Raw genomic sequence first — 72,089 nt, 5'->3', positions numbered from 1 at the left:
TCCAATCTGTAGGTACAGATCTGTCGGTGAGCGAGCGGTTGTATATGAGTGCTAAGTAGGGAGCTATAGTATCAGCGTAATCTGAAAGGAACCTAATCTGGACCTGAAGACTTTCCCGTATCAAGCGATTTGAGTTGCTTCGCAACCCCTAAGGTATCTGCTTCTAAGAGACTCATGCTAGCAGATGTTCGTGTTTCATATTCTGGAATATTCCATTCGTCTTCCCTGGTGAAGGAATTTCGGAAAACTGCGTTCAATAACTCCGCTTTAGCGGCACAGTCGTCGATAACAGTGCCATCGGCACTGCGCAGCGAAGGTATTGACTGCGTCTTGCCGCTTGTGTACTTTACATACGACCAGAATTTCTTCGGATTTTCTACCAAATTTGTCACGGCAAGTAAGAGGTGATTCCTACATTCATTAAATATTAGGAATTTTGTGGATTATTTCCGAAGGGGAAACCAAGTACAACATTTTGAATCATATGACAACCCAGGATCATATATAGTCTCAGATCAGAATGCAGTAGTGGTGAAAAGTAGGCTGACGTTTAAGAGATTAGTCAGGAAGAATCACTACGCAAAGAAGTAGGATGCAGAAGAGCTAAGGAATGGCGTGACACGCTTGAGGTTCCCTAAGGCTGTAGATACAGCAATAACGAATATATAAGTAGGCAGTAGAGTTGATGAGCAGCGGACGTCTCTATAAGAGCAATCATAGAAGTTGAAAAGAAAACGGTAAGTACAAAGAAAGTAACTGCAAAGAAACCTTGGGTAACAGAACAAATACTTCAATTTATAGATGAAAGAAGGAAGAACAAATATGTGCAGCGAAATTTAGAAATACCGAATTGCAAGTCACTCAGGAATGAAATTAATAAAAAGTGCAGGGAATCTACGATGAAATAGTTGCAGGATGAATGTGAAGACATCGAAATAGGAAGAACTGCATATAGGAAAGTCAATACAACCTTTGGTAAAATTAAAAGCAAAAGTAGTAACATTAAGAGTCCAACGGGAATTCCGTTGTTAAATGCAGAGGAGAGAATGGATAGGTGGAAAGAGTACACTGAAGGCCTATATGAACGTTTAGATTTCTCTAATTTGGTAGAAGAAGAAACAGGAGTCGATTTAAAAGAGATAGCGGGGCCAGAATTACAATCAGAATGTAAGAGAACTTTGGACTACTTAAAATAAAATAAAGCAGAATGGACAGATAAATTCCTCGAGAATTTCTAAAATAATCGGGGGAAGTGGCAACAAAACAACTAATCACTGTACGTGTCTGGCAACATACCATCAGACTGTCGGAAAAATATCATCCATACAATTCCAAAGTCAGTAATAGGTGACAAGTGCGAGAATTATCGCACAGTCAGAATAACAGCGCATGCATTCAAGGTTCTGACACGTATAATCTACAGAATATTGCAAAAGAAAATTGAGGATGTCTTATTTGACGATCTATTTGGTCTTAGGAATGGTAAGGACTCGAGAGAGATGATTCTGACGTTGTAGTTGATAATGGAGGCATCACTAAAGAAAACTCAAGACACGTAGGGTTTTACGACCTGGAAAAAGCGTTCGACAATATCAAATCGGCTAAGTCTTCAGTAATTCTGATAAGATTAAAGGTAAGCTATAGGGGGAGACTGATAATATACGACGTGTAAAAGAGTCAAAAGAGAATAATAACTGTGGACGAAGAAGAACGATGTTCTCGGATTAACACAGAGGTGTAGTCCTTCGCCCTTACTGTTCAATCTGTACATCGAATAAGCAATGACGGAAATAGAAGAAAGGTTCAGAAGTGAAATGGAAATTCACTGCGAAGAGATATCAATGATACGATTCGCTGATGACACTGGTAAGCTGAGTGAAAGTGAAGAACTATTACATGACCTGCGGAGTGGAACGAAAAGTCTAATGAGTAGAGAATGTTGACTGAGAGTAAATCGATGACAGGCGAAAGAAATGACAAGTAGCAGAAATGAGAACAGCAACAAACTTAACATCAAAACAGAGAGTCACGAAGCAGATAATGTTAAGGGATTCTGCTACCAAAACAGCGATATAACTAGTGACGGACGGAGCAAGGAAATGTTTGCTAGTATCGAGCAAAGGCCTTAATTTGTGGAAAAAAACTTCTTTGAATGTACGTTTGGAGCACAGCATAGTATGGTAGTGAAATCGTATTTGCCGGAAAACCAGAACAGAAGAGAATCAAAGCATTATGATGTGGTGCTACAGAAGAATGCTGAAAATCAGGTGGACAGATAACGTAAAGAGTAAGGATGTTCTGCACAGAATCTAAGAGGAAAGGAATACGTGGAAGACGGTGACAAGGGGGACAAAATGATAGGACATCTGTTGAAACATCAGGGAATGACTTCTGTGACATTAGGGGAAGATACAGAGGGCAAACATAAGGTGTTTGTGTCCAAATCTGGCACGATTAAAAACTTTTCATCCAAATTTCAGTTCAAATCTCGGAAGAAATTCCTTGTAGCTGCTTATGTCATACCTCACATATTCCGGGGCTGGGTTACGAACCAAATATCGCGAAGTAAACGAAGACAGAGATTGGAATGCATCCAGGTAATATTTTTAAGCGCTTCTCTGAGACGAAGAGGTTGGCACAGGAGCGGAATTCGTGGCGGGCCCCATCAAACTAGTCAGAAGAAGCGTGACTAAAAAAAAATACTGACAGGTATTACAATTTCATCATATTACATGACACGTTGGACACGACTTTCCTAAATGGTGATGCACCGTGAATGTGATACTACCGAAAAGTACATGTCTTTGTCAGCCGTGTGTGTTTAGTCCTATCGACAGGTAAAGAATTTCATCACATGACCTCAAAATCATGCGACAACTCAGCAAAGCAGTGAATTACAAGACAGTTAGGATGCGTTGATCCATAACCAATTATCCACACCTATGTTTCCAGATACGATACGGCTGTTACGCATCCAAATTGCTGTCTTGTAAATCTTATTTTAGCAAAGTGAATAACAAATGTTTTCCACGAAGGATATACCCGCAAACATGTCAGTGCAGCGATACTTTTTGCCTGTTTCTATTTTAAGTCTCACCACACGGAATGCGAGAACCGTTACGAATATACGATCAATTAGAATTACGTAATAATGTAATTTAGGTCTATATTTTCTATGTGTCGCGATGAAAGTAACCACAATACACTAGAACACAGGTTGGCGCTCATAAAAGTTGCCCATCTAAGTATAAAGGAAACGCAGTGAAATTACAGAAACGAAGATCTTAAATGGACTTACCATTAATTTACAATGAAAAATGCAGCGAAAATTGCATTAATAGAATATGTTGAAAGTACCTCTGCAACACAGCTGTGAACGTATAATGATATTCAGATACATCTGGCGTAAAGTTCGGATATCGATGGCAGCATCTTGATAGCTGATGTTGTATTTTAGTTCTGTATTGTGTGCGGATTCGTTTCATAGATCTGGACTGTCAAGTGTCCCATAGGGAAAAATTGCAATTTGTTTAATCAGTCATGGTGGCCATAATGTTCGCTGACAGTTCGTTCCTCAGTAAAAACGCCATGGGCTGGCTCCAGATATTTTAGACGTGTGACACGCGGCCAAATCGTGCTGGAAGAAGCAGTATTGAGCACAAAATGTATCAAAACTTCCAAATATATACAACCGTGTTGTGTGTAGTGGCAAAAATTAAAGGCTCAATCATGCGCGTTTCTGTTAGACCGTGCCAAACGCAGATTTTTTTCGTTATGGAATGGTCGCTGACATAGTGTCAGGATTCTCCGTTGCCCAGTACCTCGTCTTCTGTGAATTAACATAACCGGAATAATGAAACGATGTTTCATCACTCATAATGTGTTGGAAAGTGTCTATCAATCCATGGCTAAAGTAATTCAAATGCCTCGCGCAGTGATATACACGTTTGTGACTGTCATCCTCACCATAACAGCTGCACAACCGTTGCACGACATTGCTTCACATTAAAACTTGTCAATAACTGCTGGAAAGTCCTTCTACTTCCAGGTGCCTGTTGGACAAACTTACCTATAGACTTCTTTAGGCTCTGAATAATTCTTCGGTGAATGTCAGCAATAATTTCTAGCAGTGCGAACTGAAGGTATTTTGCACAAATCCATAAGCGCGCCGATTTTTATACAGACTCCGTGTTTCTCTCTTTGCTGGCAGTCCTCTATTCGGGTACTTGACCCCGAAAACTTTTCGAGTTTCTGCAGTTGAACCTATTTTATCATCAGGTTCCACAATTTCATTTCCTTCTTCTATCGAGAAAGTCACTTTGAAGACTTCAAAGAGAAAGGTTTAAGTTCACTGATTGAAATAAAGATAAATGTGAGTGAACAATGCTAACAATCGATTATTACGTAAAACTATGCACTGTTGTAGTCGTTTATTGTTACAGCATTGGAAATATTTTATCCGCGATCAAAGTGGAGGGGCTATTCGATTAACAGCATCACCCTGTATGTATTCATTAAATTAATAAAACATCGCTGAGTTTCATTTCAAATAAGTCAAAGTATTCCGATTATCGGAATATTGTCACGTACACCGAAAATAATATCGAACGCAAAAAATACCATGATCAAATAAACAGCTAGGTTTAGTAATCTAATGCCTTGACCGATCGACCGGCTGCCCATTTATGCTAGACGCAACGAATGACGTGAACGCGGGCTCCCGAATGAAAACACAAAAACGAAAGTAGCTCGAACAATATTAACTTTGTACCCCGTATAATATTAATAATAGATGTTTTACATGATTTTTCGATGTGTAACACTAACAATACCATTCTAATTCATCAGTTTCAATATTGAGTTCTGTAAAAACTACTGGTGTCTAGCAAAAAGCCGAACCACTTATCTCTTGAGTACGAAGTCTTTCAGGACGGAGTCCTTGCATAAAAAGTTCTCGGTTTACTCGCCGCGTCAAATTTGAATAAAGTCCCGAGCTTTTGATTACGGTGAGGCTTCCGGTCCATGACAGTAAGTTTTACCCCTGACGAAGATGACGATGGTAGTAATCGAAAGCTCGAGATTTTACCCAGAGTTGACGCGGCAAATAAAGAGAGAACTTTTTATGCACTTATGTATTTATTTTCACTACAGAACGTAATATTTTCCCTTGCTGCCAGTTATTTAATGAGCCACCCTCTGATTGCTTATAGTGGGTCTGTAAGAGCCTCTTGGCCGTTGTGACTGGGTTCGGGACCCGAGGTGGCTATGTTTCCGCCTCCATCCCCACCGTTGCCCTGTTCCGTCACCTGGAGGCGAGCTCTTGTTTATTTATTTCCTTTTTCTGTAGCTCTTTTAAAACTTCACAAATTAACAGAAACCATGAAGCAATTAGAATTTCTAATTAACTACCAGAATCAAAGATTGATAGAGAGCAGTGGAAAGAAAGAAGAAGAGAAAGTGTGTCCCATCACCGGTTGTGAGTGGCGGTGAGGGTCTTGGAAAGGCTTCAAGTCCGTGACAGCCGCTCCTAGTTTTCATTTTCTCCTACCCTTTACTACTTCCACTACTTCCCTCATTAGCTGTAGTTATCTACTAACAGAACGTCATTGACAAATTTGACCAAAATCGGTGACGCAACTGTCGGACACTCCCCTTTTCAGCCACCGACCAGCTCGATTCTACTAAGGGCACTGCCTCCGGATGTGAACACGAATGTTTCAGACCGAAGTGCGCTGCTGTGCGGTATATGCGTTAGGCGACTGGCGCCGCTCCCGGAGACTCGCAAGACCTGGCCGGTGGGTAATTACGTCATAAGGTGTGCGCAGCCTCCTGGCGGTCAGCGCCGACGGGCGGTGTCCGGCCGCGCTACGGCGGCAGTGGTCGGAGTTGGGCGGCGGCGAGCGTCCGGCTGGAAACACAGATAAGCGGGATTAGTGCTGGCCGGGCCGGGGCCCCTCTCGCGGCCACACAGGCCGGACTCGTCCCGGTCGCCTCTGTTTACGACCGTGGCCACCGGGAAACGCGAGCTATCACCGGGACGGACGCGTACTCGCCGGGTTGGTGCATCGCAGCACCATTCAAGGACCGGGATTCAGTGCACAGAAGTTTCCAGACGTTTGCAGTTGGCGGCGTGCAGATGACGGTTACTGTATAATCCACACCACCCAATTATCAGAGGAGATATCCCGACTTTTAACCAGAATTTCTACAGCCGTACACTGTTTTTGTAGCGTTACATCCTGTAAAAATTCACAGACGAGGACCAGAAAGCTAAGCACAACAACATTCAAAATCCTTACAAGTTGTAAAATGTATGTATGAACGTATATCTGGATGTATGTACGGAACACATTACGTGCTGAACCCCTCCACTGATTTCAGCCAAACTTGGTACACATATCATTTACCGTCTGGAATGAATCGCTGTTGACATAAGAGCCACTGACAATAACCACCTACCTTTCAAAGGTGTGAGGTTGAGGTTTAAAAAGAGGTTCAGCCCACCACGCATGAATAACCAGACATGAGTCATTGCAGACTTAATTCGAGAATTGGGGCATTAGTGAGTTGCGAGAAGGTTTGCGCATAGTTTCAAACCACTAGAAAACTGTTTCTTGCCGACAACCACCACAAAATGATGAAACGAGAGAACTTGATTGCTTAATAACTTTTTGCGGCTCAAGCAGTCAGACCGCCGCATCAGCCATTACGTTTTAATTTACTGCCGCTTTATTACCAACTGTATACGAGACACATTTTTGCCTGATAGCCCGAAAAGCAGATTTCGCTCAATTCCCCTTCTGAGTCACACTATAAGTTATCTCACAATCGCTCAACATGCGACTCCCAAAACCAACTATGCTCTGCCTGGTATCTCTCACCCCGTTAACGGATAGTACGAATTATTCTTGGTGGGGAATACTTTCTTACTAAAGTCCATGTAGTGTAGCGAAACGATTTTTGCTAGGGAACCCTTGAGAGGCTAAAACATGTGCTTCTGCCCGTCAGACTAACTGACAGAGACGTTTTCCTTTAGTAACCTCACAAAATGACCATTATTCCTGGTGTAATCGTTCGCATACTTGCAGCAAAATTCCATGAAACACGAGAATGCTCTCAACTGCAGCTGATTTTTAGGAGAGGAAAATTGGCAAATGGCTTGTAACTTTCTTCTCCCCAAAACGCATACTTTCGCTACTTCATTTAAAATCTAAGACTGTCAATCTTACATTTACCTCTCCGAATAGTGATACCAGCGCGAGCCAAAGATATTAATACATCTAACAGAGTGCCACAGTGTTCTGCAAAAATCTTAGAAGAGATGACTATGTCAGTCACGTGCAACGTGACTCACCTGGGTAGATCTGGAATCAAGACGACATATAACTTCGTTGCACTCCGCGGCTGGATTCAATTAACATAGAAATTTTCTGAGTATCGTACTGCATCATTATGAGAAAAAAAAATCTATGCTCGAGAAACCAACGTGTCGACCACGCTAAGGATCTACTGATTGGTAGAAACATTATAATCATGGCCGATACGTTGGTTGCTCCACCACAGATTTTTTACATTATGACGCGGCACGACACCATGAAAACTGCACAACTGAACGTCACGATACTGATATTTAACCGGAGCGACCAATCTATGTACACAGAGCTCTTGCTGTTGACAAACAGGGCCGTAGAACGAATTAGAGCCCATGGACAGTCTCAAAAGAGAGACATGCGTATACGATGCCGGCATAACAAGCATTGTAAGGTACTTCGCTCCCTCAAAAAGCGCCAGAAGACCTACAGTCTTTGGTGGTCCTGTCGTGTGATTAGAATCTGATTGCCATTGTGCATGCCTACTACAATTCGGATACCAACCCTGGTTTATTTGCAAACTATTGCTGCATTGTTCAGCGCGCTATTTGACCTGACTACTCGACACTGATCGGCCTACCTTTCGTCTTCCGTTGTATTAGTGGGATGGGATAAGAGTAGAAAAAAATTATTTTTCTTCCTTCACCCGAATTTGAAAGGCAAACATCGATATTAATCCTGGTATATCTATAAAAAAATGCTGCATAATGCCAAAAATCTATGTACAAAATTCTCTGTTGTTCTACAGGCAAGAAGTTTACATCACGGACCTTACTCTCCAGATGGTTTGGGGGTGAGCAGCGTCCGTTCCTGGTAACCAACGCCCTACGTGGCTGTGTCAATGCTAAAACCAGAGTCGGCCATGGAGTGCCGTGAAAACTTTGCCGGAAAGGTGTGCTCTGCCCTCAGGTGTACTGCAAGAGGCTCACAGAAAGGTAGAACAACTCTCATTACGTTCTCACAGGCGATGTACCTTTCTCTTTCACTGTCAACATGTAATCTGTGTGACTCAGCAAGACAACAACTGAAATTACTGTCACCGACAGACGATTCACTATGAGCGCAGGCTGGAACAAAGTAATTCCTTTGTTAATAATCCTAATAAGTCTTGCTTGTTGACTGCTTTTGATTTAGCGCCAATTTTCCCTTTTATTCTCACAGGGGACAGGGGGAAAATTTTCAACTTAATCTATTTCTTCACGACATCAAAGACTGCCTTTGATATCACAGATAACTGCCCAGATATCAATAATAATATTCTGGTTGGTCTGCGATTTGTCGGCTCTAATACCCCTGTTCAGATAAGTAACACTCCTTAACCATCAGTTCTACTGCATTCTGAGAGCAATTCATCTTATTTCACAGATCACTACCAGCAGCCTGTGGGAGTGACTCAGTTGTGGATGTTAGTTTTCGAAGGAACTTTGGTAACAAGTATTCGCAACTGGTAGCGTGCTGTCGTGCACGTTTTGCAGTGGTACATAAAACCTATAATTCAACGTACACCTTCTTTCTCGAACAATTATGAGTTGTACTGACACAACATACATTTCATTCTGGCTATTGGGTCAAAAACTGATAGTCTTGTTGCATCCAGTCAGACATTAGGAGATTTCAGACCGTCTATAGCGCAAATCTAATTATTGGTACTGCGGTTATGACGATTCCTGTCCTGTTCGAAAACGTCCAAGGTGGCGAAGATTTCCAGAGATTATTCTGTATTTATAATGGCGACTCTCAGCAGCTACCTCCACTCCTATACAGGCATCATCTGACAATCAAATGCAATCATCTCCTCTGGGTCTATTAGTGTGTGGTCTATTAGGGAGTTTGACCCGCTAATCCCATCTGACGCTAGGAACGCCCAGCAAGGATCGGAAGCGTCTAGAGAATTAAGAAATTGATATTTAGGGACTAATGCAACACGACCGCGCATCGTCCCTACGAGAACGTATATCGGTAGACCTTATGGAAAGTCTAGTTCAAATGGGTCTAAGCACTATGGGACTTAAAATCTGATTTCATCAATCCCCTACAGGCTCTGAGCACTAAGGGACTTAGAATCTATGGCCATCAGTCCCCTAGAACTTAGAACTACTTAAACATAACTAACCTAATGACATCACACAACACCCACCCATTACGAGGCAGAGAAAATCCCTGACACCGCCGGGAATCGAACCCGGGAACACGGGCGTGGGAAGCGAGAACTGTACCGCACGACCACGAGATGCGGTCATCAAGCCCCTACACTTACAACTACTTAAACCTAACCAACCTGAGGACATCACACACATCGATGCGTGAGGCACGATTCGAACCTTCGACCAAAGCAGCAGCGCGGTTCCGGACTTTAGTGCCTAGAACCGCTCGGCCACACCGGCCGGCTTATGGAAAAGTCTTCCTGCAGGTAGAGGAGGAGCCGGCTTTTGTTTGCAGTTCATGATGTGTTCACAAAGAAAATTAAATTTTGTCCAGTAAGTGAAACTTCACCAACCAATGTATTAGTCCGCGATAATGTGTGTTTACATTTGACAGATATACTCTCGCTAATGTTGTGTTGACTGTTCGTTTAAGTTGTCTGAGGACGGCCTAAAAAGTCGAAAGCCGATTCCCAACGGATATAAAATATATCACACTACGGACGATCAATACTGTATAACTTAGTCTGAAAAATGTCTTTCTCTAAATACGACAGAATATTCGATATACAAAACAGGGTTAAGGCCTATGACCTTGTGCCTAGTAGGAATCGCCGGCCGCTGTGGTCTCGCGGTTCTAGGCGCGTAGTCCGGAACCGTGCGACTGCTACGGTTGCAGGTTCGAATCCTGCCTCGGACATGGATGTGTGTGATGTCCTTAGGTTAGTTAGGTTTAAGTAGTTCTAAGTTGTAGGGGACTGATAACCAGAGCAGTTGAGTCCCATAGTGCTCAGAGCCATTTGAACCATTTGAACCAATAGGAATCCAAAGTCGGTCTTTCAGTCTTTCACTATAGTTTCAAGAATGGTCCACATTTATAAATAATATGATGAGTCGGGTATTTCTTTAATAATTAAGAAAGAATATCGTTGATTGCAGTTTCACTTTATTAAAGAAAAAGTTAATCCCTTATAAGCTTCACATCTGCTATGGTCGCTGCTTTCAATTACTATCTTCAATCTGGTTACAGCAATTCTGGATGTGTTTTCGTATCTCGTTTAGGACAATTTCTGTTTCTTACCACGCGCACGAGACTGTTAAAAATTCAACATCTCAGCAACTAAATTCGAATCCACCTTCTTATTCACAGCTGTATTCTCTAATTAATATCTTGTTTCTCATTCAATTTCTCATTCTTGTCTGTCACTGAAATTTATTCCACCTTTAATAATCACTGTATATCTGTTCCGGTAAAGCGATTAACTGATTCATTCGTCTCATTGTTGACTACTCGCGAAATCAAATCTAAGATTGCCAGTATTACAGTATCCGTCAAATGTTCATGTCGAAATGAACTTTACTTCCAGTATTTATGGTACGCTTACAGTCTTATTCCTCCGGTCCTCTTCATAGGGTAATAATATGGTGTCAAACGAAGTTCAAAGGTGCTGGAGGTCGTATAAACGAAAATGTGAAAAGAGCTATATAATACAGTATGAAATGGAGGATGGAATGAAGCGAGTCCAAAGGATGGTGGTTAGAAAAGGGTAAAGGCCTTATGAATAGAATAGATTTTAATTGAAATGGTTAACGCTAACCTTCAAAGATTTTTCGAGACGCTATTCCGTCGTGTAGAACAAGGAGCAAGCGACGCTATTCCTCTGCTTTTGCTCGAGTTATTAAAGCCACAATGGAGGAATGGAGCCTCGGCGTTGTTCTCCCTACAGACAAAGCGAGATCCATATTAATAGCTCCTCAGGAAAAACGCTCCTGCGTAATGTGACGTGGCTCCAAGCACTTACGCCGTAATTTTTTTACGAGTAAAGCCAGTTTTTAATTAATACTGACACCATTAACGACTGCTCTTTTCAGCGGGAGAAGGACGACGACAGAAAACGTGTCTTGCGTTCGTCGAGAGTGAAAAACCCAAAAAAGAAAAGAAAAAGAGGAAGAAAATGGGTCGGCCGTGCCGTCGGTGGAAAGCATGAATGCTGCATCTCGCGCCTTGGCACACAAAGGCGTCGCCACGGTGGCGGCGCCGATGTGAGGAGAAAGCGAGGAAGGCGGGGGAGAGGTGGAGGTGCAGGTGGAGGAGGCGGTGGGGGGCGAAGACGGGAACGAGGTCAGCTGAAATCGGATGTGGCGAGACCTGGCCTCGCGGTACGACCGCTGGGGGTCTTTCCAGAACGTCTTGTTAGTGTCTATTGTGTTCTGCTCGTTAAAACGGCACGCCCTATTCCGAAATATTGCGTCTTGGAGATGCCCCGGTCGCTGCGCAAAGCATCCTAGTACCTGCCAACAACAGACATGAAATAGAACAGAGCCGCGAGTTCGATTTGAGACACGTCTCCTTTATGGGTCAGCAGGTATCTCAGACGGTGAAATGTTGCTCATGGCTTTACCCACCCCTGTAACAGAGACACGATATTCTTTGGGGCGGAAAAGTAGATGATGCCCATATACTCGCTCTGCGCGATCTGTGATGAATCTAAAGATATCACGCGGGTCCATGTTCTTTTATTCCAGACTCTATCCATTTCTTTTTATTGTATACACCCACCATGTGGAATTCCACTAAATATGCTGAACTGACATTAAGACTCTATTACAAAACTACAAAACTGAACTACAGCAATAATGTTCTCTTCAAATTATAAACAAAACAAATGACTAAGTCCGTGAATCTAAGAGTAGTTACGTACCATCGTATAAGGGGCGATCGGAAAGTTCCCGTTTCTGGGCGTTGCTGCACCGACATGTAGGCAAAGGATTAATGTGGCATTTGTGTCTTTCCACGTGCTTCAACGATGGGGACGTCATTATCAAATGCTTCCAAATGAGACTAACGTGATGTTATTCCTTTCTTGGTTGCGGAAGCACATACCGCGTGATCAAAAAGTCAGTATAAATTTCAAAACTAAATAAATCACGGAATAATGTAGATAGAAAGGTACAAATTGACACACATGTTTGGAATGACATGGGGTTTTATTAGAACCTAAAAAAATTCAAAAACTGTCCAACAGATGGCGCTACATCTAATCAGAATAGCAATAATTAGCATAACAAAGTAAGGCAGAGCAAAGATGTTCTTTACAGGAAATGCTGAATATGTCCACCATCATTCCACAACAATAGCTGTAGTCGAGGAATAATGTTGTGAACAGCACTGTAAAGCATGTCCGGAGTTATGGTGAGGCATTGGCGTCGGATGTCGTCTTGCAGCATCCCTGGAGATGACGATCGCTCACGATACACTTGCGACTTCAGGTAACCCCAAAGCCAATAATCGCACGGACTGAGGTCTGGGGAACTGGGAGGCCAAGCATGACGAAAGTGGCGGCTGAGCACACGATCATCACCAAATGACGCGCAAGAGATCTTTCACGTGTCTAGCAATATGGGGTGGAGCGCCATCCTGCATAAACATCGTACGTTCTAGCAGGTGTTTATCAGCCAGGCTGGGGATGATGCGATTCTGTAACATATCGGCGTGCCTCTACCCGTCAAGGTAGCAGTTACAAAACCAGAATCACGCATTTCCTCGAATCAAAAAAGGCCCGATGACAGTAGACGTGGTAAATCCAACCCATACCGTGACTTTCTCGTCATGCGATGGAGTTTCCACGTCAGTTCTAGGATTTTCGGTATCCCAAATTCTGCATTTGTGAGCGTTGACAGATCCTTGGAGCGTGAAATGAGCTTCGTCGGTCCATAACACGTTACTCAACCAATCGTCATCTTCCGCCATCTTTTGAAACGCCCACACTGCAGATGCCCTCCGCTTCCCTAAATAGACAGGTAACAGTTCATGATGCCGATGGGTTTTGTACGGATAGCATCGGAGGGTACTCCTCAGTGCCAACCAAACAATAGTGTATGGAATGCCGGTGCGACGTGCGACTGCACGAGCGCTGACTTCCCCGTCCATACACGAACCCGCTACAGTCTCTATTTCTTCCTGAACTGTCTCAGCAGAGATACACCTTGTGCTCGGTCGGCCACTACGGGATCTATCGTCTAAACAACCCGTGGCTTGAAACTTCGTAATCATTCTCGCCACAGCTGCATTTGTCAACGGGCCTTTACCCGTTTGAATCCCCTTCCTATGGCAATAGGATCGTAACGCTGAACTTGCACATTCCTCATCCTGATAATACAGCTTCACTAAAAGCGCCTTTTCAGGTAACGTCAACGTGCTGCGACTGCTGGCGCATCTGATTCACTCTCTCATTACAACTCCTTTTATACACGATTGTCATGCGCAGGCACTGACGTTTTGCTGTCCAGCGCCATCTGTCGGACATTTTGCGAACTTTGTTATTTATTTGGTTCTAATAAAATGCCATCTCATTCCAAGCATGTGTGTCAAGTTTTACCCTTCGGTCAACATTATTCCGTGGTTTATTAAGTTTCCAAATTTATACTGACTTTTTGATCACCCAGTATATTTCTCAAGCTGATCTTCGGGACAGCATTGTTGTATTCCTTTCTTTTTGATGTTAAGCAATACAACGTGAGTCTCCAATCAATGCGCGTGTATCTCATTATGAAGATGTTGTCCATTATAGACATTCCTGCTCGGAATCGTGCTTGCTCTTCTTGCTGCTTGCGACTTTCTCCATTAGATCTTTACCTTCGAGTACATTATTTGAACTTAAGGGATCGCTGCCACCAATCCACTAAAATTATTTAGGTTATTACGTCACTTTATGATATCGTAGTGTTATGTAACATGTTATTCATTCTTCTACAATTAGTGCCATTTCACACAGCTTCCTTATCATCTCAGACAATGATTAATGTTAATGTGATGTGACTGATAACTACTTGATACCGCTCCTGTCTAGTCGACATGCCTCAGCAATCCCAATCCCAACAATCATCCTCTCAACATATTCATACCTTTCTGCCTTGTTTTTTACTTTTCAACATCTTTTTTTTCTGTTTAGTGTCCTATACCTATCCGTACTTAAATGTTCATTAAAAGACGTTAGTGTCAAATAACCGTTAGTGTCAAATAACCTACTTGTTTACTTTCAATCATTTCTCCTACATTTACTTCCAACTAAACTGATTTCCTTTCCTTTACATATTCTTTCCGCGCTTCTCCTGCTATTTCATTTAAGACCTTCTTTATGTGGTCGTATTCCACTTCACTGTTCTCGCTCCACTCTCCAATTCTTTTCCCGGTCTCTGTTGGTATAAATGTTTAGTACTATCGCCCCTTAGACTGCCCAGTTTATATCTTATGATCTCTATCTGATCAGAACGTTGCGTCCTCTTCCGTTCGCCAATACTCCTGAAAGTATAGGCGTCGGTGAATCCTCGTTCACTCACTCGCAGTATTCACATCAACATTATCACTCAAAACTGAATTTTATACTTTAAGTATACGGATGAAGGCATTAGTGACAAGGTCGTTCTGGTGGAATTGAATACTGTAACGTCCAAAACTATCAAAGTAAAAGCAAAATATATTTATTTGAAAAAGATATATTTGCTTGACGTCTTTGCAACAGACAGTTCCAATCTTTCCGAACTGACTATGTGCACCTGAACCAGATGTGGTTTGATTTCGAAGAAATGTAATAGTATGACAGAAAGAAAATATTTAAATTAATAAGAGATGAAACTGTCATCCAATGGTACATAAAACAAATCTACACGCTGTCTCAGAAGCAACAAAAATCCATGCCAAACTTAAAAGAACCCAAATCTCCAAGGCTCCAGAAGCTTTACAAAAGCTCGAAATTCTGTCTTGAAAGTTGGCACAAGCTCAAAAGAGATTCTAGTTGTGTACAAAGGTACACTAATAGCAAGACACACCCAATACATTCACTTCGGGATAGTGATGTTAACGTTACTAATGAGAGCGCCACAGAAGCAGAATAATTAAATACGGATTTCTGAAATTTCTTCAACGAAGAAGAGAAAGTAAAATTCCATAATTCGAATCAAGAACAGCTGCCAAAATATGAATTTTAGACGTAGATATCGAGAATGTAACGAAGAAACGTAAATCACTCTTCCGATCCAGAGTGTATACCAATGAGATTCCTTTCAGAGTATGCTGAAGGATGAAAGTAGGAGCAATTCACTGAATTACAAACAGGTATCACTAACGTCGATTTGCACTAGGACTTTGTAACATGCTGTGAGTTACCTGGAACAGGCGACGTTTCGGACAATCAGTTTGCTCCCCATAGAAACAAGCGAATGTAACTGCATGTGCTGCGCAACAGATAAACTCCAAAAGTTATGAAAGAAAACATGGTCTGTAGAAAGATGTAACGCAAACGGTCTTTATTTAAATCCCTCTATAAGGTAATATCGAACGTAAGTCATTTCCAGAATATGTTTGATATTAAACGTTATACTGTATATCGAAGTGATCAGATTCTTTTACTTTACACCTGTGTTAGTTAACTGGTCTATACTTTTGCATCATTACCTACTGGCGCGATCAGACTCTGATTCCACGTCGGTTGGCGCTTCGGTCGCCTGTTAGTTGACTCTTTGTATAACATGTAATGATTAACTGTTTCTGAGCACTGATTCGTCTAAGTAATTTCAATAATAATACAGGATCCCACCCTACAGTTTTTGGCAGTAAAATCTAATGACGATCCGTGCCTTTGCATATCTTTGCAGTGAATCCAAAATCAAATAAAAAATAAAAATGAAATATTAATTAAGTAATATAATGAAACCCCACATTCAGCTTCCAATCAACAACACACATATTAAAAGGTTATATACATACACTACAGGTACAAAATCATATTTGTTACAATTTGCTGTGGACTTCAGATTAAGCTGAAGTTAACAAGGACATGATAGCATTGGGTTCATTAAGTATTAATACAAGTTTTCAACACAACGAAAATAACGGCACCTTGGCAAAGCTCAGGTAATGATTTTGAAGTAAGTATCTTAAAATCAACACAATATTTGGGGGATTGAGTAATGTTGTGGGCTAGTATACTAACAGCAAATGTTAATCAGAGATGAAAAAACTACAGGAAGAATCTAGCGTGCACCCCACTGTCTCGCTCTAGCACATTTTGAGTTCTAGATTGTTAATAAACGTACTTGAATTAAAAATCTAAATGCCCTAACGTCAGTCCGAAAACTCCGCTTGTATCCAATTACGAGTACTTAGTGTCTGAACACTACTGTGACCCATTCTTATCGTTACCGGTGCCTCTGAGTACCGGCTGTGTAGGCTCACAATTCTAAGACGTCTAGTCAGTGACGAAGACGGCTGCTCCTCAGAGCCCAGAATCGAGTCCCTCTCTTGGATGGAAATGACTTCCACATAGCTCTCGTAGTGAGAAGCAGAATTTTTTTTCACAGTTTTACGTCTGAGCCTTGTGCACCAGTAACACCGATTCTTTCGAGTGACGACCAATGTGTTCCATTCTGACAATGCAACACTTTTCATTCCATACTCAGTTTTAGCAGAATTAACGGGTCGTGCGGATTTTTATTGTTGGAGTTCAGAAGCTCGTGACTCCCAGTACCTGTGCTGTCTCGTATCAGAGCCAACCATGTCATCTCCATGAACATATAGTGATTTTCCTTCTCCTGCTCTAGACTTCATTCATGTTGTCCATTGGTAAATGCTCTTAATATTTCTTATCAGAGTCAGCAACAAGGCTGTTAATCTGGCGCCAGCGTGACTCCTACGGTCCTGTGTTCATGAACACAGAAGTACCGGATGGCCTCCTGTCACAACAGACTTAAGAGGTTTCTGTCTTTGTGCAAATTCTGTAGTAGCATTTCTCGGTATACTGACTATCTGTGGAGGACAGGACGCAACGAATCTCCTCTCCCTCGTTGTCTGCTTTTGGAGCGTCTGTCGCCAGTGGACTGCCAATATTAAAAAAACGATGCAGTGGCTTTCCGTCGTTTATGTCCCAAAACAGGCATTGCCTCTCTTTCGGAGTTCGGTTCGCAAGTAATATAGTGTTCCAAACTTTATGTCAGTTATGTTCCTTGCCCTGGCAGTGGTTGTTCTTTGGATAGGCTTATGGTCCCTCTTAATGGCTGGACACTAGCTGTCCATCCTGATTGGCTGGCTTCTGCTCAGCAAGCACCCAATAAGATTCATAGCTGCATTTAAATAGACCTCCAGAAGAATAATTTAATATGGAAATATAGTAACTGGATATGGCAATCACTGACTTTGATCAAATCGGTACCCTCGCTTCTAGCTTGTGCTTAATTTAGATTGAACGCATAAATGAATGCAATTAGCCTGTGTTGTCCCACTGAGGGCAAAGACAGCCAAAAAGTAGGGGTAGCTGCTTTTGAAGACTTACGAGGTGAGCTAGCCCGCGTAAGAGGGTACTTCACTTAATGCACGCTACACATTGAATTGCACTTAATCAGTTAATTTTAGTTACAGTTCTTTCCACTCCTTTCTGTTTCTGGCTACACTCATCCACTGTCTGCCTGCTTCTTTTCTGACCGAGCGAGGTGGCGCAGTGGTTAGACACTGGACTCGCATTCGGGAGGACGACGGTTCAATCCCGCGTCCGGCCATCCTGATTTAGGTTTTCCGTGATTTCCCTAAATCACTCCAGGCAAATGCCGGGATGGTTCCTCTGAAAGGGCACGGCCGACTTCCTTCCCTAATCCGATGAGACCGATGACCTCGCTGTCTGGTCTCCTTCCCCAAACAACCCAACCCTCTTTTCTGAATAAGTCTGACCATTTGCGTCTTGGTCTTCCTTGGAGTCTCTTGCAGATGTAGGGGTCCATGTGTCGTCCTGCAGCCTCGCCAGGTCGCCGCCCCATTTCCATTTGGTCTTCGTAGACTCTTGTTCTGCATCTTGTGTATCGAGGTGTTCAATACTCTTTCAGAGAGACCCCAAGCACCTTCCTCTGCATTTTACATTGGCACACATGTAGAGTGATTCTCTCTTTGGCTTTGAGAGCCCATGTCTGACATCAATATAATAACACTGGAAAAACGAAGCTTTCGATTGCCTCCATTTTGAGCCACCTATTCAGGGTTATGTCTAGCAATATGAACTTCTAGTCCCAGAAAGCTTTCCAAGCTAAGAAAACTCTTCGTATTCTTCCTTTTACATTTTGTTGTTAAAGGAAATTATTTGGCCGGGTATAAGTATTGTGATGCACACATTAGTTGCGTTCCTTCAACATATATTTGGGTTTTTAATCAATTTGTCATTACTTGCGGTTTATATTTGTTCATTGTGAGTCCCGCCATCTTGCTTTGTGTATTAAGCTCCTGGAGCATTGATTGCAGTTCCCTTGCAGTTTTGGCGAAGAGGACTATGTTGTCACCGAACATCAAATATTTTAGTCTCTTGCCGTTGAGGTATTATTCGTCTTACTTATTCCATTTTAGCTCCTGAATATGTCCTCGAGTATGCAGGTAAATCGTACTGGGGAAATGGGATCCCCTTGCCTAACTCCTCTTTCCACACGGAAAGGTTGGCCTGTCTTTTCGGTTTTAACTAAACCGAAGCTGTGGTTTTGAATGTTTCTTAATAATTACGTGATTTTGGTTTCTTTTCCTTGATTTATTACTACTTGAAGTACGTTTGTGTGTTCGATAGTATCGAATGATTTGCCGTAATAAACAAAGGCAAGGTACATTTTGAGGTGATGATCTTCCGGTTTTTCTATAATCTGATTACTGGTTTGAATATGGTCCAATGTGCTAAAACCTTTGCTGAATCCTGTTTGTTCTGAGGGTTGGTTCTCGTCTAGTGTTTTTGTTAATCGCCTTGTTAGCATTTTCGACAACAGTTTATATAGGTTAGGCATCAGGCTTATGGGTCTATAATTATTCGTCATTTTTCGTACCTTTTTTGTGCCAAAGTACAATCGTACTCGATTCCCACTTATCGGTCTTTGGTTTGTATGATTTTATTGAACACTTCTGTGGTGATTGGTGTTAGGAGATCTTGAGCTTCGTTTAAAAGCTCTTTGTATTTGTTGTCATTGTTCACTTCAGTGATGATTGTCCTGATATCGCTGTGTACTGTAGCGTTTATGGTTTCAGTGGTGTTTGGGTCTCCACTAACAGGGTTGCGGTCTGTGGCGTTGTTTGGTAGAGAATTTATATATACTGCTTTTTAGAATTCCGTTGCTGATTTCATTATATCCATCTCTTGTGTTTATATGTTCTCCAACCTGACTTTTCGTTCCTAGTATCCATTGCTTCTCGCCCTGGGTGCTTATCCTCGCTTTTCTAATTGATTTGTTTGTTTCTAGTATTTGTCTCGTTGCTGCATTCGGTGCTCGCGGATATCTTTCCGTATTTCCCCTTTGGTTATTTTGTCTTGTTTTTCGTATTCTTAGTTACTCCTGTCTGAAATATCTCTGGTATTTAACATTATCAATCTGTGGTCGTTTAGCTGTATGGTACTGTGACTTGATTTGCTATCAATTCCTTTCATTTCTTCGTCTTTGCTTATGCCCTTGTGAGCTTGGTGTATGCATTTTTCTAGCATGTTATACATTTCTTTGGTGCTTTGTTTTGTATTGATATTTGCTTGATATAGTTGCTTCTGTTGTACTTGTTTAAATTTCTTCTGTTTCTGGTTTGCTTGCTTTTTCTGCTTTTCTTCGTTTCTTTGGAATTTTTGTATTTGCCCTCACCATTCTATGGTCTGTGCTAAATTTTAATTGAGAGATTACTTGGAAGTTCTTTATTATGTTTTGTGTGTACGTTAGAATGTAATCTATTTCGTTTTTCGTCTTGCCATCTGGCGATTGCCAAGTCCACCATTAATTGTTGTGCGTGGGAAATTTGACAAAAATTATCGTACATTATCGTGAATTCATGAATTCCTCGAATATCACGGCCTACTGACACATAACACTGTTTCAGAAGATTTCGTTTCTGTGCAACAGAACGTGATCTTTATTCTAATGATGTAATGAGAGCTACCGAAAGGGGATCTGAAATTGATTCCATATTTCTGAATTTACAACATGCTTTTGATTCCCTTCCTCTCAAGCAGCTTCTTATCAAACTGCATGTCTGTGGAGTACCTATCATCACAGTCATGTTTCTGGTTTCGTGATTTCCCTTCAGAAAGGTGACAGTTTTTAGTAACTGAAGAATGTGTTATAGGCCCATAATTTTTATAAAAGATTGAGAAAATCTGAGTAATTCACTTAGATAGTTTGCAGATCATGCTGTCATGTTCCGTCTTAGAGGGTAATCAGATGATCAAAACTAATTGAAAAATGATTTATACAAGACGTCAATGTGTTGCGTGAAATGGTAATTGATTTCAAACAATGAAAAGTGTGAGGTCATCCACACGAGCACTAAAAGGAATCCGTTAAATTACGTTACATTATAAAACACACATATCTAAAGACAGTCAGTTGAACTAAATACCTAGGGATTACAGTTACGAACAACGAAATGGAACGATAATGTATATGCTGTTGTCGTCAAGGTGAATCGAAGACTGAGTTTTATTGTAAGAATTCCATGAAATGCTGGTGCATCCCCGACAGGAATTTTGCTCCGTGGTATGGGATACTTGTCAGATAGGATCGACGGGGACATAGATAAAGTTCAAACGAGCTCAGCTCATTTTCTATTACCGAGAAATTGGGGAGAAAGCGCCATGCACATGATACGCAAGTTGGGGTGGCAATCAGTAAAACAAGGACGTTATTCGTTACGGCAAAAAATTTTCATAAAATGTCAGTCACCAGCTCTCTCCTCCGAATGTGTAATAACTTTGCTGACATCCCCAAAATAGAGAAAAATGAGAATAGTAATTGAAAAAGGGGAATCAGGGCTCTCAAGGAAAGAGTTGTGCCGTTTTCTTGCGCGCTGTTGGAGAGTGGAACCCTACAGAAGTAATCTGAAAGTCACTAGATGAACATCCTTCCAGGCAGTTACGTGTGAACTGCAAAGTTGTCTCGAAGATATTTTTAAGGTCTCTCCACCAACCCCCATCCCATCACCTTCCCAGATATCTTATTTGCTACCTCGTCCACCTGGTGCCACTTGTCAGTATCTAACAGCGTCATTTGGTGTAGGGTGTCAGTTGATTGAGTCCACAAATCTTCTAGCCTTACTTCTGTACCACAGTACGTTTTGGTGTAACAATGTACATACTACACACATTTGTTTGACGTTTCTTTACCTGAAACCAAATTCCGGTATGGTCCATGGCCTATCAGTTAATGAATTATGCCTGCAGAAGGATTTCTATGTCTCATAATCGTCCTCTCCTTAATGTAAGGAAATGTGACTTATGGCCTACGACCCGTTTGATATTGTCCAGCCTCTTTGCCAGTCACACAGTTCTTGTAGTCTTAGCTCTTCTTCTGTCATTATTTCCTGACTATTTATTTCTCTCAGTTTTGGAAGATTCCCGATGCGAAGCCATACAGTACATGTTGCGTCGACAGTGAAGTTTGAGTAAAGATAGTGTGTAGTTACAAACGTCAGGTACATTATGATACCGCAATGTGACCACATACGGGAAGGGTTAAGAAAAAAGAAAGGACACTACTGACCACTACACGATATGGCGAAATGTGTAGTATTCCAGCACAGTCGTGAACAGAATTCACTAGACCACTCGTCTTTTCGCAGTGCTCACATGGGCTATTTTACTGTACTTTATACTGCGTAACACACGAGGAGACACAGTGCTACCAACTTCACTTCACATGTTTCTCTGGTGTGCCTTACAGGAAACAAAATATGAAAGACCACTGTTAGGACTAAAAAAAATTGTAGGACAGATGTTTTGGGAATTCAGTATTCACAATAGCAAGAGCTATTGTTTAGCTTGGATCACAAACCACGAGTTGTTTCTGGTGGCTCCTCGCGTCATTGAGAGATAAAGGTTAGGTTAAAATCAAGACTGAAAAATTCGTGGCCCGACCGAGATTCAATCCTCAAACCTCTAGGTTTCCAAACATGCGCATGACGGCTTGATCATTACGCGCGACGTGAAGATACATAGTTCATCAATAGATGGTGATTAGTGAGATTGCAAGTATCATAATATACTAACGGTCATTAAAAGATACACCAAGAAGAAATACAGATGATACACGGGATTTCTCTGGACAAATATACTAGAACTGATATGTGAATACCTTTCCACCCAATTTGGGTGCATAGATCCTGAGAAATCAGTACCGAGAAAACCACCTCTGGCCGTAATAACGGCCTTGGTACGCCTGAACAGTGATTCAAACAGAGCTTGGATGGCGTGGACAGTTGTAGCTGCCCATGCAGCTTCAACACGATACCACAGTTCATCAAGAGTAGTGACTGGCGTATTGTGACGAGCCAGTTGCTCGACCACCATTGACCAGACGTTTTCAGTTGGTGAGAGATGTGGAGAATGTGCTGGCCAGGGCAGCAGTTGAACATTTTCTTTATCCAGAAAGGCCCGTATAGGATCTGCAACATGTGGTCGTGCATTATCCTGCTGAAATGTAGGGTTTCGCAGAGATCGAATGAAGGGTAGAGCCACGGGTCGTAACACATCTGAATTGTAACGTCCACTGTTCAAGGTGCCGTCAATGATAACAAGAGGTGACAGAGACGTGTAGCCAAAGGCACGCTCTACCATCACGCCCGGAGATACGCCAACATGGCGATGACGAATACACGCTTCCTATGTGCGTTCACCGCGATGTCGCCAAACACGAATGCGACCATCATGATGCTGTAAACAGAAATTGGATTCACCCGAAAAGATGACGTTTTGCCATTCGTGCACCCAGGTTCGTCGGTGAGTAAACCATCGCCGGCGCTCCTGTCTGTGATGCAGCGTCAAGGGTCACCGCAGCCATGGTCTTCGAGCTGGTAGTGCATGCTGCTGCAAATGTCGTCGAACTGTTCTTGCAGATGGTTGTTGTCTTCCCAACGTCCCCAACCTTTGACTCAGGAATCGAGACGCGGCTGCACGATCCGTTACAACCATGCGGATAAGATGCCCCTCATGTTGACTGCTAGTGATACGAGGCAGTTGGAATCCAGCACGGCGTTCCGTATTACCCTCCTGAACCCACCGATTCCATGTTCTGCTAAGTCATTGGATCTCGACCAACGCGACCAGCAATGTCTCGATGCGTTAAACTGCATTCGCGATAGGCTACATTCCGACCTTTATGAAAGTCGGAAACGTGATGGTACGCATTATCCTCCTTACACGAGGCACCACAACAACGTTTCACCAGGCAACGCCGGTCAACTACTGTTTGTGTATGCGAAATCGGTTGGAAACTTTCCTCACGTTGTACCGAGTGAGGTGGCGCAGTGGTTAGCACATTGGACTAGCTTTCGGGAGGACGACGGTTCAATCCCGTGTCCGGCCATTCTGATTTAGGTTTTCCGTGATTTCCATAAATCGCTCCAGGCAAATGCCGGATTGGTTCTTTCGAAAGGGCACGGCCGACGTCCTTCCCCGTCCTTCCGTAATCCGATGAGACCGATGACCTCGCTGTTTGGTCTCTTCCCCCATATAACCCGACCCAACCCAATCAGAACGTTGTAGGTGTCGCCACCGGCGCCAACCTTGTATATGCTCTGAAAAGTTAATCATTTGCATATCACAGCATCTTCTTCCTATCGGTTAAATTTCGCGTTTGTAGCACGTCATCTTCGTGGTGTAGCAATTTTAATGTCCAGTAGTGTATGTGACACATTTGGTCCTGTCTGTTGACTACATTGTTTTAGAGCCAAGACCTTAGTATCTGACATTAGTTTCTACATAAGAGCTCTACCTATTCCTGAGAAAAAGGGTCTCAACATTCGTACAAACAGACAGACGGACAACAAACTGGTTGTACAAAGGTTACGCGTTCACTGACTGAGGTACGGTGCCCTAAAAACTAATTTAAAGTGAAAACCTTTTAAAATGATCCATTTTCTGCAGTCATAAGACCTGGAATTTACCTGTGTTAATCACACAAGTAAAATCAACGTTCTTCGTGACTCGTGCTTGTTACGAGATGTGCAGCAGTATGGAGTGAAGGTGTCTGTGCGGAGTTTACCTATTGAATTATAATGTGCACTGACTCGTTTAGATGAAAGTCTGTTATGTTGGTGAGCCTGTTGCTGCATTATACTGGTGCAGTACTATCTTTAGTCAAGTAAATTAAAAGTTGTGGTACTGTGAAAAGGACATATGGTAGAGTACATCAAGCTTTTACTGCTATTATGTTATTTCTGGCTTTTTGTTTCCGTCCAGTTAGCTGCAAGCGACTTTTATTTGTCGGCGAACAATCACCACTGATACGTTGGATAATTAGGGTGATTTACTTGTTTATTTCAAAATGAAACACTCAGTCATCTGTCTACTAAGAGTCTACGCCGCCATTTGTAAAGGTAGTGGTTCGTTTCCACATTCTTTCGGCTCATTTTAGTTCGTAACAACGATCGAAGACATATAGGTTAGTAGCTGTAGTAGCTAAACATTACTAGCACAATTAAAAGTGAATGTTACCACAGTTACATAAATTAAGTACCAAAATGAGAAACTTAAATAGCCGCCGTAGGGTGAGGCAGAGGAAGTAGTGTCGGGCCTGGAGCACGGCATTGTGCAGCCAACCTGCCTACTCCGACGGCAAACGGGCAGGCGGCCACGGCCCTGCTGGGAGCTCTCCAGCAAGATTATGGCCGGGCGGGCCAGAGGTGGGGGTGGGGGAACACTGCCCAATTTTAAGAGCAGGTCTCCTCCTTTGTGCCGGCCGCTCTATTAAAAATTCAATTCTCCTGCTGAAGACAAAAGGAGCCGGGGCACATAACTGATTAAAGGCGCCTAATTAATCCGCTACATCAGTCGCGAATTTCAGTCCCCCTTCCTGTTGCGGGTTTCCTTCTCGTGAATAGTTAATTTAAAACCCTTGCAGAGGTTTTAAAGATAATTCCAACCAGGTCTGGAATGTTGAGCGGGCTCGTGCGCCATTACCATGACATCTGACGTATTTCACTTCTCGCTTTATGTAGTCATTTGGGAAGATGGTCTCAAATGCTTTCAGAATACGCTCAAGCCTTATACAAAAAATAAAAAAATAATAAAAATAAAAATAAAATTAAATTAAATAAACAAGGAATAGTGTTCCAGCTTTTATCGTAGATTTGTAAGTGCTCTAATAGCTACCTAGAACATTACTTTAAAATTAAATATTCGTTATCCAGCAGTTTTAGTTGCCATAAATGAATTCACAGTACACGAAACATCTGTTACACTCGGAACCGTGAAGAATGTTATACTTTGCAAATTAGGAAGACATGGAATTACACAGGGCGATGGCTCTTAAGTCTGACCAACATCACAAACCTAAGCGTCATGGTCATCTACATCTGCTTCAAACACTAATTACTCTGGTCAAAATCTTTCTTAATCCTACAGATATACTTATGCTATCAGCCAGAACAGACACGGTGCATGGCGGAGGTTACTTTACACTGCTAGTCGTCATTTCCTTCCCTGTTCCACTTGCCTGTTTCTACGAGCCCTAATTTATCTTCCCTTGAGAAATATAAGTCTGCTGCTGTGGAACATCCTGCAGTCAGTCGCAAATACTGGTTCTCTAAGTTTTCTCAACGCTTCATATGTTTATATAACGTCCCTGGAGCGAAGCAATCTGGTGCTACACTTTCCTTAAAGCAACAGTCGAGATCACAGTAATATTTGTTTCTTATGAACAGTTTCGGCTAATGTTACAGCCATCCTCAGATTTTTGGGCCCTGCAAGGACAGAAACAGCAAAGTTATCAATACATAGAGAAATGTTATAGCGTTTACCCCTATGGCTGGTGCTAACGGCTCCTTGGTGTTTTACGTGATACCACGACCAAACACCTTGAACGATGACTGATAAGCCACAGGTTATGTACTATCCAACTCCTGCATGGACTATGTATTACGTCAGCAACAGCCAATGAATGGCAGACGCATCTCAAGAATTGACAAGTCGTTGCTGTATGAAATTTTGAAAATATGTTTTCGTAAAGCAAATACGAAAACACGAGAAGGTAAAACGTTACAACCGTCTTGTATAAGTTACTTACGTTAAAATAGTATAAACAAACTCTTAGAACGAGGAAGGTTAGTGTCTTCCAGTTACAATGGTGTGAATGACAAACACATCGTTCTTACTGTTTTGTCCATAAACGAATAAAATAGATAGTAGTAATTGTAAACTCATACATATATCACATAAAGACATAATATGAGGTAACGTTACATTGAAAGATACAACCATTAAAACATAGGTCGTTTTCTATTTACTAGGCGGTTCACTCTGGAAATAGTTCAAAATGAGGCCGTTGGCCAGGCAACGTAAAGGCCAAGTTGGCCGCTATGAAATCAAAGAAGGGTGTACTGAAATGGACGTCATTGTGATGGTAATTTAACGGTCCAAGTGGCAGATAAGAAATCAAAGAATTACACATGGAGATGCCGATTGCGATTAAGATATTGCCCAGGTCAGTATGTTCAAAGCCGTCTGTGCAAACGACTCGCAAATAGCTGGGAAAACTGAAGAAACATCGCTTAGGTATGACGGCGCGTGACTCATAATAGGCGCAATAGCACGTGAAAATATTCATGACCGACTAGGTACTGAAATGGGAGCGATCACATTACATACACTGCAGAAAAGTTATTTAATATCCTCAGCACCATTAATGAGACCAAGCAGGGTGACACATGAAGCCCTAGAGCATCTGTTGTTGTCCAGGTGCTCTGGTGCAAAGTGGCAGCTATGAAGAGAGAAAGACAGAAAGTACATTTACTGATAGCGATTTTGGCCATAAAAACCCAGGTCAAACTCTTCAGTTACCTCTGCGTGAGCGTTTCCATGTCATGCGCTTCTAGAAACATAAATACATATACGACACCGTGTCGTTAGTACTCTGATGACAAAAGGCTACACGGGTCAAAAATGTATTGCTATTCTATCAGTTTACAGGAATGGAAAAATAAAATGTTGAAGTGATAGATATGCACCAGTACATATTAACCTAGCTAGTCCAAAAGTATACTATAAAATGAAAGCTATGCGAGGTAAAACCATTGTTCAGAATGAAGTGGGGCTAATAAACATATGAGACGAAAATAAATAGTGGTATTGTCATTAATTCCCCTAAAGCTAAGACAGAGGACAAATCATAAGTCGTAGAAGGAAACCAGTATTCTTGGGTTCAAATGATATTCTGAAAAAGCTCTGCTATCCGAAATGTCTTTCTGTGACATATCTTGGAAGAACTTGAGATTTTCGTCCACCAAAAAAATTACCCCTACATTCTTCTTGACGAACACAAAGAAAACATGTATATTACCGCCACTTTGTTATGACCAAGCATGTTATCTCGGATAGCTTTCATTGTGTGGAGTACTTTGGGAACAGCTAGATCAATATGTACTGCGGCATATTTATCGTTTAAACGTTTCATCTTTCCATTTCTGTAAATTAATAGAATAACAATGTATGTTAGACCTGCATAGTCTTTTATCATCAGATTACTAACCATATGACTTCGTTTATATATGAGTGTATCCAGAAGCCCATGCCTTGAAAAGTCCACACAAAGGTACCTGACGAATTCGACCTTTAGCGTTACTATGCCCAAAATCACCATCGGTAAATGTATTTCCTGTCTTTCTCTTTATATAGCTACCACTTTGTCACCATGGCACCTTGATAACAACTATTGTAGTAAGTCATTCGTCGCCATACTTCATCTCACTAATGTCGCTGGAGGATACTAAGAACTTTTATACAGCGTTTATAGTATGGTTGCTCCCATTTCAGTTCCTAGTCTGTCATTAAAATTTCCTCTTGATATAGCGTCAATTACGAGGCACGTGCCGTCATGAGGTAGCGAGGTTTCTTAATTTTTACATGGCGGCCATCTTGACCCTTACGTTGCTTAGACAACGGGTAAGCTTTCAACTATCACCAGGGATACCGCATAGCAAACGTACAACGACGTGTATATATTGTAACGGCTGTATCTTTAATTGTAATTTTACCTCATACTGTGTCTTCTTGTAATAGCTGTATGAGCATATAATTACTACGAGTTTCTTCTTTTATGGACAAAACATTAATATGAATTACATGTTTGTCATTCCCACAAGCGTCACTGGATGACACTGCCTCTTCTCTTGTTCCATGAGTTTATTTCTTTTATTTTAATAAAAATGTCTACTTACCTGACGGTTATAACGTTTCACTTGTGTAGTCGCATTTGGCCTACGAGAACTTATTTTCCAAATGTCATACAGGAACGACTTGTTAGTTCTTGTGCAGTGTTTGCCATTGCCTCTTGCTGACGTAAACCATAGTCGGCGCGGGAACTGCACACTGTATAATCCTTAGGTCCATAGCCAGCAGTCACAGTGGACGATATCATCAGTTTTTTCTCTGGTTTGACACAGGCTGCCACGAATTTCTCTCCTGAGCGAACCTCTTCATCTCGGAGTATCACGTGCAACCTATGTCCACTTGCAACCAACTATTCATGTGTCGATAGTCCATTTGTCAGAATACTGTAGTTTTCCAAAATCTGTAGTATGGGTAGGGACTGTGATAGTTGTGTGGGAATGGGAGCTGAGTTGGTGACACTTCACTCTGAGCTCCAGGCAGTGATGGCTTCGGTTACACAGCATGAAGATGGAGCTGATAGGCAGCACTGGCTGTGGGCGTACAAAGGACGTTCAGCACGTCAGTCCTCCAATCGGTATTCACTGGTGGCCAGCCCAGCCACTGCTCGTACTGAGGTTGACCCCTCACCTGTGGTCGAGGTACAGATCGCCTTGGGGCGTGGCAACCGGCGAAAAACTTCCCAGGGGACCACACATGGCGCTTTCCCAGGTAGCCTGACAAACAGGTTCGAAGTGCTGTCTATATATGACATTGTTGGTTAGCAAGATGAAGTCGCCTGCCCTGTCTCAGAGGAATCTTCTCAGCCTCTAAGATCCAGGCAATCACCGATGGTGGGATTATTGATAGTTGGGAGCTCCAACGTTAGGCGCGCTGTGAGGCTCCTAGGGACATGGCTGCTGAACCGTGATTTATTTACTAGCGATTCATCAAGAACATCAAGACATTTTATCACACTATTTAAGCATGGAAGTAGTTTCCAGGGAGTAACTGATGAAGTCATAACCAAATTCCTTTTAACAGATGGGAATTTTATTCACGTTAATAGTGCCTAAAAGCATTTTCTTAAAAGAAACATATTTAAAATTATAATCAGAAAGCACCATCTAAATATCAAAGTTACAATTTATTCAGAGGCAGAATGAAACAAGTTTTGACTGTATGAGCTTCTGGGCAGAGAACCTTGGCGCTGTCTTTCGACACGGCCATAGTTACGACCGCTCACAACAGCCTCTGAAAGACTACACTGGTGTAAATCTGCAACACACCAGATAACTTTAAACTAAGAGTTTTATCAATTTACACAAGCACACAAACTATGCACCCCCTGTAGGAGGGATGTAAATGGTACAAAACACTAACAATTCAAATACTAACCTTGCCACCGAAGGTGCAACTTGATTTTGACTTGATCGTTTCAACAAAAACTCATGAAGTGCTCTCTTATATAATATTGTACAAGATTGGCCAAACAATAGTTAAGATGCTCTACAGTACACAGATACCGCTTCTCAACATCATAGGCCATAATGTTAAGTTTCCAAATACCAATACTTATTTCAGGTATTAGGCCGTTACAGTCCAAGTAATAAATTCGTTAACACACCAAATCCGATAAACATGACAGAGGCAGCTACTAACATACACCGAACCGCCGGTTGCTCTAACCCTTCCCTACTCCACAAGGGAAAAACGGACCACCCAATTTATAAACAACCTCCTTCCTGCGGGTGGGCAAACGGAAAAGAATGGTGGGACGACCCCAAAGCAAAATGGCTGGTGACCTCACCAAGAAATCAAGTAGAATTTAACAAGAGTAAATCAACAACATGTCACCAATCACTTAACTTCTAATAAACTGCGATTTCTCAAGAAGACCTGGCGCAGCATCCCAAAATCTCTCTCCCGAACCGTCCGCTGCCAGCCGCTGCAACGGACGCAGGAAGGCGCGCCGATCTCCCGTCTCCTGGCGTCGCAGCTCGCCCCGGCCAGACTGATGTCGTGGGTTGACTCCTGTTGCTCTCATGTCGACCGCGAACTCACTGCCCCTCGTTATACGCCGCGGCCCACTGGGCTCACGTGGCTACCTGACATGTGCCGACGCTCAAGACGGACAAGTCATCTTGTGTCTCAGTGCATGACCGATCAAACTATCGATCCAACTGCCAATGACTATTGCCTGAGGAAACTCTGGCAGACTGGCAGATTAACGCGCAGACTCAGATGCAGGAACTAAGCCCCGACTGGGCGACCACTCAGTGAGTTCTCTTACTGGCGCAGTGGAAAGAATCTCACATACTAGCACTCCGAACGACAGACAGACACTAACTACCTAACAAATGTGGACGAGAGACAGACTAGCAAGATGGGGACGAGAGACTGACCCAGACTGACCGACTGGCGAGCTCATAGCGCCCCTTTAATGCACTTGAACAGGCAACCTTTCCACTTTCCCATACTAAAGTTGCGATCGCCACAGCGGCCCCACCGCCAGAAACGGAGCGCGACTGCTTTACACTAAGCGCTGTGGCGCGCTCTTAGCAACTTTAACCACGGCCCAGCTGCCAGGAAAAGGAAGAAAGCCAATTTGCACTCCATGTAGAAACATTCCAGACATGAAATGCGGCTTTTCAAATGCAATCAACAGCACAGGGTGCAGGCATCTGCAGGTGGTGTGTCACGTCGCCACCAATGATGAGTGTCACTTTGGATCAGAAGAGATTCTCTCTGGTTTCAAGCGGCTAGCAGAAGTGGTAAAGGCTGCCAGTCTTGTTTGCGAGATGAAAGCAGAGCTGACGATTCACAGCATAGTCGACAGTATCGACTGCGGACCTCTGGTGTAGAGAGAAATGGAAGGTTTGAATCAGAGGCTCAGGCGGTTCTGTGACGGTGTTGGCTGCAGATTCCCCGACTTGCGCCATAGGATGGTAGATGGAGCAAGCGGCTACACGTGTAGCAGAGGCTGTGTGGCGTGGTCAGGACGGCTTTTAAGTTACAGTGTGTCGGGTAAACACAAAAAGGGCTTCTGCCTCCAAGGGAGAAGGCCGAACACAAAGAACGTCGTTACAATAACCGCCGTTAAAACAGTTGTAAATTGTCGTACCTACGTTGGGAAAGTGCGAGTGCTACAAGCTATAATAAAAAAGCACTGATGCTCAAATCGGTAAAGGCACTGAAAGCTGGCTAAAGCGGGAGGTAATTTCAGCCGTAATGTTTGCCAAGAACCTTACGGTGCTCCCAAAGAATAGGCTAAACACAGTTGGTGGTGGCGTATTTGATGCTGTTACAAGTAGTTTATCTAGTCGCGATATTGAAGCACATAGTTCCTGTGGGTGAGTACGGGCAGAGATCATTCTTGGCAACCGGAATAAAATAATAATTGGATCCTTTTACCGATTTCTCAACTCAGATCTTGCAATTGCTGAAAGGTTCACAGAAAACTTAATTTCAGTGACGCACCATACTCATACAGTTATGGTTGGTGGTTGCTTTAATTAACACTCGATATGTTGGCGAAAATACATGTTTAAATCCGGAGGCATACATAAAACAGCATCCGAATTTTGCTAAATGGCTTCTCTGAAAATTATTTTGAGTAGTTACTTCGTGAGCTCAAGCGAATGGTAAACATTTGTTAAAACACACTTCACCTCTTAGTAATAATCTTGAGCTAATAACAAGCATCAAAATAGATACTGGGATTAGTGAACATAGTGAGACTGAATATTATAACCCCTGAATCCTCCAAAATCAAACGAAATATTTTTTTGTCATCACTCCTCTAACTGCTTTGATGCGGCCCGCCACGAATCCCTCTCCGGTGCCGAACTTATCATTTCAGATTAGCACTTGCAACCTAGGTCCTCAATTATTCTGTGGATCTCTGTCATTCTCAAAAATTTTTTCTCTCTGCAGGTCCCTGTAGTGCCTTGGAAGACTTTCCGTCATGTCTTAACAGTTGTCCTATCATCCTGGCCCTTCTCTTCATCAGTGTTTTCCACATTTTGCTTTCCTCTCCGATTCGACGCAGAACCTCGTCATTACTTACCTTATCAATCCACCAAATTTTCAACATTCGTCTGTAACACCACATCTGAAATTCTTCTTGCCTTATCAGCCAAACTGATCTTCAATATTCGTCTGTAGCACCACATCTCAAGTTCATCGATTCTCTTCTGTTCCGGTTTTCCCATAGTCAATGTTCAAAAAAATGGTTCAAATGGCTCTGAGCACTATGGGACTTAACTTCTGAGGTCATCAGTCCCCTATAATTTAGAACTACTTAAACCTAATTAACCTAAGGACATCCCACACATCCATGCCCGAGGCAGGATTCGAACCTGCGACCGCAGCGGTCACGCGGTTCCAGACTGTAGCGCCTAGAACGGCACGGCCACCCCGGCCGGCGCAGTCCATGTTTCACTGTCATACAATGCTTTACTCCAGACGTACATTCCCAGAAATTTCTTCCTCTAATTAAGGCCTGTGTTCGATACTAGCGGACTTCTTCGCCGAAAATACCATTATTGCCAGTGCGTGTCTGGTTTTGATGTCCTTATAGCTCTGCCTCTCATTGGCTATGTTGCTATGTAGGTAATACAATCGCTTATCTTCATCTACTTCGTGACCGTCAATCCTGATGTTAATTTTCTCGCTCTTCTCATTTCTACTACTTCCCATTACTTTCGTCTTTCTTCGATTTACTATCAATCCACATCCTGTACTCATTCGATTGTTCATTGGACGCAGCAGATCATGTAATTCTTCTTCACTTTCACTCAGGATAGTCATGTCGTCAGCGAATCGTCTCTTTGTAACCTTTCACATGGAATTTTAGTTCCACTCCTGAACCATTCTTTTATTTCCATGATTGCTTTTTCGATGTACAGGCTAAACATTAGGACCGAAAGACTGTACCCCTGTCTTCCACCTTTTTTAACCCGAGCACAACGTTCTTGGTCGTCTACTCTTACTATTCCCTCTTGGCTCTTGTACATATTGTGTAGTACCCGTCTCTTCCTGTAGCTTACCTCAATTTTTCTTGGAATTTGGAACTTCTTGCACCAGTTTACATTGTCTAACGGTTTTTCCAGATCATAAAAGCCTATGAACGCGTCTTGATTTTTCTTTAGTCTTGCTTGTAATATAAACTGCGACGCCAGAATTGCTGTCTCGTGCCATTGCCCTTCTTAAATCCTAACTGTTCGTCATCTAGCACATCCTAATTTTTTTCCATTCTTCTGTATATTATTTGTCTCGGCAACTTGGATGCATGAGCTGATGAGCTGATGGTGTGATAATTATCGCACTTATCAGCTCTTGCAGCCTTCGGAATTGTGTGGATGATATTTTTCCGAGAGTCAGACGCTACGTCGCCAGACGCACACATTCAACACACCAACGTGGAAGTTCGTATTGTTGCTATTTCACCCAATGGTTCTAGAAATTTTGATTGAATGTTATAAATCCCTTCTGCCCTATTTGAACTTAAGTTTTCCTAAGTTGTTTTAAATTCTGAATCTAATACTGGATACTCTATCTCTTCTAAACTGACTCCCGTTTCTTCTTCTATCGCATCACATAAAATCTTCCCCCTCATAGAAGCTTCCAATTTATTGCTTCCCACTATTCGCTCACTCCTCTGCATTTCACAGAGGAATTCACGTTACTCTTGTAATGTTGCTATATTGTTACCACCTTGTTTTTGATGCCACGGAAGGTTGTTTGGACTTTCCTATATGCTGAGTCTGCCTTTCCGACAATTTCTTCACATTTTTCGTGTAGCCATTTTGTCTTAGCTTCCCTGCACTTCTTTTTTTTTGTCTTTCCTCAACGGCTTGCATTTCTGTATTCCTGAGTTTCCCGGAACATTTGCGTACTCCCATCTTTCTTTGATGAAGTGAAGTATTTCTTCTTCTTCCGTATCCCACCTCTTTGCATATTGATTGTTTTTGACAAATGTCTTGAACTTCAACCTACTCTTCATCACTACTACATTGTGTTCTTATCTGTATCTCCTCCTGGAGCGCTTTCCAATCCAGTAACTGATTTCGGAATCTCTGTCTGGCCATGATGTAATCTAACTGAAAACTTCGTGTACCATCCGGTCTTTTCCTAGTACACCTCCTTCTCTTGTGATTCTAGATCACAGTATTGGCTATTACTAGCTAAAATTTATTACAGAACTGAATTACACTTACTCCTCTCTCATTCTTTGTTATAAGCCCATATTCTCCTGTAACTTTTTCTTCTCTCTACGAAAGACACAGGTATTCGAGGAACCAGATAAAAAATCACTTGACGCCGTCCTGAGAAGTAATCTCCACTCCTTCCAAATTAACAATGTAAGTGTATAGCAGATGTGGTTTGAATTCAACGAAATAGTATCGGCTACAGCTGAGATACATATCCCAAATAAATTAAAAAATGACGGAGCTAATTCTCCTTGGCACACAAAACGTGTCAAAACACTGTTGCAGAAACAGCGAAAAGAACTTACAAAATTTAAACGAACTCAAAATCTTCAAAATTTGCGGTCTCTTACAGGAGATCGCATTTTGGCGCGGACTTAAAGGCGAGATGATTATAGCAGTTTCCGCAAACGGAACTTTGTCTTGAAACCTGGCAGAAAATCGAAAGATATTTTGGTCGTATCTGAGGTACGCTAGCGGCAAGATGCAATCAATTCCTGCTCTGCGCGATAGCAATGGAAATACAATCGACGACAGTGCTTCCAAAATAGAGTTAAGGAGCACACACATCCAAAAATCCACCACCAAAGAAGACGAAGCAAATATTGCTGAATTCGAGTCAAGAGCAGCTGCGACCATCAGTAGCCTCGAGGTAAATATCCTCAGAGTAGTAAAGCACCTTAAACCGCTTAATAAAAGCAATTATTCCGGTCCAGACTGTTTAACGTGTAGATTCCATTCAGGGTAAGCAGATGAAATAGCTGCATACATAAAAATCACAAACAAGCGGTCTCTCGACGAAAAATCCGCACCCAAAGACTGGAAAGTAGCACAGGTCACACAACTATTCAGAAAAGGTAGTAGCAGTAACCCACCAAGTTACATACCAATATCATTAACGTTGATATGCTGCAGGAGTTTGGAACATATACTCCGTTCGAACATTATGAATTCCCTCGGAGGGAACGTTCTTTTATCACACAGCCAACACTATTTCAGAAAACATCGTTCTTGTGAAATGTAACTAGCTCTTTACTCATACGAACTGTTAAATGCTATTGACAAACGATTTCAAATTGATTCTATATTTCTAAATCTCTAGAAGGCTTTTAACACTGTACCACACAAGCGGCTTGTTGTGAAATTCCTTACGGAATATCGTCTCTGAACGTGCCTGGATTCATATTTTCCCATTAGAGAGGTCATAGTTCGTATTAACTGACGGGTAGTGATCGAGTAAAACAGAAGTGGTTTCTGGCGTTTCCCAAAGAAGTGTTATAGGTCCTTTGCTGTCCCTTACCTATATAAACAATTTAGGAGACAATCTGAGAAGCCGTCTCAGATTGTTGGCAGATGCTACTGTCGTTTATCGACGAGTAAAGTTAGCAGAAAACCAAAACAAATTGCAAAACAGATTTACAAAATATATCTGTATGGTGTAGAAATTTGCAGTTGACCCTAAATAACGAAAAGTGTGAGGTCTTCCACATGAGTGCTAAAATGAATGTATTGAACTTCAGTTACACGATAAATCAGTCTAATATAAAGGCCATAAATTTAATAACGGACATCGTAACTTGGAAGGAACACATTGAAAATATTGCGGGGAAGGCTAACACTAGATTGCTTTATATTGGCATGACGCTTAGAGATTGTAACACACCTTCTACAGAGACTGCATACATTACGCTTGTCCGTCCTCTTTTAGAATAATGTTGCACGGTGTAACCGAGAAACCGCAAAGAGAGCCAGCACGTTGGTTATTATAGCGAAATAGGGAAGAGAGTGTCCCTGAAATGATACAAGATTTGGGGTGGACACCATTAAAACAAAGGCTTTTTTCATTGCAGCTGAATCTTCTCACAAAATTTCAATCACCATCATTCTCTTCCGAATACGAAAAGGTTTTTTGGCGCCGCTCTACAATGGGGCGAAACGATCATCATAATAAAATAAAGGACATTAGAGAACGCACGGAAAGACACAGGTGTTCGGTTTCTCCCCGTGGTGTACTAGTCTGGAATAATATAGATCATTGTGAAGGTGGTTCGATGAAATCTCTCCCAGACACTTAAGTGTGGTTTCCACAGTGTCCATGTAGATGTAGATGTATTTGATGGATGTACCCCAGTCTGTCTTCTAAAGTTTTTTCCCTCTACAGTAACGTGGGAGTCACTACCTCATGTCTTAACACAAGTCCTATAGGTCCTGTGCCTTGGCAACGTTTCCTACACATTCCTTTCCTCACCGATTCTGCGCGGTATATCATCATTCCTTACTTTATCAGTCCACCAAATGTTCTACGATCGTCTGTAGCACAACTTCTCAAATGCTTCGCATCTCTGACATTCAGGTTTTCCCAAAGTCCATGTTTCACTACCATACAATGCTGTGCTCCAGACGCACATTCTCAGAAATTAGATCCTCAAATTAAGTCCTATGTTTGATACTATCAGAATTCTCTTGGCCAGGAGTGCCATTTATGTCAATGCTAGTCTGCATTTGATGTCATCCTTGCTCCGACTGTCATTGGTTATGTTGCTGTTTAAGTCGTGGAACACGTTTAACTTCATCTAGACTGCTGGCCATTACAATTGCTACACCAAGAAGAAATGCAGATGATAAACGGGTATTCATACGACAAATATATTATACTAGAACTGACATGTGATTTCATATTCACGCAATTTGGGCCCATAGACCCTGGGAAATCAGGCCTTGAAACGCCTGGGCAATTGAGTGAAACAGAGCTTGGATGGGGCGTACAGGTACAGCTGCCCATGCAGCTTCAACACGATACCAGAGTTCATCAAGAGTAGTGACTGGCTTATTGAGACGGGCCAGTTGCTGGGCACCAATGACCAGACGTTTCCAATTGGTAAGAGATATGGAGAATGTGCTGGCCAGGGCAGCAGTCGAACACTTTATCTATCCAGAAAGGCCCGCACAGGACCGGCAACATGCGGTCGTGCATTATCCTGCTGAAATGTAGGGTTCCGCAGAGATCGAAAGAAGGGTAGAGCCTTGGGTCGTAACACATCTGAAATCTAACGTCCACTGTTCAAAGTGCCGTCAATGCGAACAAGAGGTGACTGACACGTGTAACCAATAGAACCCCATACCATCACGCCGAGTGATATGCTAGTATACTGATGACGAATACACGCTTCCAATGCACGTTCACCGCGATGTAGCCAAACATGAATGCGACCATCATGATGCTGTAAACAGAACTTTGGTTCAACCGAAGAAATGACGTTTTGCCATTCGTGCTCCCAGGTTCGTCGTTGAGTACACCATCGCAGGCGCTACTGTCTGAGATGCAGCGTCGAAAGTAACCGCAGCCATGGTCTCCGTGCTGATAGGCCATGCTGCTGCAAACGTCGTGGAACTGTTCTTGCTGATGGTTGTTGTCTTGCAAACGTCCCCACCTGTTGACTCAGGGATCGATACGTCGCTGCACCATCCGTTACAGCCATACGCATAAGAATCCTGTCATCTCGACTGCTAGTGATACGAGGCCGTTGGGACCCATTCCGGCGTTCCGTATTACCCACCTGAACCAACCGATTCCATATTCTGCTAACAGTCATTGGATCTTGACCAACGCGAGCAGCAATAATATGGTGACACGATAAACCGCAATCGCGTAGGCTACAATCCGACCTTTATCAAAGTCGGAAACGTGATAGTACGCATTTCTCCCTCTTACACGAGGCATCGCAACAACATTTCACCAGGCAACGCCGGTCAACTGCTGTTTGTGTATGAGAAATCGGTTGGAAACTTTCCTCGTGTCAGCACGTTATAGGGGTCGTTTCCGTCGCCAAACTAGTGTGAATTCTGTGAAAAGATAATCATTTCCGTATCACAGCATCTTCTTCCTATCGATTAAAATTCACGTCCGTAGCACGTCATCTTCGTGGTGTAGCAATTTTAATTGCTAGTAGTGTACTTCGTAACCACCACCGAGATGTTAAGTTTCTCCAGTTCTCTTTACAGCTGCTTCTTATTACGTTCGCCGTTCTTCGATTTGGTTTTAATCCACATTCTGTACTCAGGAGACGGTTCATTTCATCCACCAGACAATGTAATTCTTGTTCACTTTCACCAAGGATAGCAACGTCATCAGCGAATCGTTTCATTGATATCCTTTCACCCTGAATTTTAATCCCATTTCTGAACATTTCTTTTATTACCATCATTACTTCTTCTGTGTACAGACTAAACAGCAGATGCGAAAGACTACATCCCTATCTTCTGCCCTTTTTAATCCGAGCACTTCGTCGTTGATCGTCCACTCTTTTTACTCTCTCTTTGTTCTCGAGCATATTGGATACAATCCGTCTCTCTGTACCTTACCCTATTTTTCCTAGAATTTCGAACTTCTTGCACAATTTGGCATTGTCGGACGCTTTTTCCAGGTCGATATATCCAATAAACGTGTCTTGATTTTTCTTTGGTCTTGCTTCCATAGTCAACCGCAACGTCATAATTGCCTCTCTGGTGCCTTTACATTTCCTAAAGCAAAACCTGATATACACTTAACAATCCCTTAACACCCTTTTCGTGGTTCCTGTATACTGTTCCTGTCAGCAACTAGGGTGTTTGCGCTGTTAAGTCGATTGTGCGAAGATTTTCGCACTTGTCACCTCTTGCTGTTTTCAGAATTGCGTAGATGATATTTTCCGAAAGTGAGATTGTATGTCGCTAGTTCCACACACGAGCGTGTACAGTCGGTTTGTTACCCTATTCTCCAAAGATTTTAGAAATTCCACTAGAATGTTACTCGCCCCCTCTGCCCTAGTTGATCTTATGTTGTCAAAAGCTGTTTTAAATTCTGATGTTATTACTACTGTACATGCTATCTTTTATAAATCGACTCCTGTTTCTTCTTCCAGCAGGTCAGACTCATCTTCCCACGAATAGAGTACTTCAGTGTACGTTTTTCACCTAGCCACTCTGGTCTCTGCGTTTAACAATGCAATTCCCGTTTCTGTTTCGATGCTAACATCCTTGCTTTTAATTTCAGTAACGGTAATTTTGACTTTCGTATTCGCTGAGTCAGTCCTTCCGAAAGTCATGTCTTTCTCGATTTCTTCATATATCTCATGTAGCAATTTCGTCTTAGCTTCCCTGCACTTCCCATTTATTTCATTCCTCAACGACTTTTATGTCTGTATTCCTGAATTTCCTTAAACATTTTTGTACTTCCTTCTTTTATCGACCAACTGAACTATTTCTACTGTTACCCATTATTTCTTCCCAGTTACCTTCTTTCTTCCTATGATTTTCTTTCCAACTTCTGTGATTGCCCTGTTTAGCGACTCCATTCCTTCTCAACCGTACTGCCGACTGAGCTACTCCTTATTGCTGTATCTATAACTTTAGAGAAGGTCAAGCATATCTTGTCATTCCTCAGTAATTCTATGTCCTACTTCTTTTCTTATTGATTTTTCCTGGCTAATGTCTTATACTCCAGCCTACTCTTCGTCAATGCTATATTGTGATCGGCGACTGTATCTGCCCTGGGTACGCCTTACGATCCAGTGCCTGATTTTGGAATTTCGGTCTGAGCATGATGTTATCTAACTGAAATCTTCCCTTATCACGCTGCATTTTCCAAGTATAGCTCCTAGTCTTGTTATTCTTGAACAGAGTATTCGCTATTACTGACTTAAATTTAATAGAGAACTCAGTGTTATTCCTCTCTCATTCCTTATCCCAAGCGAATTTGGTATCACGTGAAAAACCAGGGTGTCGTCAGCACTAGCTCTGTTGATAAACGCTACAAAATATCTCTATTTTCTTTTAACGCCATATGTAGTAGTAATATTTGTAACTTTGCTGTTCCTACCTTTGCTGGCATAAAAATCTGCGGACGGCTTTGAAATAAGCGGATACCGGTCATAATAAACATACGTTTTTGCGATATAAACTGTTGTTTTGATCCAAGTTTCTCAACAGTGCTCCGTGGAAAGAACCTCTTCTTCCCTCCGACGTTTCTGATTCTTGTTTACCAAGCACGCTCGCTGTTGATCGAATCTGTCTGCAACAAATCTAGCAGCATGCTTCAGAATTGCTTCGGATCCCATCTTTAATCCAACTTGGTGCAGATCACAAACTCTCAAGTAGTACTCGAAAATAGGTAGCATTAATGTCGTATACGCGGTCTCCTCTACAGACAAAATTTTGAATTTTCCTGGCAGATGGAAACTGTGAGGGAACTCTGGACCTTTGCCTTTAGCGGGTAAGCTGTCATTTATCAAACAAAGAAGTCTGTGTAAGTCATCTCGTACCACTCTACCGTCACACAACGATGGCACTTTCCTATACACTACAGTGTCATCAGCAAACAGTCGCAGATCGCTGCTTGAGTTCTGTCAAATCAGTTTCGTGTGTAAAGAAATAGACCGGTCCTGTCGCACTTCCCTATGGAATCATGACGATAGCCTTGTATGCGATGAACACTCCCCGTGAGGGCAACGTACTGGCTTCTATTACTTAAGAAATATTGGAATCCCACACCTGTGGCGTGTGCTTGGACCCCGTTAAGCATCTGCAGTGGGGTACCGCGTCAAACGCTTTCGAGAAATCGAGGAACATGGACTCAGCCTCTTACCTTTCATTCATGGTTCGCGGGGTGTCGTGTGAGAAAGAGCAAGCTGATTTTCGCACTAGCAATACTTCCTATATCCGCGCTGATACGTGCACAGGAGCTTTTCCATCACAAAGAAATCTACCATATTCGGACAAAATACTCTCAAGAAACCTCCACTAAACAACTTTATGGAAATTGAACGGTAATATTATTTTTTACTCTTCTTATGTACAGGAATCACAGGCACTTTCTTGCTGTCTCTTTTGGGGGCTTTGTGCTGGGCGGGACATTCGTGATCATTGCTAGGTAAGTAATGAACCAATGTCGATGATTTATGTCAGTAAAAACGGGTTGAGGTTCCATCTGGTTCTGATGAAATTGGTTTTCGACTCTTTCAGTTGCTCCGATTCTGCGGGTCTTTTTGCCCTGGTCAAACGATGGTAGGTCTCTTGCTACAACAATTGCTTAAACGTGTAATTTGTAACTCCAAGCTTGCCTATTGTCTTCTATTGCCAGACCCGACTTGGGGACGAGTGGCTGGACAGATGCCTTCGAACTGCTTTGTGGTTTTACGTAGGACTACAATTTTCTCAGATTCTTGGCAATATCTTTCGCTAATGTATGATAGTGGAAGTTGTATGCTTTTCATTATGATCTTTTTTGTAGCTGCACCAATTTGTCTGTCCACATTTACGCGACCTTTTTCTGAAACGATAAGGCAACTACCTCTGCTTCAGATGGCTCTGAGCACTAGAAGACTTAACATCTGAGATCGTCAGTCCCCTAGAACTTACAATTGCTTAAACCTAACTAACCTAAGGACATCCCACACACACATGCCCGAGGCAAGATTCTAACCTGAGACTGTAGCGGTCGCGGGGTTCCAGACTGTAGCGCCTAGAACCGCTCTGCCACCCCGGCCGGCTAAATTTTGCACATAATTTCTTTACGTCCACCATATTTGAACGGAATAACGTCTATTCATTGTCCAAGTAAGATGTTAATAACTGGTTACCTGCTCTTCCCAACATAAAACACTCTTGGCCCCCTTGAGAGATGTGTAAACTCCAGTTACCATCGTCGCTATGATGATAGCGTCGTCGCTAAATCTTCCCTCTGTGTCAACACTGTAAATAAGGTCAAGTATATTTGTAGTTACAGGGTCAGAAATACACACACCATAAGAAGTTTTGCATCCCCTCGGCCCCGAGAGTTCCGGAACCGGTACTGAAATTGGAATAGAGATCAACATAAACATCATTTCCGCCCTTTATATTTATCTTGAGAATCACACATTGTATCTTGTACTACCACACAGCGAGACCTTCAGATGTGGTGGTCCAGATTGCTGTACACACCGGTAGCTCTAATACCCAGTAGCACGTCCTTTTGCATTGCTGCATGCCAGTATTCCTCGTGGCATAGTATCCACAAGTTCATCAAGACACTGCTGCTCCAGATTGTACCACTCTTCGACTGCGATTTGGCGTAGATCCCTCTGTTGGATGGTGGGTCACGTCGTCCATAAAAAGGCCTTTTCAATATATTCCAGGCATGTTCGAAAGGTTTCATGTCTGGAAAAAATGCTGGCCACTCTAGTCAAGAGATGTCGTTATCCTGAAGGACGTCATGAGCAAGATGTGCAAGATGGGGATGCGAATTTTCGTCCATGAGGATGAATTCGTCCCCAATACGCTGCATGGTTGCACTATAGGTCGGAGGATGGCATTCACGGATCGTACAGCTGTTACGGTGCCTTCCATGGCCACCAGCGGCATACTTCGGCCCCACATAATGCCACCCGAAAGCAGCAGGAACCTCCAACTTGCTGCAATCGCTGTACAGTGTGTCTAACGCGTTCAGCCTTACTGGGTTGCCTCCAAATACGTCTCCGACAATTGTCTGGTTGAAGGCATATGCGACACTCATCGGTGAATAGAACGTGATGCCATTCCTGAGTAGTCCATTCGGCATGTTGTAGGGCCCATCTGTACCGCACTGCATGGTGACGTGGTTGCAAAGATGGATCTCGCCAAGGACGCCGGGAACGAAGCTGCGTATCATGCATCCTATTGCGTAATGTTTGAGTCGGAACACGACGTCTTGTGGCTGCACGAAAACTAGTGTTCAAAGTGGTGGCGTTGCTGTCAGCGTTCCTCGGAGCCTTTATCTGTACGTAGTAGTCATACATTCAAGTAGTAGCCCCTGGCGGCCTGAGCGAGGCATGTCATCGACAATTACTGTGTCCCTGTATCTCCTCCATGTGCGAACAACATCGCCTTGGTTCACTCTGAGCCGCCTGGACACTTCTCTTGTGGAGAGCCTTTCCTAGCACAAAGTAACGATGCGGATGTGAACGAACCGCAGTAGGCATCGTTCAACTACAGACAACACGAGCCGTGTACCTCATCTTGGTGGAATGACTGGAACTAATCGGCTGTCGGACCTCCTTCGACTAATAAGCACTACTAATGTATGGTTGTTTACATGTTTGGGGGCCTTTAGTGATATCTCTGAACAGTCAAAGCGACTGTTTCTGTGATATAGTACCCACAGTCAACGTTATCTTCAGGAGTTCGAGGAAGCGGGGTGATGCAAAACTATTCTTGATGTTCGTATTTTCACTGAGTGTGCGTTGTCGAACTAGCAGCTCAAGAAAGTTTTTGGTAAGTGCATTCAGTGCTATTTCACTAGACTGTCGATCAGTACGACATGCAGTGAATCCATAACGACCTAGTCTCCACCCGGTAAGCTAAAGCCGCATTCATCTAACATTACTTGACGGGGAAAGATTCGTCCAACTGAACAGTTCTTATTTCCTAGGCAGTTACTTCCATGTTCCCTCTATAATTTTGTTCGATATATCGTAATAATGTGGAAAGAGTCATTTTATATTCACATCTGAAATTAATTTCTACATATGCACCCACTTTGTGCTGTTTTTCCTTTTAGTTTTGTAATTATGCAAATCACTGTTCCTTTTGAAGTGTAGTGGATTATTTACAACAAACCTCAAGAGGGAGTAAATATACTGTAAAGTAACAGTCATAATGCACAACTCCTTAAGCAGATATTTACAACAGGTTGCCCTCCATGGGGTGGGTGCACGCAACGACTGTGGTTATATTGGGTTAGATATAGCAACAATCACGCGTAGATTTAAGTTGCTTTAATGTGACATTTATAGTCACAACGCAGATTAGATTTCGACCTGTGTCAGGTCAATGCAGTGCGGAATTGTAGCAGTTGTTTGTGCTCAAGTGAAATCTGATCTGCGTTGTGACTATAAATGTCATATTAAAGCAATTTAATTCTACGACGGATTGCTGCTCTATCTAACCGAGATATCTACAAGGTGATTAGCCAGGCACCATATAATATTCTTGCAGCATCTTTTTTAACGTCAAAGACTTCCTTTCTTAGAGAAGGTTACCGCAGATCATTATTCCTTATGACATTACTGATCAGTGCGGTAGCGTTCTCGCTTCCCGCGCACGGGTTTCCGGGTTAGATTCCCGGCGGGGTCAGTGATTTTCTCTGCCTCGTGATGACTGGGTGTTGTGTGATGTCCTTAGGTTAGTTAGGTTTAAGTAGTTCTAGGTTGTAGGGGACTAATGACCATAGATGTTAAGTCCCATAGTGCTCAGAGTCATTTGAACCATTATTGATCGAAAATGTGCAAAATACGTCATGTTAATGAATTGCCTTCCTCCAAGATGATTCTAAATGTAAATGTGGCTGAACTAAGTTCTGTCAGGAGTTCCGAAAAGTGCTGTTTCCAGTTGAAATTCTCATCGATGTGGACACCTGAGAATTTTGAAGTTTCCACCCTATTTATTATTTCCTCTCCATATATTACACGTATCATTGGCGTAGAACCCCTGGATTTGCAGAACTGAAAATGTGTCGATTTAAAGCTAAGGGTGAGTATATTCGCTAATAACTTTCGATGATACTCATAAGAATTTTGTTTACCATTTTTACCGGTTCTGTATGTACGGTAGGATTAATTATAATGTTAGTGTCATTTGGAAAAAGAACTAATTAGGTTGCTCTATGTTGGATGGAAGATCGTTTGTACTTCGTATATACGGGGAATAATACTGGACACATCATTGAGCCTTGGCGAACGCCATACGTGATATCTCCCGTGTCAAAATTATGTCCCTGTTCTATATTTGTTGAATAACTGAGAACGTCTTTCTGTATTCCTTTAGTTAGATACGACATTATACATTAGTTGCTATACCATTATTCCCATGAAACTTCCAATTCTCTACGAGAATACTGTGATTGGAATTTTTTCTTCTTCCAGCCTTTGATCACAATATAAATTCCTTCGACGAAGACCGGTTTCAGTCAGTAATGACCAGCTATAGATCGAGACTCGAACTCGGGACCTTTGCCTTTCGCGGGCAAGTGCTCTACAAACTGAGATACCCAAGCACGACTCACGCCCCTTCCTCACAGCTTCACTTCGGCCAGTACCTCGCCTCCTACCTTCCAAACTTTACAGAAGCTCTCCTTTGGATGGTAGGAGGCGAGGTACTGGCAGAAGTGAAGCTGTGAGGAAGGGGCGTGAGTCGTGCTTGGGCAGCTCAGTTTGCAGAGCACTTGCCCTCGAAAGGCAAAGGTCCCGAGTTCGAGTCTCGGTCCAGCACACAGTTTTAATCTGCCAGGAAGTTTCATATCAGCGCACACTCCGCTGCAGAGTGAAAATCTCATTCTGGAGCTATAGATCTATTCTACAACATGTCCTAATGGGAGAAAGCCGTAGAACAGATCTGAAGATGGTCACTACTGACTGAGACCGATCCCCGTCGAAGGAATTTATATTGTGATCAAAGGCTGGAGTAAAGAATTATTTTACAGTACCTGGTTCACTGTTTGTATTGTCGACTATGTCGCAGCTGCTAAATACTGTGTTTCACATAGTGAAATTCCTTTGATAGCTCGCAGAAAATACCAGTCGGTATTGTTTTCTTATATTTAATGCATGTTCTTTCAATGGTCCGATAACTTTTACGGCGGAGTCGAGTAGGCAGAAAAACAATTCGGTATCCTAACCCGGTAACTCGCACCCGATAACCTCACAGTCAGACTCAATTTGGCCCTCAATAGTGGTCGATTGTAATAAGCACTCCTCTCCCATGGTGACTTTACCATGTTTCTGAAAAACGTGCCATGCTTCGTAAAATATTCTTCAACTTTTCACTTCGGGTGTCAGCTATCAGTTCCGAGTGTGATGTTAGCGCGGCCGGGTGAGCGTTGGAGTGGGGGGGGGGGGGGCGGGGGGCAGCTACACTCAGGACATTTCTTAGGAATGCTACTGCAGTTGACTATTAAAATGATTAAATTTGCTACATTGCATGTAATCTTATTTCGCTGTCAGTGAATCAACTAGTGAGCGTCCATCAGAGGACTTTAAACCACAACCTGCCTGAAAAACCACATCTTCAGTCCTAAAACACGTTGCTAACCGAGTAGCTGCTTCCTCTGTGTAATGCAACCTTTATCAATCGAGAGGAGTCCTACAATCTTCAACCCCACAACGTAGATCCAGAAATTTGAAACCAATGGTTGAGACACTCAATTAGGCGAGGAACCAGAAGACCACGATCTGGGTACAATGTTGCAGACCGTGAGAGCTGTTTGCACCCTGCCAGCAACGCTAACCGACTTCACAACGCCTGCCGGCCACTGGTATGCAATGCGGATGGCCGCAGAAACGAAGCGGCATCAGTGGTGCCGATATGAACCACACTCTGCAGATAACTGCACCCTGTACCCTCGATAGCGACCGACAGTGCCTCCGCCGCATCTCGACTGAGGCCTCCGACGGATATACTAAGAGCACATTGCATTTCTTTCCAGCCCTGGACGCCATTTCCATAATTCGATCCGTAACACGTCTGAATTGGAGATCCCGATTACCAGTAAGTCCTTCCCCTACTCGAGCCTCCTCGGGCCCATCTGGAGGGGCAGCGACTTGCCCACTCAGAAGTGCAATAAACGAGGCCAGACGGCGACAAGGTGGCGCAGTGGTCAGCACACTGGACTCGCATTCGGGAGGACGACGGTTCGAACCCGCGTCCGTCCATCCTGATTTAGGTTTTCCGTGATTTCCCTAAACCGCTCCAGGCAAATGCCGGGATGGTTCCTTTGAAAGGGAACGGCCGACTTCCTTTCCCATCCTTCCATAATCCGATGAGACCGATGACCTCGCTGTTTGGCCTCTTCCCCCAAACAACTAACTAGACGGCGAGTCCTCACTGTGGCTGACCGCAGCAAACAATGTCAACGGCTTACCAACCGCCATTCACTCGGCGGTGAGCACGGCTCCACGGCGTGAGGGCAGCTGTCTTTTGGACAACGATTTCCACAATAATCCTTGCTAAAAACATAAATGCAACCTTCTAGATGGCTCTGAGCACTATGGGACTTAACATCTATGGTCATCAGTCCCCTAGAACTTAGAACTACTTGAACCTAACTAACCTAAGGACATCACACAACACCCAGCCATCACGAGCCAGAGAAAATCCCTGACCCCGCCGGGAATAGCGAGAACGCTACCGCACGACCACGAGATGCGGGCTCAACCATCTAGATGTTACTGAACCTGTCAGTGACAACGGTTCACTACACATTGGCAGACAAACAAAGGAGGTACTCTCCTTCTATTCACTTGCAGATGCTACATACTTACTGGCCTATTTAATGTTGATAAATCTAAATTTTCGTACTTACTAGCTTATTTAGTAGCCGACTTATTCACAAACTTGGAATTACACACACGCGGAAAAAGATGTCGCTTTAGTTCTTTCACAGACGAGTGGAAATAACCTGCGTCCTTTATGCAGTGTTCATGAAGCAATAGTTTATATTGAAGTGACATGAGGGCAGCGCATTGCCAAAGTCATTCATATTTTTAACCAATCTATAGCATATTACCTCCGTTTCAAGAAATGGCTCTGATTGCCCCATGTCCTTAGACGCCATAGCATGACTCATTTTCGGACCTTGGCTTGGCTACAGAGAAATACAGCCTCAAAACATGATGAGTAACCTTCACTCATCTGTTCTTGTGTATCTCAGCCAATAATTCAAAGTAAACTAGTGCTCTATCGTCAGTGTATGAAGAACATACTTTCACTCTATTACACTTTGGAAAAGAACTAAGGCGTTATCAGACCGCCCGGATAGCCGCGCGGTCTAAAGCGCTGCTTCCCGAACGGGAAGGCGTGCCGGTCCCAGGCACGAATACGCAAGGCGGATTAGTGTCGAGGTCCGGTGAACCGGACAGCCTATGGGTGGTTTTTAAGGTGGTTTTTCATCTGCATTGAGAAATTCGGGCTAGCCCCCCTTATTCTACCTCAGTTACACAATGTCAGCGATTGCAGCGCCAACACCGTCTCCACGTACCCCAACACCACAATTACTCTACCATGTAAACATTTTGGGTTACACTCTTCTGGTGTGAGACGTCCCCAGGTGGGTCCACTGGCGGCCGAACCGCACAATAACCCTGGGTTCGGTATGGAGCGGCGGTGGGGTTGGGCGACTACTTGTGGCCTGTTGTGGGTTTGTGAACAACTGAGGGCTGCGGCTGGACGAAGCCTCTTCGTTCTTTCTGGGTTACCGGTTCAGTATACAATAAACATAATACAAGGCGATATCATTTACCACATGTGTAATGTTGACCATGTTCTTATTTAACTGACTGTAAGACATTCTCATTCGGCCAACATAAAAATGCATGTGGAAGAGAATGGGAGTTATATTGTAGGAGTACGGTCTTTGATTAGGCTCCAGTATCGTCATTAATCGCTGCTTAAATTTTGAATACAAATCATCACCAATGGCGATAGAGAACTTCCTGCATAAGATGTCACCCTCCTTCAGCAACGGCCATGTCAAATAATGCAGGGACAGAAGATCAGGACACTCAGCTGGCCCTGGAGTGGACAACTGCGACTAAATGGCAGAAGAATCTCAAATTATCAATGGCATGAGGGCGCAGAAGGCATTGAAAACTATTGCATAAAGACACGTAATGGGTGACTCGCGGCCTGTAATTGTGTCATGCGGATGTCTCCTCTGGTGAAAGATAACGCACTAGTTCCTCTTTAGGACCTCTGACAGGGGATTGCCAAGGGCAAGGTGAAAACGTGAAACAGGTTGAATGATGAAAAGATAACATTCTATGAGTGGAGGAGTGGAAGCCAGAAGTTTGAACATTGTAGGGAAGATGAAAATCTGTAAAGTATCAATATAAGTATGGTTGAGGTCAGCGAAGAGAAATCAGAATAACACTAGGATTTCTGATTAGAGTCGTATCAACTACAGAAAACGATATAACAGAAATAGGATTCGTTATCAAGAGAAATGTAGGGCAGCGATTTACCGTGAATAGTGATAAGGCTGTTCTCTATAGCCTACAGAAAGCCAAAAATATATTCAGGTATACACTCCAGCGTCACGAGGAGAAGACGAAGAGATAGAGAGATTGGGAAAGAATATTGAACAGGGAATTCAGTACGTAAATGCAGATAAAAATCTAATAGTCTCGGGAAAGAGGAATACGGTTGTAGAGGAAGGGGTAAAAGAACGAGTTACGGGAGCATATGGTAGCAGGAATAAGGAGGAAAAAAAACTGAGTACTGCAATAACCTTCAGCTTAACAGCGAATTCTCTGTTGAAGAACTACAAGTGGAGATAGTATACTTGAAAAAGACAGGGAGGTACGGGAAGATTTCTTTTAGATTACATCATGGTTTTGCAGAGATTCAGAAATCAGCTGTTGCATTATAAGGCGTACACAGGAACAGATATTGACTCAGGTAACTATTTAGCAATGTCAGGAGAAATCAGTGAGCAAAGAAGCCGGATACGGAAGTAGTAAGGAATGACGAGATATGTTTGAATTTCTCTGATGCTATAGATTCTGCGATAATGAATATCTATGCAGGCAGATGTGCTGACGATGAATGGAAATATCTAGAAAGGCAATCAGAGAAGTAGTAATGATAAACGTAGGCACAATGAAAGTAGCTGCGATGTAGCCATATACAACACAAGAAATACTTCGACGAAAGGTAGATAATTTTCGGTAAAATTCAGAAATACAGTTCACTTAGGAACGAAAGAAACCGTAAATGAAGGGAACCGAAGATGAAATGGTTGCAAGAAAAATGTGAAGAAATCGGAACGGAAATAACCGTCGGAATCAGTGTCTCAGCGTATGTTACTGAAAAGTCTAAACAACTTTCGGTGAAATTAAAAGCAGGAGCGGTAACATTAAGAGTGCTTTGGGAATTGCACCGTTAAGTGCAGAGGAGAGAGCGGGTAGGTGGAAAGAGCTCATTGAAACCCCTTATGAAGGGGAAGGACTTTTCTGAAAAAGTGCTAGAAGAAGAAACAGCGGTCGACACGAAAGAGATGGGGCATTCGGTATTAGAATCATTATAATAGCGTTGGAAGACTTAAGCATTAACCAGGCGGAAGTGATAAATAACATCCCATAGCTATTTCTAAAATCACTGTAGAAATGGCAACACAACACCTATTTTAACTGGTGCCTAGTATCTATAGATCCACCGTATACCATAACACACTATGAAAAATTTCATCCACAGGGCAGACGAGAGCAAACACTAGCGTACAAACAGCTTAACATCTTGTGAATCCAAGCTGATGACAAGAGAAATACACACAACAACAGAAAAGAAAACAGAGTATCTGATACGATCATCAGGTCGGCTTTAGTAAAAGTAAAGGCTACAGGGAGGCAATTTTGACGCCGAAATTGGTAACGGAAGCAAGACTGATGGAAAAATAAAGACATGTTCACCGGATTTGTACACCTGGAAAATGCGTTGGCCAATGAAAATAATGCAAGATATGCTAAACTATGGAGAAAATAGTGGCAAGATATCCTGGAAGGATAGGCAATGTACAATATGTACAACAGCGAAGAGAATGATGAGTTTTGGTTGCTGCGGCGCTCAACTGCTCGGTAATCAGCGCCCGTACAAAGACCTAATTTTTACACAGTCCAACTCTTACGCAATCCAGTCTAGCCACTGTCACGAATGATGATGATGATGATGAAATGAAGATAACACAAACACCCAGTCCCTGGACAGAGAAAATCTCCAACCCGGCCGGGCATCGAACCCGGAACCACGTGACCCAGAGGCAGCAACGCTAGCCACGAGACCACAAGCTGCGGACAAGAGCGAAGAAGAAACAATGAGAATGGAAGACCAACAACGAAGTGCTCGGATTACCAGGATGTAAGACAGCACGTAGTCTTTCGGTCCTATTTTTCAATCTCTCCGTCGAAGAAGCGATACCGGAAATAAAAGATACGTTCAAAAGTGGAATTAAATTTTAGTGTTAGAGTATATCAGTGATAAGATTCGCTGACGACATTGCTATCGCCAGTTAAAGTGAAGAACAATTACAGGATCCGTTGCCTTGAATGAACAGTCTAATGAGTACAAAGTATCGATTGGAGTAAATCAAGGAAAGACGTAAGTAATGAGAAGTAGCAGAAATGAGAACAGCGTGAAAGCATTAGAAATGAGGATCACGAAGTTGACGAAATTAAGGAACTGTGATAACTTGACATGAAAGTAATCCATGAGGGAAGAGCAAGGAAGATATTAAAAGCACACTATCACAAGCAAAAAAGGCTTTCCTGGCCAAGAGAAATCCAGTAGTATCAAACATAGGGCGTTAATTTGAGGAAAAGATTTCAGAGATTGTACGTTTGGAGTACAGCACTGCAGAAGAATCGAAGCATCTGAGACGTGGTGCTACGGAAGAAGGTGGAATGATAAGGTAAGGAACAACGAGGTTCTTAGCATAAAGGGGAGGAAAGGAGCATATGGGAAACACTGACAAGAAAGCTGTGAGAGAAGATACATAATGGGATATAAACAGCAAAAATTGAGGACATAGCTTGCAATGATACTCTGAATTGCATAGGTTGACGAATGAAAGGAGGGCGACGTGACTCTAGATTTAATTTAGCCACGAACATTTGCCAGTTTATCTATGCTAATGTGGCGTTCACAGTTACATGAAACTTTGTAGAATACGTCATTGCCATCTATGACTGTTAAAAATATTAATTATGACGTTCGAAAATGAAAATTCAGCCCTGTCAGTTTTTAAATGGAACGACGAAACTATTAGGAAGTTTATACATATCATCGTCACATGGAACACGGCACAGGAGATTACGACACGAGAGTAACACGTTTATGTGTCTAATGTTTTTCTTCTTTTCGTGTGCTTTTTCTGGAATTTTTGTCAGTTTTCTACGTTAAACTGACTTAAAGGCGAAATAGTATCAGTGGGTAGTTACATAAACAATTATAACGGTCGAAGGCTGCGAAGATCTTTCAAAAGTATGGTGATGCGATCTTTTCGGATATACGCCACTTTTAATCGAAGCAACTGAGGTTATAAAGCTCTGAGCTGTTCTAGCAAGGTTCGCTTCTGGTCAGTGCGCCACTAACGGTGGCTATTAAAGGCATACAGCACAATCGTGAAAAATGCATTGATTCTCTGAAGAAGTGTGCTTATATGAACATCACAAACTTAATGTCCAAGTTCGTGAGGGGTGAATTTAATTATGAATCTGTATATATGCTTAAATTCTTTCACACATGATGTCCCGTACTGAACAAAATATTTTCCATATTTCAACTGAAAAATCGTGAAGCACACCGAGAGAAAATACAGGGATGTTTGGACAGAAAGTAAAATCTGCATTTTATTTACATAGGGGTGATTCTTTTTATTGATATAGCTTCTGAAATTTTATCTTACTTGTCTTCAGGGATGTAATATGTAATTCAATCATATTCTAGATAGAAAGCTAGTAAGAATGTCGGTACGGGACACCGACACTTTTTGCTCACTTTGTTATTAGTAACCAATTAGGTAAGCAGTGTTGCATTATTTGTTTGCAACAATGATAAAGGGAAGTGGTGTGGTATAATGAGCTCCTATACATCGTAATGATCTTGTGTCAGGCGGAAGGAAAACCAAATTATGGCGTACATGGTTTTTGGAGTTTACAAAATGTATAAAGCACGTCCAAAAGTTAGTATGAAGCGAGCTTATTCGTCTTACAGATCCGTAGTGAAGCTTCAGATATGTGAAACCACTATGCATCGTGTCATTAAACTTCTGCTGAGGCAGCGTACGAGTATTGCATACAAGAGCACCAAAATACAAGCAAACTGGATACAAGATCCCGTGAGATGTGTTGAAGCACATTGGAAGTTACGCTATCATCTGGAAACCTTTTCTTTGTAAGGAGGGCACACTCTCTTTCTTTAGAGAATAGTCAAAGGTAAATGGAAGTAAATAATTTATGAATACGACAGCTCACAACGTCGACTTCATCTTCACGTGCACTAGTAGTATTAAGTCCAAGGTTATTGCCTGGTACGGAGAAATATATATTCTTATCGACAGGCAATGTGGCAATGTCTATTTGTGTAGTAGACAACCTTAACTTTGACACTCATTTTGTTTTGTTTTGAGAAGCTTTCTTTTCTTCACAGTCGTTTTGATGGAAATTGGTGGACTGATGACAGCTAGTTTCGATACTAATAAGTTCTCATCAGAACCAGTAGTAACACATCAATGTCGTCGTTTAGCGCTTTTCGTGGTCATATAAATTCTGCAGTTCGCTAATTGATTCTAAGTGTCCACAAAGAGTGCTCGATTACGACATGACCTGTTGAATTTGGACAGTTGCTCAAGTGTCTACAATGACCGCAATATGATACTTACTTCGACAACAGGTTACATGTTCTGATAACTATGATTAGGATCGAAGTAGGTTAACTACCATAAATTCACCAAATTCCACCAATAAAGTTGTGAATAAGATAATATGACATGCGAGCGTCATCCGAGTATGCACAATTTGAGCCACTCTAGCCCTTTAAGGCATATCATTGGAATTGTGTCTGACAATGAACCGCGATATACTGCAGATTTTTCCCATAAGACTGATCGAATGAGGTACTGTCCTCGTATTTCCTTGGCCACCGATACCTTCTCTTAGGGTTCTTTAAATCGCTGAATAGAGTACTTCACTAAGACGTGTGATCTGAAAATCGTAATTACTGATGACATCAGAAAAACCACTTCACTGCCCATGGAACGTACATGTTTTAAAAGCATATTTGAAATCTCATCGGTATCAGTTCGGGAAACGCTTTTGACATTCTCCAGGTTGCTAAAGGAATCAACGTCTCATGATGTGGTTCTTGTCAGATATCAGTCTCTAATACACTTTGAACTTACTTGTGTATCTACTTAATAAGTTTTGATTCAGAAGTTAGAATGAAATTATGGCATTGCATTTAAATGTATCTATTTACCGCCAAAGTAATATCATATTGTTGTTAACGTGAACTGATAAAAACGATTTGCTGAAGAAGTGACGCTTATGATAGCCTGTAAAACGTTATTTCCTTAGTTACTTTAAAAACCTAACAACAAGGGGTTTTGCAATTAAATTGGTGTTATAAAAACAGTTGCATCTTACAGAAGAATGTAATACTACATTATGCTGTTCGGAACATTGCTCTGCTACACTAAATTTTTCGATGTATATGGACGTCAGAGCAATATGTATTTTTTATCAAAGACTAGAAAATCCTCCGGTCGTGCTAGAATCTACAGATATCAAGAGCGCACAGTTAGAATATTCAGAACCTTTTGACGACCTGCACAGCTCGTTAGCCGTCATTATGTGGGCTCATTAATAAACTAAATCACCCAAAAGGGCCTAAGCATTCATTTGTGAACTCCAGCTTAATAAACGTGAGGACTTTTGCTCTGAATCCCTCGGACTACGTTACTTCTCCTTTACTACTACGAAATGCGAAAAATTCCAACAAAATCATAAGGATTCCTACCACGTTCCCCATCATCCTTTGGTGAGAATATATAACGGCTGTTTTTTCTCGTACACAACATTAATCACTGAAATTGAGCGAACATTAAGCTTAAAAGGAGGGCAGGGCGTTTCTAAGCCTCATTAAATTGTATGAGCCAACTCCAAACGATTCAACCCCTGCCCACTCTCTCTCTTTCTCTCCCCTAGTTTCCTCTTTCACTGTGGTTTCTCATAATAATTCTTATTGCTGTTAGCAGCTGTCAGAACGGAGGATTTGAATGTGGGATTCTAGCATTCTGGACTCATTTTTCACCCTGTTTGGCCAAAATTGGCACAAAGTGGAAAAACGTGAGTAAACGAGACCCTGCGTTAGTTACATTATCCTCAGTTACGGACGAATGGACCGCATTGTATGAGTTTCCGTTACAGATTCGGCCAGTACTGACGTTAGTGTTACAGAACACCTACCAGGCAGATGTTTTGATTTTCACGTTCAACGTAACTGCCAAGAAAACTCACTCACCGTTCTAATTTTTACATCAAAGTAAGTACAAGTATGGGTATTTATTAGCGAAGCTACATGAAGGTAACATCGCAATCATGTTACAGATAGCCCTATACTTATTGTTGTTCTCTTCTTAATGTCAATTTTCGTCAATTTTAGACGATCTACACGTCATAAAAGGTATGAAAATGTGTATTCCGTGATTGCAGCGCATACCCAACGCACCCTCAGCAATAAAATGTGGATAGAAAAACATTCAGGTCATGAGAATCATAGGATTATGATGGAATGACTTCGGTCCAGATTTATTGGATCCAAAAGGAAATATGAGTTTATGCTTCCACAGCAGTCGTCGCCACAACAGATAACTGCACGACGTTTCATCATCAGATTCACGGAGAAAAATTTGAACGATGCGACGCTGTCTGTATTGAGCAGAGGACTCAGTTTTGTAGCTACACCTACAGCGCAGCCTATAGTTACTTTTGTCAGTGGTGCTCAAGAAGCCGTACGAAGCCTTCCTTCGCATAAAAAGGGAAACTTAGGTAAAATTTTAAAAGCTGCTCCTTAACGTAGTAACTTAACCTGTGCAGAAAGAGCTGCGTTACGAAATTTACGAGAGGACACTGATGTAGTGGTACTGAAGGCTGACAAATGTTATAGCGTTGAGCGTAAGATAAACTGTATGCTCTGCTGAGTGACTCTACATCGAGGAGGATTGATTAGGAACCTACAGGACCTGCGCAAGAGGATAAGACCAAATGGCTGTGTACTATCACGAGGGAAGTGTTCCATTACGTCCAGTGGAGGCCCTACATATGATTTGGCCAAACATTTTGCTTCCTTGCTGAGACAGTTGGTGGGATACTGCCCACATCACATCCGTAACTCAGCTGACTTTATTAGCAAACTAGGGGCTCTCCGTTTAAGCCGTTCTGACCGTTTGGTTAGCTTTGATGTAATATCACCGTTAATAAAAGTCCCTATCGTAGATTCTCTTTCAGTAATTGGCAAAAAGTTTCAGGCGGGCATTACTGCTTTTTTTCAGCATGCTCTGCCTTCAACCTGTTTTATGTTCAACCACAAATATTTTGAACAGACGGATGAGGTCACCATGGGCAGTCCTCGGTCTGCCCCTTGGATTTCGATGGGAGAGAGCTTGAACGAACTGAATTTTGGAGGTATATGGAGAAGATAAATTGACGGGGTTGCTTCAACCCCTCAGCTTCATTCATAAGAACATTCTGTTCACTATGGAACTATAGGAAGATTGTTGTCTGCCTTTTTCAGACGAAAGAAAAACTATTCTCCAGGGCATTCAGTTTACCATTTATACTCATTTGCATTTGCAAGCGTCATATTGTCACCACACGTCACAGACTTTGATATCGCTTAAAAGGCTCGTACACAGAGCTCACGGTTTCAGATCTCGATAGATTACCAAAGAAGCTCCTTCTCTTAAAGACAGTGTTTTGAAAGGATAGATATTCCACACAGCAGGTAAACAGGGTACTGTCAGTTAAAATTAAAAACCAGGAATTGGGTAAGGAGGATAACACGCAACAAAATATTTAGCTTTTCTTCCTTTCGCGGACAACATTTCGTTAAAAAATCGCAAGATCTTCAGTAAATACCAAGTAAAAGCGATTTCTTGTCCACTATCTGTGATGGCAGATCTTTTGAGATCGCTGAAGTACGACTTGTTATTGCGAAAAGCCGGTATTTACAAAAGTCCTTGTCAGTGTGGCATGGGTTACATACAACAGACAGCTCGCACTGTGAAAGAACGCCGCTCTGAATATGAACGGCGTACTCGCCTTTTACAAGCAAGCAAGTCCACATCGCTCAACACTGTATTTCTAATGGCCATACAATGGAGTATGATATAACTGTGATTCTGAAGACACCTGCAGCTTTTTGAGACTCCATTATTAAAGAATCCGTGGAAACTGCCCTCGTGGAAAGTCTGATGAAGCATGATAGCGGCTACCAGTTGGACAGTGCGTGGAACCCCGTCATTTCCACGATTTGCTGTAATCGAAGAAGATAGAATGCGCCAACGGCCTTGGCGAGGCGTAAAACAAAGGACATCAAGAGATTTGCGTTTCCCCCAACTTGTACGCTGCAGCCGTGAAATGTGGTCGGTCAGGTTTAGTTTTGCAGGGGATACAACCCGTTGGCTTTTACCAATGACGTCAGAGAGCATGTATTACAAAGATGAAAGGGCTGAGAAGAATGTTCAGAAACAGAGGAATGCAAGAGAGAAAAACTGTACTTCACATGTATAAGGGCCAGTAGTATTTTCACGTTAACGATATCTCGTGTTTGTATCTTAGTATTTCTCCGCAAAATACATTGGAAAGAAATGAATGAAATATATTACTAGCAAAGAATACATCACGTCACATGTATGTCAGTTGTATCTCGAAACTCTTTCGAACTGTATTGCTTAAGTACAGTACGGGATACAAGTTCAGCGTACGTCGATTTTCTAGTTTCAACTAGCATTGCTGTCCACTTGTTCACTTGAACTATGTATCCCCTGCTTCACTAAACCGTAAATGAAACACCGGATACGAATTAAAAGCTCATTAGAAGTGTGTTGCTTAAGTACATTACGGAATAGGAGTTTGTCGTAAGTCGATTTCTTCGTTTTCACTATCATTACTGTCCTGTTCTTCAATTGAACGATGTATCCTCCGCTTCAATAAACCCTTAAGTGAAACACGGGATACAAATTGTAGATGTGTTGTTTGTTTCGTCTCCGCTATTACTAACAGTCTTTTCTTACGTACATATCAGTACTACTGATGACAGAAGGGCCTACGTGTGTAACATATGTATACCAGACTTCCGTTGACCTCTATATATGTACACTGGTGACGAAAAGGTGGAAATAGACGTAAGTTGCAATTGTAACCTGTACCTCAGTTGAACTACACTGAGACAAGAAGACGACACATGTACAATTTGTATTCCGTACTTAACTATGGGGTACAGTTTTATTGTTGCCTTGGACGCTACTAGTATCCCATTCGTTACTTGAGCTATATAGCTATATGCAACTTTTGTATCTTGCTCGCCAATTGACATTTACAGTGTCAGTGTAAAGGCGAAGTGAAGGACGGGTTACAAGTTGTAGTTGTGTCAGGGGTTTCGCCCGTAATATAGCAAGTACACAATCGAAAATGTTGTAATGATACTAGTGCTGGGAAACGAAAGAAGATCTACAGCCGATAAATTTCTATTGCGTATTTCAAAACACGAAAATACACATATTGGTGAAAAAAAAACAGTGACATATGTCAAAATAGTGAAATACAGTGAAAGAAACTAATGGGAAAGTGAACTTATCACACGGAAATATCGAGGAATAACCGAAGCTCGCCTAGACAGACAGTAACGAAATTTACATACCCACAAACAGACAAATCCATTCCTATAAACGAAAATAAGACACTAAAAATTGTTCTACATTAACAAATTAATACTCCAAATTCCCTCAATATCATTACGAATAATTATTTTAATGTACGATGATAGCGCTTGTACGGATCACAGAACTGCTTTATTATCTATGCCTCGCAATGAAGACATTACTATCTATGACTAATGTATGACGTCATTGGTCAAAGCTGACGGGTTGTATCCCCTGCTTCACAAGACCCGGTCGGCCTGTCAACTTGAAATTTCATGCATTCGTGGAATACACCCAGCGTACTGTATACGCTTTAATGGAGCAAGTCTTCGTCAGTCTTCGATGGCTCACCAGAAGAAGACTGGCCAATGCCCAGTCGAAATATTATGCAGTGAATTTCTTTGAACGTTCAGATTCTAACGAGGAACGGTCATCGCTTTATTCCATGTTGTTTATAGTAATTCACCGTTTATTATTTCCAGTACAAAAGCGGAAGACATCTCTTGATGCCAATACATTCTTTCATTCAAATATTTTTGAAAGTATGCCTGGAAGGCGCTTTGTTTAGTGTGGCATGTCACAGGATTAAACACTTTTCCTAATGCTCTTTAAAGCAGTACTTAACTAAAAATGTTTTCTTCAAGTCACTTGACATTGAATATTTCCCTCAAGCCTCACCAGGCTATAATGCAGAGTCAACTGCGTCGTTAGTGTACTGATTTATCTTTACACCAATCCGGATATAAAGAATGCCACGTCGGAATTATTTTATGAATACAACGGATGAATCTCTTGTCGTCATGGTGAAAATGCCGTGAATTATCTTAATAAGAGCACGTTCCCCTACATGGAATACACAGGAAAAGTCGGTATTGCTTGTAAAATTTATGGGAGTGCAGCCAGATGACGTCGTCGACAGCCACCGACATTTCACCCAGGAGCACACTCCGCTATTTTCAACGCAAAACTACAGCAAGTAATCGCTATGCAAGTAAGTTTAAAACCTCAGTATTGAGAGAAACTCCATAAAGGTGAACCACACATACGCGCGCGCGCACACACACACACACACACACACACACACACACACACACGCACGCGCGAGCGCACACACACACACACACACACACACACACACACACACACACACACATATTATTTCAAAAATGACCGGTATATTTGAAACGGCAATACAAACTAAACGAGCAGCGATAGAAATACACCGTTTGTTGCAATATGCTTGGGACAACAGTACATTTTCAGGCAGACAAACTTTCGAAATTACAGTAGTTACAATTGTCAACAACAGATGGCGCTGCGGTATGGGAACATCTATAGTACTTTTTTTTCACATATCCACCATGTGTAGCAATAATATAGCGTAGTCTCTGAATGAAATTACCCGAAACCTTTGACGAGTCTGGCGGAATGGCTTCACATGCGGATGAGATGTACTGCTTCAGCTGTTCAATTGTTTCTGGATTCTGGCGGTACACCTGGCCTTTCAAGTATCCCCACAGAAAGAAGTCACAGGGGTTCATGTCTGGCGAATAGGGAGGCCAACCCACTCCGCCTCCTGTATGTTTCGGATAGCCCAAAGCAATCACACGATCATCGAAATATTCATTCAGCAAATTAAAGACGTCGGCCGTGCGATGTTGCCGGGCACCATATTGCATAAACCACGACGTGGTCGCAGTGTCGTCTAAGGCAGTTTGTACCGCCACAAATTCACGAAGAATGTCCAGATAGCGTGATGCAGTAATCGTTTCGGATCTGACACATGGGCCAATGATCCAATGATAAGCATCGTCAGTAAACCAAATGCTGGCCACATGCATATCGCCGTCATCAATCCTGTGCACTATATCGTTAGCGAATGTCTCTCGTGCAGCAATGTTAGTGGCGCTGAGGGGTTGCCACGTTTGAATTTTGTATGGATAGAGGTGTAAACTCTGGCGCATGAGACGATACGTGGACGTTGGCGTCATTTGGACCGCAGCTGCAACACGGCGAACGGAAACCTGAGGCCGCTGTTGGATCACCTGCTGCACTAGCTGCGCATTGCCCTCTGTAGTTGCTGTACGCGGTCGCCCTACCTTTCCAGCACGTTCATCTGTCACGTTCCCAGTTCGTTGAAATTTTTCAAACAGATCCATTATTGTATCGCTTTTCGGTCCTTTGGTTACATTAAACCTCCGTTGAAAACTTCGTCTTGTTGCAACAACACTGTGTTCTAGGCGGTGGAATTCCAACACCAGAAAAATCCTCTGTTCTAAGGAATAAACCATGGTGTCCACAGCACACTTGCACGTTGTGAACAGCACACGGTTACCACAGAAAGACGACATACAGAATGGCGCACTCACAGACTGCGTTGTCTTCTATATCTTTCACATCACTTGCAGCGCCATCTGTTGTTGGAAATTTTAACTACTGTAATTTCGAAAGTTGGTCCGCCTGAAAATGTACTGTTGTCCCAAGCATATTGCAACAAACAGTGTATTTCTATCGCTGCTCGTTTAGTTTTTATTACCGATTCAAATATACCGGTCATTTTTTAAACACATTAATATATATATATATATATGTGTGTGTGTGTGTGTGTGTGTGTGTGTGTGTGTCAGAAGATAGACTGTCCCCCTGTTTTTGACAAGTGAGAGATCAGGATTCAATGCAAACTTTAAACAAAAACCACCATATCTTTTTATAAGGTTACCTACGAATTCAGTTTCAACAGCGTCCGTAAAAATACTGTCCCAATAGCTGGGAGTGATTTTCAGAATGTGAGTGTTTCACGCCATAGGATGACCGGTTCCACGACGATGTGCTGCAGTGGCAGATTTTCTCGGCTGCTGTAAACGTGTGTGCCGTTTATGCTCGGTACACCGGACCTCTACAGCCCTGATAGTCTGGTCAATATATGAACTGCCACAACTGGAAGGAATACGATAGACATCCGCCTAACGCAAACCAAGATAACTGTTTTTGGACCCTGATCTCAAATGTTGGTCTAAAAACATACTTCACATCATATTCCTGCAAAATACAACCAATTCTAGAATGAGATTTTCACTCTGCAGTGGAGTGTCCGCTGATATGAAACTTCCTGGCAGATTAAAACTGTGTGCCCGACCGAGACTCGAACTCGGGACCTTTACCTTTCGCGGGCAAGTGCTTTACCAACTTTTTTTTTTTTTTTTTTTTTGAGAACAAAGTTTATTTACCACAACATAACAGTATCACAGTGGTATCAACACATGTATTCAGACAACAAAAACAAGTTCCTAGGCAATAGCCTTGATTTAAATAAAATTAAACAGTAAAATGAACTAGAATAGTACAATGAATTTATAGATTGGAGCGACTGGTGATTACCCTGTGAAATTTTGTCAATAAAGCATTTTTATAAGTTTTTTTTAAATGTTTAAAGGGAATTATAGGAATTAAAGAAAACGCCCTCCTGGCAGAACAGACAAAGCAGCATCCGCGTCCCGCCAACTTGTGGGTAGACGCACACCGAATCCCAAGGCAGTCAAGCATGTTCCAGGCACGTCTTCACGAAGAATATTGCATTTTCCGGTACATGGGACTGAGTCCTGGTATTACACACTCTCATTGAAGTCATCTTCTCATACCTGGGACACCCCAGCTGCAGGGGGGATCGAAGAAGGCACTACCCAAAAAGTTGGCATAGTACTGACGGTATCGCGGATGGTGCATGAGAAAAGTAAAGCGATCTTGCAGGAATGTCCAAAAATCAAGAACACTCTTATCACCTTCATGGAACAAATAAGAGATCGAGAGACCTTTTATGCAGATCACAGCGTTGGTCTTCGTACTTGGGAAGTATGTCTCATCTGGGAACAGAAGAGATTTCGGTGTAATGGCATGGGGAGCCGTACGTAGAAGAAAGGCAAGCATCTTCTGAATCAGCTGCCACACCTCTGCAGAAGATCCACACATCAGTCGATGTTCGTCCGTATCAAGCGTTTGACAGCGAGGACACAGCGGCGAATCTGTCATTTTTATGGCATGTAGACGAAGTTGTGTCATGTATTTTCCATTAACGACCAAATACCAGGTCGCACGTGCGCTCGTGTCTAGGTATATATGGTGTACAGAACGCCATACCACGGGCCATGCGATCGTAGGATATCGCCTTTCCACAACATTCCGAGTGTGATTTCTCATCATGATTCGGTAAACATCACGTGCCATAGGGGGTCTGGTACTAGGCAAGTCGGCATGGACATAACTGTATTCGATGAAAAAGGTCCGGATATGTGAGAGAGGGGAAGAAATATGGGCTACTGCAACGGGTGCCACTCGAGAGGGAGGGGCCACTTCATCAATCAGGCTTCCCGATAATCCGTTTCGGCGGCGGATCCACGATTTAACCATCGTACTTACATAAAGGGCAGCTGCTCTCGCTCGGACGTTGACAAGGCCGAGGCCGCCATCTCGAGGAGGAAGTGTCAGCGTGTCGTAGCGGACTTTGAAGATAAGACCCGCGCTAACAAAGTAGCCGAACGCCGCCTGAAGTCTGTGTGCCATTGCCTTTGGCATCGGTAAAATCTGTGCTAAATGGGGTAGTCGCGAGACTAGATGAGTGTTAACAAAATCCACCCTTTGTAACATGTCCAATGCTCTCAGGAGGTTGCCACAAACGTTCGTGCGGATAGCTTGAAGCAGGCGTTTGTAGTTAAATGAGATCGTGCGCTGTATATCACGCGTGAAGGTGATCCCCAAACATTTGAGCTTGTCCACTAATGGCAATGGTGCCACACTCTCAGCTGGAAGGCCTCTACCGACGGACATAGCACTAGATTTCGTCAGGTTCACACGGCTGCCCGCAGCAGCCCCGTACTGGTTGATCCACGCCAGTGCCTCTCGCACTTCATCCTCCGATAGAACCAAGAACACCAAGTCATCTGCATAGGCGCGGCAAATGAAAGAAGTTCCCCTCATTGTTATGCCTGTCAACCGGCTCCTCAAACCGTGTAATAGTGGCTCAAGGGCAATAGCGAAAAGCAGCATCGACAGCGGACATCCTTGACGGACCGACCGCATGACGTTAATAGGGCCCGCCACACGGCCATTGACCAGCACCCGCGACGTGGCACCTCGGAGAAGCCGCAAGACGAGGTGTATAAACCTGTGGGGAAAGGCCATCCGTCGAAGTACGTTTTCGAGAAAGTCATGACTCACTCTATCAAAGGCGTGGTCGAAGTCCACTGTCACTAAGGCACCACGACTGCGACAGGTCATGGTCAGGGCTATAACGTCACGGTAATCGCTGAGTGCCGTCTGAATGTTACTATCACCTCCAAAGCACGTTTGATCCAGAGAGATAACTTGAGGGACGACGCGCCTAATGCGAGCGCCAAGAATCCGGGTAAAAATCTTGAAGTCACAATTTAACATGGTCAGCGGCCGATAATGTTCCACTCCTCGACCTCCCGATGGCTTGGGGATCGGGATAAGCAAGCCTTCTACGAATTCGGGTGGGAGAGGAAAGTCAGGGTTCATCAGTTCTTCATACATCGCAGTCCAGCGTGAGCCCATGATGTCATGAAATGTGCGGTAAAACTCCAGCGGGAACCCATCTGGACCTGGGGCTTTGTTTGCCGCACCCTTATGAAGAGCATCGGCGACGTCATCAGCCGTAATTGTCGCCGTGAGAATCTCCGCAGCAGACTCGTCCAGGGTATCTGTCAAGGAACGGAGGACATCAGACATTACCGCCACGTTCCGGTCCTCTGCTGCATAGAACTCGTTGTAGTGATCCACAAAGGCTCTTACGATATCATTCTGGGACGTCAATCGACGACCATCTGGCATGTCGAAGGCGTTTATCAACTTTCTACGACACCGCTGCTTCTCTCGGATAACATGATGCATGGACGGGAGCTCTCCTGGTACACAGTCGTGACATCTTGCGCGTACTACTGTGCCTTCAAGGCGGTGACGCATAAGAGAAATTATCTTCGCCTTAATACGTTGAATTTCAACCTGTCGTTGAACTGAGGGGGCAAGGTTTGAGAGTTCCCGGAGAATTGTGAAATAGTATTCCATGGTATGTCGGTGCCATAACATTTTATCGCGACCGTAATTCATCATAGAACGACGTAAAGCAGGCTTGGCGCAGTCGATCCACCACCGAAGTGTTGAAGGATACGCTGGAAGGCGTCTCACACAGTTGTTCCACGTCGTCTCTACGACCTGCCTAAATTCCGGATCCTTGAGATGGGCCACATTCAGCTTCCACAGGCCTCGACCGCGCCACACCTTCTGCCTCTGGAGCGAAACAGTGCAAATGTAGGCGATATGGTCGGAAAAGGCGGTAGGCCATAACTCAGCATCAAGCGTGGCAGTTACGAGTCCTGGGGACACGTAGACACGGTCAAGACGACTTGCTGAATGGCTGGTGACGTACGTATATCCAGGCCGATCGCCATGCACGCGGTCCCAAGTATCGGTGAGTTTCAGTTCATGCACAAGCAGCTTGAGTTCCTGGCATGTGGTGAAATGGGGATGTTGGTCCTTTTGGGATAACACACAATTGAAGTCGCCGCCAAGAACAATATGGTCGTAGCGTCCGACAAACAAAGGAGCGATCTGTTCTGAATAGAATCGCGACCGCTCCCGTCGCTTGGCCGTGCCCGAGGGAGCGTAAACATTGATGACTCGAACACCGTGGAAAGTCACAGCAAGACCCCTAGCCGATGGTAGGTAAATCACGTCATCTACATCAATGCCTTCCTTTAAAAGAATAGCTGTCCCACTGCCACCGTCGGCACACGGCGTGAGGTAGGAAACATAGCCATAGACATTAGGAAACGTCGCCAGGCGAACTTCCTGCAAAAGGGCAACATCTAGGTCCGACGCCCTCAACATATCACGGAGCAATTGTAGTTTGACAGGGGTGCCAATGGTGTTGACATTGATGGAGCCAATCCTGTAAGCTTGTTGTAGAATTGGGACTACAGGGACGCTCATGGAGGCACGAAGAGCAGCAGCGAACAAAAATGTTGTCCCAGTAGGCTGCACATCCCCATCCTGTAACCCTGTCGATTAGGAGTCGTGGGCTGGAGCAGCGGCATTCGCGGCTGTCTCACTAGTTGGTGTTTCGTCGGCTACATCGTCAGACCACGCAAGGGTGCGTGGATGGTGTGCGTCCAGTGGAGTACCAGCAGAGTCCGAAGGCAGTGTCACGTCGGTGGTGGAAGAGTTGTCCTGGCTCAGCTGTTGTTCAACGTCCATAGGTACAGCGCCTGGTGCATGCAAGGATGGTTGTACGTCCGACGGAGTGCAAGTTGGTTCTTCCACCATAGATTCGTCCTTCGGAGGAACAACTTGATAATTTTGATCTTCATCGTCTTGAGACTGCGTCCTGCAGGTGTCAGACGGGGCGATCCGCCGTTTCCGACGTCTCTTCGGCGACCGTTGCTTGCGCACGTGATCTTCAGTGTCCGAAGACGCCTGGGGATCCGGATGTTCAGACACAAAAGCATCGGTAGGCACAATCATGGAGTCAAGGGCCATCCTCTGTCCTTGAGATTGCTCACCACTGCACACGTCGGGAGGAGGAGGCAAGGGCGTTGGTCCGTCCGCAACAGCCTGAGGCAGTACCGGAGACGACGATGTACCAGTAGTAGGAGCCAGTGGTGTTCGCGGTCGGGGGTCGCTATGGAGAGCTTCGACAAACGTCAGCGGTAGCGACGTCGGAGCGGTCGTGGCCGGCAGGTCCCCAGGCGGTAACTGTGTGATTCTGCGCTGCAGACAGCTGGAACGGAGGTGTCCTTCTTTGCCACATCCCGAGCATGTCTTCGGCTGTCCATCATAAATAATAATTGCACGGCAGCCACCAATATATAAGTAGGACGGCACATGTTTGGTTAGTTCTATGCGGATCTGCCGTACTCCATTGAGAACCGGGTATGTAGTGAACTGAACCCACTTCTCAGCTGTGTGGCTAATCACTTTTCCATATGGATGGAATGCAGATACCACTACCTCTGAAGGCACCTCGAAAGGGAATTCAAAAACACGTATCGTGCGCAGTCCAAGTCCCGCATGTTCCACAGTTACGTCACCGATGTGTCCATCAGAGTGACGGAACTTAAGACCACTTCGAGTTGCATCTAGAATTTTTTCACATATGTCTTCGTTGACCAATTTCACGTATACCGCACTGCTCACTATAGAAAGGTGGATGCCAACAAGATCGTTGCAGTCAATCTTGACTTCATCTCTGATAAACTGTTCGATTTCCAGTGCTTTTGGTCGGGCATATTCAGGTGCAAAGCTAATCTTCAGTGTCGATTTTCGGTGGGCATAAGCCATTCTCTGTCGAATGAAATATAGCGCGCTAAGACGGCAGAATCACGTAAACAACTCCGCGAGCGAGCTGCGCGGCGAGGACGTAAACAAGACGTCCGTGCCGCTAGCGTGCCGAAAGGCGACTGCGTTTTTAAATTCATCTTTCTCCTGTGAGGATGGAACTTACGACCCCTCGTTTATTAGACCAGTGCTCTACCACTGAGCTAAAGAGGCGCGGCATGAGCTACCGCAGCACGACTCAGGTCCGGTACTCACAGCTTTACTTCTGCCAGTATCCGTCTCCTACCTTCCAAACTTTACAGGAGCTCTCCTGCGAACCTTGCAGAACTAGCACTCCTGAAAGAAAGGATACTGCGGAGACATGGCTTAGCCACAGCCTTGGGGATGTTTCCAGAATGTTGTCAGAACCTTCCAGGTTCGCAGAAGAGCTTCTGTAAAGTTTGGAAGGTAGGAGACGGATACTGGCAGAAGTAAAGCTGTGAGTAGCGGACGTGAGTCGTGCTTCGGTAGCTCAGTTGGTAGAGCACTTGCCCGCGAAAGGCAAAGGTCCCGAGTTTGAGTCTCGGTCGCGCACACAGTTTTAATCTGCCAGGAAGTTTCACAACCAATTCTGTTGGAAATGCTTCTTGCTTAAGACAAAAATGCAGTAGACGTAAGTGCCACCTAGGTTTTATCATCACTCATTCGGTGCACAGTTGATCGATAGCGCAACGCGATTCTAAACTGCCTATCATTAGAATAAATCTGATGAAAGGTGACTTGGAGATGGGCTAACTTGCCGACATTGCTAGCTGAAGAGGAGACGAAGTGAAGTAATGTGTGGGTATTGAGAGTACTGAACGGGTGATTGAGTGTAGGAAGGCAGATGAAAATCGATCGCGGTTGTAGGGTAGGTAACAGAAGAAAGATGTCCGGAAAAATATGAGCTGGGCATTAGGATTGAGATAGGAGGAAGAGTAATTTAGTTGCGCAATAGATTATGGGCAGTAATAGAGAATACTCGGCACAAGAATCACATTACAGAAGGTAGGCTTGGAAAATAGCTGGGAGGATTCCAGCTCGATTACATCAACGTCAGAGTGAGCTTTACAGATCACGTAAACGACTACAAGGAGTACGCGGGAGCAGATATAGACACTGACAATGAAGTAGTAATGATGAAGCGAGGGTATGGATACTGCTATAAGGAATATACAGTAAGCAAATTAATGGAAGAGGAGCCAACATGTGTAAAGTGTAAGTAGGCTGTTTCTGTTCTTATATTGGTAACGCCGCCGCCATGTAGCGCTCTGTATGAAAATCGCTGGCTGTGCTATGTGCAGTCTGTGGCTGGTTTGCAATGTTGTCTGCCATTGTAGTGTTGGGCAGCGGCAGCTGGCTGTTAACAGCGCGTAGCGTTGCGCAGTTGGAGGTGAGCCACCAGCGGTGGTGGACGTGGGGAGAGAGATGGCGGAGTTTTGAAATTTGTAAGAATTGGTGTCATGAACTGATATATATGTTATGACTATAAAGGTAAATACGTTGTTTGTTCTCTATTAAAATCTTTCATTTGCTAACTGTGCCTATCAGTAGTTAGTGACTTCCGTAGTTTGAATCTTTTAGTTAGCTGGCAGTAGTGGCGCTCGCTGTATTGCAGTAGTTCGAGTAACGAAGATTTTTGTGAGGTAAGTGATTTGTGAAACATATAGGTTAATGTTAGTCAGGGCCATTCTCTTCTAGGGATTATTGAAAGTCAGATTGCGTCGCGCTAAAAACTATTGTGTGTCAGTTTAAGCACATTCGTGTATAATTGTTCAAAGAGGACGTTTCACATAGACCAGTCTTGTATAATTTTTCAAAGGGGATGTTTCAACAGACGTTGCATCGTCGGACGGAGGTATATGGACGGTAGCTCTGAAGACTCCTTTGGTAACAGAGAAAATACAATTGATCAACGAAAGGAGGAGGTACGAAAATGTTGTAGGAAAGATAGGAATACAACAATATAAACCATTAAGGAATAGAATGCAGGCTTACCCAGGGCCAAACGAGGGCTGTAGAACTGTGAAGAAATTGAAAACCAAATGACCTTCGAAACGACTGGCTCAGCATATAGAAAAGTCAAAACTACCTTTAGTGACACTAAAAAAAAAAAAAATTCGTCGACATTAAGAGCTTAACGAGAACTCCACTGTTAAACGCAGAGGAGGGAGGAAATGTATATGAGAGGTAGTTTGGAGGTCCCTATGATAAGGAAGACTTGTCTAAGAAGACTTGTGTGATGACCTGATGCAAGAAGATAATGAAGTCGATAAGGAGGCAAAGGGGTTCCAGAACTGGAGCCAGAATTTAAGAGTTCTGGGTGACTTGAGATCATACCAGGCACAAGGGGCGGATATCATTCCACTGCAGTTTCTAAAATCGTGTAGCGAAAAGGCAGCCAAACTACATTCGACTTAGTGTGCGGAATATATGACACAGGCGTAGTACCATTAAACTTTTGGAAAAATTTGATCAAAAACTTCAGAAGATTGCAATGGCAGGTAGGAGCAAAAACCAGCGCACAATGACCTTAACAGCTCATACATGCGAGATGATGCCGAAAATATATTAGATCACAATCAGTTTGGCATTTATTTGTTTTGAGTCGTCATTATTGTAACTGATCTGATGAGGCCCGCCACTGAGTCCTCTCCCGTACCATCATTTAAATCTCAGAGTAGCATTTACTACCTATGTCCTCAATTATTTTATATATGTATTCCAATCTCTGTCTTCCTGTACAGTGTTTATTCTCTGTAGCTCCTTCCATTTTCACGGAGGATCTTCTCTGATGTCTTACGCCCTATCATCAGGTCTCTTCCTCTTGTCAGTATTTTCCAAATATTCTTTTTTTTTCGCCGATTCTGCGTAGCAACATACCCCAAATGCTTGGATTCTCTTCTGTCCTGGTTTTCGTACAGGCCATATTCTACTACCAAACAGTTGTGTGGTCCCAACGTCCATTTATTTTCCATTTCACTTCACTGACACCCCAATACACACAGAGTGAGCCTCTGTATTTCCCTTTTCAGTTTTTATAACTTCCCTATTACTTTCAAACTCCTGGCATTCCTGCCCCGACTCGCAGGCAGTTACCCTATCGTAGGTCATTCAGTTTTTTTCTCACTTTCACCTACTTCTTGGCAGTTCCTTCCGAGATCCGGATGGGGGACTAGATTGGGATCTTTTTCCAGTGGAAGAAACGTCATTAGAGGTTTTCAAATACGGGCCATATGTTCAGTGCGCACACATTATGTGTCTTTGATGCAGTGTTTTTCCATCGCCTTCTCTATCCTCTTGACGTTGTTCAGTACTGATTTTTTCGCCTTTTAGAGCAGTTTCCCTCCCAAGGACAAGGAATGCCCCTAACGTCTGTCCGCTTCTCCGCACTCTTTGACAAGGCCGTTGGCTGAACGAGCGTACTTCTGACGACGGAAGTCTTCAACCGCTATTACTGTTGATTTTTGTTCAAAATCTAGCCACTGGCGTGGTTCGATCCCGGGACTGGGGATGTGTTGATTACAAGTGAAAGACGGGATTCCCCCCTTCTTTTTACCTCCTATATTCTGCAACCAAGTGCAGAACTAATCTACTCATCTTTTCTTCTTCTTTTTTTTACTCGAACGTGGGAACATTGCCTTTTCGCGGTTTTAATTTTAATTTTTTGTTTTTATGTTACATTACAGCTTCAGGATGGGTGGAGACAAGGGATCAAATCCCGAGGACTGACGACGATGCCCCCCCCCCCCCCTCTCTCAACCGTGTCTTTCACTGTGCTCCTACCTCATATGGACCCGTTACTAGGTTAGTTTTTATGTTATTACCTCTTTCTTTCTTTGTGTTTTTATTGTTCTATGGAAATGAAAGTTTATAGACATGAATTTCACAATTCTGGGACTCAATAGAAGACAATGTTTTCCTCTAGGAAAAATACAGGACACCATGAGAAGGCTTCAGAACAAAGAGAAGAAACGAAGCTATCCAATAGCTTGATGATTAACATTACAAGTACCATGTGGGTTAGTTTTAACCCACGATAGTTTTTCGAGGGCCGCAGCTCCCTCCATAATAATCGCAGGACCAAACGGTCCCATGTCTTCATCATTTATGGGGTTGTACAACTCACCAAAATTTAATCCCCCTAGATCACCTACAAGTGTGACCCATGTGGGTCACTTTTGACCCTCACGCATTTTAACGAAATTTGATATCCTTAACAACAGTTTTAGAACACGAAGTAGTTTCTGGGCGTGCCTCGACGTAATTCATGGGAGATCGTACAGCATATTATGATACATTGGGCCAAAAATAATGTGAAATACTAAGCATTCAGAGGTCGGATGATACTTTATATCAGTGTGGTGGTTTTCCGTTTTCCATGGACTGGTGACATGCAGACCTACTGAGTG

The sequence above is a fragment of the Schistocerca gregaria genome, chromosome 1 (assembly GCF_023897955.1).
Source record: "Schistocerca gregaria isolate iqSchGreg1 chromosome 1, iqSchGreg1.2, whole genome shotgun sequence".
Taxonomy (NCBI): Eukaryota; Metazoa; Arthropoda; class Insecta; order Orthoptera; family Acrididae; genus Schistocerca; species Schistocerca gregaria.
This window is presented reverse-complemented; position numbering follows the sequence as displayed.